The sequence below is a fragment of the Nicotiana tabacum genome, chromosome 11, assembly GCF_000715075.1.
Source record: "Nicotiana tabacum cultivar K326 chromosome 11, ASM71507v2, whole genome shotgun sequence".
Lineage (NCBI taxonomy): Eukaryota > Viridiplantae > Streptophyta > Magnoliopsida > Solanales > Solanaceae > Nicotiana > Nicotiana tabacum.
The window spans coordinates 171,151,798-171,223,886 of NC_134090.1; the positions used below are offsets into that span (position 1 = coordinate 171,151,798).

At 38.0% G+C, this 72,089-nt stretch overlaps 2 protein-coding genes and 1 non-coding gene across 3 annotated transcripts; 2 read left to right on the forward strand and 1 right to left on the reverse strand.

The window, feature by feature from the left end:
* Positions 1–4,658: 4,658 nt before the first annotated feature.
* On the forward strand, positions 4,659–8,848 carry LOC107775549 (sedoheptulose-1,7-bisphosphatase, chloroplastic). The gene is made up of 8 exons (XM_016595295.2): positions 4,659–5,107; positions 5,948–6,067; positions 6,158–6,343; positions 7,221–7,302; positions 7,398–7,619; positions 7,728–7,828; positions 8,148–8,219; positions 8,292–8,848. Exons 1-8 carry the CDS (start codon positions 4,991–4,993, stop codon positions 8,571–8,573), a joined length of 1,182 nt encoding a protein of 393 aa, XP_016450781.1. The 5' UTR covers positions 4,659–4,990; the 3' UTR covers positions 8,574–8,848.
* A 798-nt stretch (positions 8,849–9,646) lies between these two features.
* On the reverse strand, positions 9,647–9,719 carry TRNAR-CCU (transfer RNA arginine (anticodon CCU)). Its single transcript has one exon. It is a non-coding gene; the product is annotated as a tRNA-Arg (tRNA).
* A 2,010-nt stretch (positions 9,720–11,729) lies between these two features.
* Positions 11,730–14,446, forward strand: LOC107775550 (transcription factor DIVARICATA-like). Its single transcript, XM_016595296.2, has 3 exons — positions 11,730–11,867; positions 12,572–13,025; positions 13,711–14,446. The coding sequence occupies exons 2-3, from the start codon at positions 12,643–12,645 to the stop codon at positions 14,069–14,071; spliced, it is 744 nt and encodes a 247-aa protein (XP_016450782.1). The 5' UTR covers positions 11,730–11,867; positions 12,572–12,642; the 3' UTR covers positions 14,072–14,446.
* The last annotated feature ends 57,643 nt before the right edge of the window (positions 14,447–72,089 follow it).

Here is a 72,089-nt window from a genome sequence, read left to right on the forward strand (position 1 = left end):
CCTTCAAAGCAAATCCTCTTTCTTTCCAACCATATTGTCCAGAACACACACAGAGGAATTGTTCTCCATACTATCTGTTGACTTTTTGCCGCTTTTTGTTTTTTGCCATGTCTCCAACAAACTCTTTACACTGGAAGGCATTGCCCACTTGACATCATATATATTTAGGAAGAGCATCCAGCACTGCTTTGCCACTCTGCAATGGATGAGTAGATGATTGACTGTTTGTGCCTCTTCTTTACACATGTAACACCTGTTACATAGAACAAAACCTCTCTTCTGCAAGTTCTCCTGAGTTAGAAAAGCTTCCTTTGCTGCAATCCAACCAAAACAGGCTACTTTAATAGGCGCTTTAATGTAATTTATGACTTTTTGTTTTAAGTAAAGTGGAGACAAGATTGTAAGATGTATGAAACTTGTTAGTCGTGTTGAATTAAATATGTAGGAGCAGGACAGTTTTAATATATGTATTATATCTCCTTTAACAGTGATAACTGGTTTTAACATGAAAAGAACGCTCTCATAGTGTTTGGTAACTTTTTAAAGAAGCAATTTTCATTGTTGGAGGATCTGGAAAAAAATTCTTTTTCCTGAGAAGTAAATTTCGAGCTTTCGAAGTCCTAAAACTTAGGCATAACTTTGGAGGACAGGAGGCTTATGAGTTCGTACTGTAATTTCAGATTAATATGCAATAATAAATAGGTTTACAGTTAGATATTTACAAATATTTAGTGAATTTTTTAATATAAATACAGGGTCTCCCGGAAACCCGTATTCTAATGCTCTAGGTCCGCCCCTGCCCCTAAGGAGATAGCCTAGCGGCGAAGAGTTAGAGATTTACGCAAAAACCTTGGTGGACCAAAATTCAAATCTCGAAAGACCTTTTCTTTTCACCCGTTTTTACATTGCATTTGCTAAGACAGGTAACATTGAATGTTTGCAAGCCTCGTGTCTTTGTAGACATAAGAATGAGGCAAGAAGTTCACGAGAAACTGATAGTCGGGCCTGAGGTTAAGCCCTTTTTGGATTAGCTGATTAAAAGTAGTCAATAAGCATAAACTGTTGAAAAATACTTTTAGGTGCTGAAACTAAATTTAGAAAATATAGTGGTCAGCGGAACACTTGTTTTTAATGTTTGGAGCTGTTTCTATATGTGACAGTGTGTTTCATGGGTAATGCCACTGATGATCAAGAGTGCACTGGATAGCTGACGAAGTCAGCCGATGCCTAGAAACCTATGTTGCTCGAACTTTTCAAAAATTCTGCCGGGTGCGTATACGATCCTCCAAAAGTAGTGCATTTTTGGAGGATCTGACACGGGTGCGACAATATTTTTGAAGAGTCCGAGCAACATAGCTAGAAACCTGAAGCAGATTTGGAAAACCATCCTCATGTGCATCTTCTCGACTTTTTGGCTGGAAAGGAATAATGTTGCTTTGGAGGAAGGAGGATGCATACTTCTAGCATTAAGAATACTTGCTTGCAGAATTTATATTTCTGGTGTAAGTCTGTCAAATAGTTTGCTTTTGAATATTTAAATAAACTATAGAAGCTGTTACATTCACACAGCTTCCAATGTGCTAGCTCTTTTTGATTAAGCTTTAGATGAGTCGGAGCTGCGTAATACAGTGTTATATCAAAGAATCTTCGTGTTTGGTTTGACGAGAAAGTACATAGCCATCATATGAGGAAGCACTGCTCTGCATACACAACATTGGGACAAATATCTGCTAGGTATTTGTATTAAAGCTGTATGTTTCTGTTGTACATTCATTACTGGATTTCTATATGAAAGAGACAAATATCTTTTGCATATTTGGTCCAAACGCCCACTATGTCTTTTCTGTCTCTATTCCTAGAGTCTATGTAATTTATGACTTTTTGTTTTAAGTAATTAAAGATATTGTAAATTTAATTACTAAGGTATGAGGAGCTAACAACTCGGTCATGGTTTCCTGATTTGACCTGAAAGTTTGTAGTTTAGGAAGCAAGATACATCTATGGTTTTTCTATATGTCAGAGTAATGTTAGCAAAGTGTAGTAATTGAATCTCCTGTATCTTTTTTGTGTTGCTAACTTTAACCCGGATAAGTTCCTCTCCAATTATGGTATTCTTGCTCCAGCTTTAACCAGTTTCCCTCTAGTTCTGAATTTACAAAATATGAGCCATGTTGATCCACACGCCATTGTGGTGAGACAGCTTAGCCAGTCGGACGGAGATCGAACGCCATTGTCGCGCACATGATGGTATTGTGTTCCTATGTCTACCTGCATACATTGGAGTGAGACAGCTTAGCCGTTCGTACTCCATGCCATGTGCATGCTGGTGTGTCGGTACTAAGGATCTCCCAACCTAAAATGATAATGCTTACTTGAAGTTTTTACTTTTTGTTTTAAAATTGGCATTTAAATATTATTGAGGTTCCTCAACAAGCGGAGTTGGTTCTTGATAGCAGTATACACTCCACTCAGTGGATTCTGGTGAGCCCTACTCTACACCGGGGCCCATATATCGTCTTGTTTTCTTGTACACTGCTTTTGAGGTATAGCCGGGGCCTTTTCACCGGTATTTTTATATTGTACTCATGTTCGTTTAGAGACTCCATAGACATGTTGTGGGTTGTGTTTGATTTGGAAAATAGCTAACTAAGAATGTTGTAGTTGTTGGATATGTTCCCACTGTTAAACTATGAACTTGTAATCTTTTGGTAAATATCAATGAAGCTCCTACAAGTAATGAAACCCGTTACTTCACATTTTATGCTCTCACGTCTTTATCTTGATTTTAATTATCAAATAATTCATGGATAAGGTTGGGTTGAAGGCATTAAATAGGCTTGTTTGGCCGGGATATCTCGGTTGAGCGTCAGTCGCGCTCCCCAAGGTTGGGTTAAAATAGCACGGTCTAATCAGTTTTCGAACTGGTCATTCAAAAATAGCCAGCGTTTGTTAAGTCATTGAAAAATAGCCACTACTTTGTTGCAACAAAGACCGGTCCAGCATAATATACTGGAGTTCGGTGCACCTGTGTATGAACTTCCAGCATATTATGCTAGACCGGTATACGTTGCTGGCTCCAGTATAATATACTAGAGACTGGAGCACCGGTGCTCCAAACTCCAGTGTATTATGCTGGATCGGTATATTATACTGGAACTCCAGTATATTAGACCGGGGTTCATGGATAAGGTTGGGTAAAAGGCATTGAATAGGCTTGTTTGGCTGGGATATCTCGGTTGAGCATTAGTCGCGCTCCCCAAGGTTGGTTAAAATAGCACGGTCTAGTCAGTTTTCGGACTGGTCATTCAAAAATAGCCAGCGTTTGCCAAGTCATTAAAAAATAACCACTACTTTGCTGCAACAGAGACCGGTCCAGCATAATATACTGGAGTTCAGTGCACCTGTGTATGAACTTCCAGCATATTATGCTGGACCGGTATACTTTGCTGGCTCCAGTATAATATATTGGAGACTGGAGCATCGGTGCTCCAAACTCCAGTGTATTATGCTGGACCAGTATATTATACTGGAACTCCAGTATATTAGACTAGAGTTCCAATATAATATACTGGAACTCCAATATATTATGCTATAGTATTTTTCCAGATTTTGAACAATGTTTTCGTTCAGATTTATCTTTACATGAAAAGTGGCTAAATTTCGATTACTTTTAAAACTGTGACGCTATTTTTGAATGACCACTTGTAAATCTGGTTATTTTTGAATTTCTCCCCAAGGTTGGGGCTATGCTGAATGATAAGAATAAGAGTGGGCTTATCCATCATTAGATTATGCTAGAGTAATAGTAGGACTAAATTATTATATTGTCATTATGTAGAGAGGGGTTGCTCTGATGGTAAGCAACCCCCACTTCCAACCGAGAGGTTGTGAGTTCGAGTCTCCCCAAGAGCAAGGTGGGAAGTTCTTGGAGGGAAGGATGTCGGGTTTCTATTTGGAAACAGTCTCTCTACCCTAGGGTAGGGGTAAGGTCTGCGTACATACTACCCTCCCCAGACACCACTAAGTGGGATTATACTGGGTTGTTGTTGTTGTTGTTGTGTCATTATGTAGAGAGAGAATAATTTATAAATTATCCATCATTATGTCGTCAAATCATTTAATTCTTTATTTTAAAAAAAATTGAATTGTCTCTAAATCAAGGTGTCGTACTTATAAATACATGCTGATGTTACACTAAATTGTGCAATCACTTTTAAGAAAAAACTTAGATTATTATTTATTAGAGAGATGAGCTTTTACATTAAATTTGCAAGAGGACTGGAGAAACATTGGACTAGAGAGATGAGCTTTTACATTTAAGATTACCAAGCCAAATTTTAAATAATCATAAAACATTCACTAGATTAAGATCATATTTACTGGATTAAGATCATAACCTCCAAAATCCTTTTTGGAAAGGTTTACGTAATCCATGAGGTACAAAGGTTTAGAGTTAACACCTTTGTGTAACCCGAATTCAGAATTTATAACAACAACTCGATATAATTTCATAAGTAAGGTTTAACGAGGGTAGGATGTACGTAACCTTACCCCTAACCTAAAAGGGCAAAAAGACTATTTCTGGTAGACCCTCGCTAAATGAAAGATGATTTTAGAAGATAGATTTAAATTGGCAATGTCAAGTTGCCAAATAGAACAAAATGAAGAAACTCATTACTCACTAGATAGTAGATACAATCTCTTTGATTAGTTTTACAGATATTTGAGTCACAAAAATATGAGTGATGGTCATAAATCTCACCCATACCCCTTAGATCAGCCTATCTATACAAATATCAGCCACGTGGCAATATCACATTAACTGCTTATCTGCAACCCCCCCCCCCCCCAACAACCCAAGGAAGTTAGAGGCTGAAACTAACTCAACTATAGCAAAGAACTTTGGGAAAAACAAGCTCTATATCTTCTTTATTTTTCTTCTTTGCATGATTTTTTTTTGCTCTCCATTAAAATTCTTAATTTAATAATAATGGAGACTAGTGTCACATGCTGTGCAAGAACAGCAGCTCTTCTCCCAAATGTTTCTTCTCAACATTCAACTTCACTTGCTGCTCCAAGGTCTATTTCTCCTTCATTCAGCTCCAGGGTATGTCTTGATTTTCATTTACTCCTCTATGTTAATTGTTACTATAGGAGTTAACAATATAAAAGAATTTTTATATAATTGGGTCACCTAAAAAATAACAAGTAAAAATTCATAGCGGAATTAGTGACCTGAAAAATAAGGCAAATTACATGCTACAACAGATTAAATACATTAATGGTGCAAAAATTCTTTATATTGTCATCATATATAAGGTAAATCCTTACCATAGAAACGACGTAACTAGGAAAAACACAACCTTGAATGTCATAACTAGTTCTATACAAAGTATATCACCTAAGTTTTGTTGAAGAAAATTTAAACATAAACTGATATGCTATAATTACAACAGCAACAACAACAACAACGACAACGACTCAGTGTTTTCCCACTAGTGAGGTTTGGGGAGGGTAGTGTGTACACAGATCTTACTCTACCCCGAGGGGTAGAGAGGCTGTTTCCGATAGACCTTCGGCTCAAGAAGGCAAAGAGTGACAATATATCAGTACCATCAATAAAATCATAAAAAGAAATAACAGCATCACAAGAGCACAGATGAAAAGCAAAACAATTAGCAGCAGATAAAGCCCGACACTAACAGGAACGAAAGAGTAATGTAAACTCAATATTAACCACTAGCAGTCTAAGACAAAATCCTAACAGATTAGCCTCACTCTGGTGCGTCGTAGAAATATGCACAACTGCCCCCTAACCTACAATCCTAATACTCGACCTCCACAACTTCCTGTCTAGGGCCATATCTTCGGTAATCTAAAGCCCTGCCATGTCCTGCCTGATCATTCAAACTGATATGCTATAACTATTGGCACAAAATTCTTGCAGAGTCTGAAATCAAGCTCATTATTTGGGGAATCACTGCGAGTCGCGCCAAAATCATCGATTAAGGTTTCTAGGACCAAAAATTCTTCCCTGGTGACTAAATGTGAGATTGGTGATAGTTTGGTAAGTTTGATCATGTTGTTGGTTATTCCATTTAAGTAATTGTTATGCATGAAATTGATGATAACAACTAATGAATTGGTCTATTTATAGGAAGAATTTCTTACAAAATCAACCTCAGATAAGGGGTTGATTAGGCTGATGATGTGCATGGGAGAAGCAATTAGAACAATTGCCTTTAAAGTCAGAACAGCTTCTTGTGGAGGAACTGCTTGTGTCAATTCTTTTGGAGATGAACAACTTGCAGTTGATATGCTTGCCGATAAGCTTCTCTTTGAGGTAGGACAACATTAAATAAAAGAACTATTCGACATATGTGGTATTGCAGACAGTAGCGGAGCCAAGAATTTTAACAAGAGAATTCAAAAAAAATGCAAGAACGCCATGTTTGAACATATGACCAACAACAATAACCTAGTATAATTCCACAAGTAGGGTCTGGGGAGGGTAGTATGTATACAGACCTAATGGCGAAGCCACATAGTCATAAGGGTAGTCAGTTGACCACCCTTCCTCGAAAAATTGCACTGTTTATATAAGTAAATATTATATTGTAGAGTTTTATAACACATATTGAATACCCTTTGTCGGGATTTTTTTTTCACTTCTTTCAAATTTGAATACCCTTGGAGAAATTGCTAGATTCGCCACTGTGTAGACCTTATTCCTACCTTGGTGGTAAAGAGGTTGTTTCCGATAGACTCTACCTATGATCAAAAACAATTTTTGAACTACCTGTGACTCTATATTTGAAGCTTTCCTCTTGTCAAAGGGATTCAACAATTTGCATATATATACAAAAGAATTTGTTTTTACTCTACTTACATGGTATAATTTTTGATAAAGGGGATTCAGTTGAACTCCTTCCGGTACATGTAGCTCCGCCCCTGAAGACAAAAGTACTTTATGCTGCTTGATAAGCAAATCCCCTGTTAATTTCCTGAAAAGCAACAACAACAACGACCCTGTGTATTCCCACAAGTGGGGTGTGGGGAGAGTGAGATGTACGCAACTTTACCCCTACCCTGGACGGAAATTTATCGAGAGGACTTTACCAAAAAAGAATTTGTTCTTTTTGATTGCAAACTGAGACTCTACAATGTTAATTATTATCTATGTTTGACAAAATTTTCTCCTTTTGATTGTTGATGTTTAGGCCTTGAGTTATTCACACTTTTGCAAATATGCTTGTTCTGAGGAAGTTCCTGAGCTCCAAGACATGGGTGGCCCTGTTGAAGGTTGGCAGATTATATAATTCGGAACTAGGAGTACTTGATTTTCCATATAGAAACATAAACACTGATGATTCTATTTGTGCCAAAAATTAAAACAGGAGGATTTAGCGTTGCATTTGATCCACTTGACGGATCCAGCATTGTGGACACAAACTTCACAGTCGGAACCATCTTTGGTGTTTGGCCCGGGGATAAGCTAACCGGGATCACAGGAAGAGATCAAGTAGCAGCAGCTATGGGGATATATGGACCGCGAACTACATATGTTCTTGCTCTTAAAGATGTTCCCGGAACCCATGAATTCCTCCTCCTTGACGAAGGTTTGAATATGAATAACAGTTTACTAAATGAGTTCTATATATCTGAACATTCAACCTGTAAGACCTTAAGGCAACGGGTGAAGTGACCGACGTATCTTTTGTTCGTAGGAAAATGGCAACATGTCAAGGATACAACAGAAATTGGAGAAGGAAAAATGTTTTCCCCTGGAAATTTGAGAGCCACATTTGACAATCCTGATTATGCCAAGGTTTGACAATCATTTTTCATTTTTTGTTTCCAATTGCTGATATCTGTGCTCAGATTCAATGTTTGTATAATCTGTCTTTCTTATACCTTTTCTTTTGTTGTTCCCTTTTTCAATTTCTTTTTTTTTTTGTTGGATAATTGTGTAACTGGTAAAGTTAACGGGTTCGAACTGTGGAAACAGCCTCTTGCAGAAATGCAGGGTAAGGCTGTGTACAATAGACCCTTGTGGTCTGGCACTTCCCCGTGCACCGAGCTGCCCTATCTGGATAATTGGCATTCTTAGTTGCTTTCGCGCTTTGACTCTTGATTCTTGATGACAGCTGATAGATTACTATGTCAAAGAGAAATACACCTTGAGATACACTGGAGGAATGGTTCCTGATGTAAACCAGGTATTTTACTTGCGTACCTATAGCCTAAAACGTCATTTTGAAGTTCGTAATTCATTCTTGAATTTTATGCAGATAATTGTCAAGGAGAAAGGTATCTTCACAAATGTGATATCTCCAACTACCAAGGCAAAACTGAGATTACTCTTTGAAGTAGCACCATTAGGATTCTTGATTGAGAAAGCTGGCGGTTACAGTAGCGATGGTAAACAGTCGGTTCTTGACAGGGTGGTCGTTAATCTTGATGATAGGACTCAAGTTGCTTATGGTTCCAAGAATGAAATTATCCGCTTTGAAGAAACACTCTACGGATCGTCTAGGCTTAAGTCTGCTGAAGCAGTTGGTGCTACTGCTTGAGGTTTGCGCGCAACACTGTCATAAAGTTGTTGGTGAGGATTTTATAATTCCATTAGGGTACAAATTAAAGGGAGATAGGTTAAGATCCACAAGGCCAAACCTGTGGCAGAAATGGGAATCAAACAGTTTCTTTTTTTCTGTATCTTTTACCTGGTAAGTCTTTGTTTCATTGGATCGTGTCTGAATCTCCTAAAATGCTGGGATTTCAACATAAAAGACGAAAACAACAAATGTATCGTATAATCTTTTTATTCATAACTTTATGCTGCAGAAAATGAGGCCGAGGACAGCAAAACATTTCTTGGAGTTAAGCTTTTAAACTTTTTCCTCATGAAAAATATAAACTTCTATTCAGTCAAGCAACATTAGCATTCTTAATGAGAAGCAAAGCCACTGAACTCACCTAAACTAAAAAGCAGACGAGGCAGAAGCACCAGATTAGACATATGGCTAAGAACCTTAATAAATTTCAAATTTAGTAAGTTAATGTTCCTGTTTGAACGTAGAAGCTCTACCTCTTTACAAGAACTACCCTTTGGCCTAACAACAAATGTGCGAACCTTGATATTTTTCGCTTTGGGCCAAGTTCGGAGAGTTTTCTCCAAAAGGTCTCACACCAATTAACCTAAATAGCAGCTCACTCAATTACTTAAACTAAAAATAGCCAGTAAATGTATAATATATGTATGATTAGTGTATAATATAGGTATACCTGCTAGAAAAAGTAAACAATGAAATTGAAAAGCTATGTGTAAGATCCCTGCACCTTATATGTAGGCTCCCTAGTCTTCCAATCTTTTCAGCTACCAATGTGGAACTTTGTTCGCACACCCAACACATATCTTGGCGGTCACAGTAATCTAAAAATATAGCTTTTCCTTGAATTAATAAAAGAACGAAAAAAAGGAGCATAATTTTTATTGTATATACAAAACACAATTTAGCAGCATTTTCCTGTAATAGCCATTTGTTAACTAAAAATGAACTGCATTACATGTTTCAATTTTTAGGTAATACTTATAAGATCCAGAAAGACATAATACAAGTTAAAAAGGATAAAAAAGTGAGAGTATCGCGCCAGGTAGGGGTCGAACCTACGACTTTCTGCTTAGGAAACATACGCTCTATCCACTGAGCTACAGGCGCTGGTGTTGTTATGCTCATTCCTTTAATTAATGCCATTTTATACGCGTCTTTCCACCAATTGATTTATACTTCTGTGTCTTTTTTCCGTCAAGTTAATTGGAGGAAAAAGACTTATGAAAATTGAATAAGAAATTTTCCTTTGTTGCAAATAACCCTTTTCGAAAGCATAATATGTAGCTACGGATCCAAAATTTAAAGTCTGTGGATTCTAACCTTTAATGTTTTAGCATTGAACTCATTATATTTTTCAAGTTATCGGTTCATAACTATTATTTATTGTTATTTTAAATTTTTTTACATATAAGTTTATACTACACGTCGAAAGTAGTAGGTTCAGATAAACCTTGTATCCGTAAGTTGTATCTGCCCATGCTTCTAATTAAGCCCGGGTGAATACTCGCAAGCGTGCCGATATTTTTTGAGAACTTCTAACTTGAGTATTATGAAACCCTACATTTCATATTGTAGTTGTATTATTTACATGTTACAATGTGGGTTATAATGTTTTCCTCTCCTTTATGAAAAGCTCTATATTATTCTTAAAATATAAAAACTTCTCAAAATTAATTCAGTGTTTTTTTTAAAAAAATATTACTGTTAACAATTAAATTATTATTATGAAAGTAATATAAGAGGATGCATCAAACGAGCTTTCCCCCTGAGATAGTTGCGTGATAAAGTTATACAACTATCAAGGAAATCCATAGAATGTAGAAGTATTTCAAGGAGGAAAACCCCCTTAATTTTATGTAGCAAAAGTAGTCTATTTCCTTTTCTATTCTTTTTATGTGGTTAACATTTTCGGTTTACATTAGAAGTCTTGTCTACATATATATGTGTCGTGCCTTGATATGGAATCTCGTACAAAATTGAATGTCTTTTTCAAGATTAAGACTTTGCCCTTAAATAACTATATACCGGCTTAATTTGTGCAAAGTAGTTTTATATTTATCTTTCTCGCTAATTTGAATTTGCCAAAATCCTGATTTCATATCAAATTTGCTATAAATGTTTGCTTTATAAATTCTTTTTAGTAAGTCAATATTATACACTATCCGTGCATAAAACTTCACTCAATAACTTTTAGTAAAAGATATTTTTGAAAACGGATCCTTCAATTCGTTCAAACTCCTCTAAGATTGGCCATACTGCGATAGCAGTGGAGATAAAACTTTTTCTACAAGCCGTAAAAGAAGTGCTGCCCCAGAAAGAAGAAACATAGGAAAAAAAAAATACAAACAACAATAACAAATTTAGTAATTTTTTTACAAGTGAAGTCTTGGAGGTTAATGTATACGTAGATCTTATCCATATCTTATGACAATAAATAGTAATAACGGGAATAAGAAATAGCTTGATTTATAATTATTAATTGAAAAATAGTCATAATTTCAAAAATAATCGAAATTTAATCACCCTTTCATGCAAAGATAAAATCTGAACAAAAACACCCTTAAAAATTCGGAAAAATTCCAGCATAATATGCTCGAGTTCGATTTTTTTGCATATGAGATTCCAGCAAAATGCATGTGCTGGAATTTCATAATGTGTTGGAGTTCCAATATAATATGTTGGAGTTCCAATATAATACGTTGGAGTTTATACACATGAGTTCCATAATCCGGCATATTATATTAGAACTTTCCGTGTTTCAGCTAGAATATTTTTGCCCAAATTTTATCTCCGCATAAAATAGTAATTATTTTTCAATGACTTTATAAATACTAACTATTTTTCGAGTATCAATCTGAAAGCTGGCTAGTTTATGTTATTTTTACGTAATAACGACTAGATATTAAGAAAATCAAAGCTAAAAATAGAAAAATAGGAAGAAAATGAGAGGTTTATTTCTGTAGTGCTTCTCACTGACATAAAAGTGATTTTGATTGGTAAACCACAACTTTAGTAGCAGTCACACTAAACCTTAAAACCAACAAACAGAATAATAGTTTAGAAACATGCAACATGTATTATAAAAATTGTTTATCCAATCAGTAATCGACAACACAGTATCCCTAATCGATGTATCCTTTTTATATAATCATATTTTTCTCCACTCTCCTCCTCTTCCTTAGACTATATACAACTAAAATACTTACAACCACAGACACAAAATTCAAGTATCATTTCCACTGCCAATTCTACTTGGTATTACTCATTTTCTTATTTTTCAAACTTATGTGTCAGTTATTTTCTATTTTTTCTTGCTTTTGTACTCAAAAAGATAGGAAATTAAAATTATAGAACTTTTTTTTCTTTGTTGTGGTGATTTTATGTTTGGTTTGTTAGGATCATACTGTTGTGTATATGGTCTTAATTCATTGCATTTTTTCCTTTTTTTGTGGTGATTCATTGCTTTTACTCTTCATTTCTTAAATATTTTCTTGCTAGTGCGGCCAATATTTGGGATCATTGTCTGATTTTTCCTAGTTGTGCTTAATTTGCATTTTTCTTGTTGCTTGTTATTGAAACTTGTGAGTGTGTAGGGGTTTATGTTTAAGTTATCTAATTGTATTATTCATTACTTAATATTATTAAATTGACTATGAATTTTTAATAGATTACCAATTTAGTATAATAATTATTCCCAAATTTGAATTGAAAGTTTTATTTTTATTTTTTTTATTTTAAAATAATTTTAAAACTCTATGGGTTCGAGCCGTAAAAATAGCCTCTTGCAGAAATACAGGGCAAGACTGCGTACGATAGACCTTTGTAGTCCAGCCCTTCCCCGGATCCCGCGCATAGCGAGAGCTTAGTCCACCGGACTACCTTTTTGTGTATCATAAAATTTTCATCTTTTACCAAAAACACTGACCATCAATAGCACTTACTATTTGGGAAATTGACAGGAAAATTATACTCTTTTAAGTCCAAGAAAATTGAGGATTCTTGCATTGGCTTGTGACTCTGAGTTGTGGAAATGGAAACTTTATTTCCTACTACTTTTATGCCAAATTCAAATTGGATGATGCAACAGAGCAAAAGCACAGAATGGACTAAAGAAGAGAACAAGAAATTCGAAAGTGCACTTGCAATATACGACGAAAAAACTCCGAATAGATGGTCAATGGTAGCAGCTATGATCCCTGGGAAATCAGCACTTGATGTGATGATGCAGTACAAAGAATTAGTTGCAGATGTTAGTGATATTGAAGCTGGATTGGTCCCAACTCCGAGGCATTTCGCTTCTTCTTTTACGTTAGAATTCGTCGATCATCGCGAGATTCATACGTTTAGAAAGAGAGGCAAGTCTTGTGATCAAGAAAGAAAGAAAGGTGTACCATGGACAGAGGAAGAGCACAGGTGCGCGCATTCCCTTTTCAATTTCTACCTTTTAGTGTGTTTGGAGTTATGATGCTCGGAACCTCCAAAAAAATGCTGCCGGGTATGCGTGTCAGATATCCTCTAAAAGTAATGATTTTAGAGGATCCGACATGAATATGCAAGCATTTTTGAAAAATTCGAGCAAAATAAATTTGGACCTTCTTTATGCACGTTTGACTTGATGCAATAAAATCTATCAAATAGAACACGTAATGTAAGTTTATATTTGTTCCATTAGTGGCGGAGCCAAGAATCTTAATAAAGGGTTTGAAAATATAAAGAAGTAATATATGAAGAAGTCAAGGAGATTTAACATCTATTATATGTGCATTAAAAATAATTTTGACCGAGCAGAACCAGACTCAATAAGGGGCGGGGGGAGGGTTGAAAATATAAAGAAGTATACGAAGAAGTCAAGGGAATTAGACATCTACTATATATACATAAAAAATAATTTTTGACCTAGTATATATAGTAACATAATTTTTGGGCGATTGGGGTTCAGATAAACCCCTTGCGCCCCTGGCTCCGCCCATGGTTCCAAGAACCTAATTAGGTAGTGATTAGCATGCTATATTTCAATTTCCCCTCTTGCTTGCTCTACATTTGTCATTTGATTGTTTTTTTTTTTTATGTTAATAGTAATGTTGTAATTGTATTATAGGCGATTTCTAATGGGGCTTGAGAAGTATGGTAAAGGAGACTGGAGAAACATATCAAGGAATTTTGTGATCTCTAAAACTCCAACACAAGTGGCTAGTCATGCTCAGAAATACTACCTAAGGCAACTTTCAGGAGGGAAAGACAAGAAGAGACCTAGCATCCACGATATCACCACCGTTCATCTCACAGTCGACGAGTTGCTCAACAACAACAACAACAACAAATCAATGTGTGACGACACATATAGTGTGTCCCCATTGCAGAAATCAACGAGCACAGGAGATGTACTAATCGGTTTCTGGAACGATTCAAATGATGAAGCCCTCATGACTTATGGTTCGATGTATGACAGCTTGGTATGATACGACTTGAGCTTAAAGAAAGAAGTGAGGATTCATATAGCCGATCTCAACTTGTTTGAGACTGAAGCATAGTAGTTATTGTGGTTTGATCAGAACCCTCGATCGATTGTCTATTGGAGGATGTTGAACTAACAGTGCTAGTTGTATTTTGCAGCTCCATTGTTGATCAAGTGAGGTTGAAAAGAAAATGTCAATATTGGATTTTGTTTGGAATCTTGAAGTAATGTAAAATGTAAATCAAGTTTTAGTGTGGTATATGCCTAGTTTCTTTGTTGTGATTTCAGACTATTACACATGTAAATATTCAATCATTTCTCCTGAATGTATCTCTTCTTTGATGTGATCACAAACATTATTATCTTTTTATTTTCAGAAGTTACTGCATACATCAGTGGAAGCAGGATTTTCATTAAAGGGATTTAAATTTTTTTCTGATAAAGTAAACATGCGAAAAAGCTAAACGAATTTAACATCTAATATATGTATATGAATTTTTTTTACCTTATATATACAATGTAATTTTCGAACGAAGGAGACTTGACTGAATCCCTTCCGCCGACCAAAGTAAATAGTAGTTCCACTTTTACTTGGTGCAAGGGTTTTTCTTTTAATAAAGGGAGAAAAAAAGGGGAACCCCTTGCCTTGTATGTAGGTGCATGTATGCATTATGCATTTTTTTTCTATTTTTAAAAGAATTTAATTTCTATACACTAAATTTATATAGTATTTATACTACCAAGTTAAGATGATCTACAATATAGTAGTTGTTCATAATAATCCTAATTTGGTACCCTAAAATCACGTTATTATAGCAGGGGCGAAGCTATATTCTCATAAGGGGTGTCGAAAAATTACACTATATATATAAAATATTAGGTTTTAGAGTTATATACTAACATATATTGAGCACTGTTTGTCTAAGAATTTTTTTCACTTCTTTTAAGTTTAAATATTCTTAAAGAAATTTCTGGCTTCGTCATTTTATTTTAGTGTTAGCATACTGTATACTGTGTAAGTGTATATAAGTTATACACTTTTCAAAATAAGTAGAGCACTACGTACAAGATATTAGACAAGAGCCATGTCTCTAGAACCTGTGGCAGAAGTTAGCCAATTCAGGCTGTGTCACTTTAGCACTATTTGAACATCTTATTGGGAGGTTGTTAGTACTTTTCTTGTTCTTCTCTTCTTTTTCATTCTTGTTGGACAAAAAAATATCTGCAATTTGGCCAAGTTGACTGATTTCATATCTTCCTGATTGCCTTTTTCAGGATGCTGCTACTCCTGCTGAGTCTGCATTCCACTTATTTCAGAAACTCGCATAAAAGTATATCCAACGTGAGATTAATTTTGTTAATATTTTCAATTTCGTCCTCTTTTTTCATATTGTTGCATTATAAAGTTGCTCCCCGTTCCACTTTGTTCATTCAGCACGAAATTTCAGAAAGAAACGAATATCTTTAAAGGTTGTGGCCTCAGTTATGCCGAAATATTGTGTGATTATAAGACTTTAAAACTTATAATTTTATATATATTTTAATATTTGTGTGACTATAAAACCTTCTCATTAAAGAAATGTAAGTTATATTATTATTTTCGAAATGAGCTAATAAGGAAATAGCCTGAATAAAGTTAGTTTTTTTCTATTCCTTCCCATAACTTTTTCATTTTTATATATTGCATTTCATTACGGTTGATTACTTTGCGCCGAGAGTCTTTCATTCAGAAATAATTATTCTACCTGCACATTATCTTCCTCGTGTGAGATTATATCAGTATGATGATTGTTGTTGTTTGTTGTTGCTAGCTATATCATTATAGGGAACTTTTGGTGCTGTGTGTACATGTGGGTGGAACCCTTAAGTCAAGATCCGTTTGGATCTCTAAATCTTGACTAGTCCCACACAATCTCTAACTTTCTTGACCCTTACTCTCTCTATACACTACTAATGTAGTAATTATTAAAGGCCTTTTCAATTCCTTTTATCCTATTTGTATTACGATTGAAGATCTCACTCTCACAGTTTATACTGCAACGGGAGGTTATTGTTGAAATTAATATGTATAGTATGGAGTTGTACATAAGCAATGATGTTTGTACATAGTTGATTAGAGTTGGTTTAGCATTAATAGTTAATTATATATTCCTTCCGTTCCAGTTTATGTGAACCTATTTTCTTTTTGGTCCGTTCCAAAAAGAATGAACCCTTTCTAAATTTGGAAACAATTTAGCTTAAACTTACAATTCTATCCTTAATGAGAAGCTTTTATAACCACACAAATTCTCTGGGTCCCTTTTTAACTTGTTTAGGACCACAAATTTCAAAAGTTTTCATTTTTTCTTAAACTCCGTGCCCAGTCAAACAGGTTCACATAAATTGGAACGGAGGGAGTATATGTTAGAGGAAGTTAGAATAGAGAATATATAAATGTAAAAATTACACACGTGTATGGTATGGTGTAATAATAGAAAAATTCTCCAGAACTTTCCACTCTCTCTCTCTCTGCTCTTAGCTCAAGGATCAGATCTCCTCCTCCTTTCAATATGGTATCAGAGCCATAGATATATGGTGTTTTACGAGCTGATCCCTTGAAGAATCTAAGATTAGCATAGATAAATTCACTCAATCTTGTCAGAGAAGTGAGAGATTAAGAGTATTCATCAGAAATTTGGGGAATTCACCTAGGGTTTGCGATTGATTTCAGAACTCGTAAATTCCGGGAAAGAGAAAGGTTTTCCTTGAAGATTGATGCCGATTCAAACTTAGAATCACTGATTTCAAGCCTCGACGATGACGAACACAACTCTTGAGACCAGGAAGGACGATGGAGAAAAATTTACGGACACTCATCCCAGGCATCCTCTATACTTACACCCCTCAGACAGTCTAGGTAGCGTGCTAATTCCTCAATAACTAACAGGAATAGAAAAATTATACAACTTGGAGCAATTCTATGCGAGTAGCTTTATTAGCCAAAAATAAACTAGCGTTTATAGATGAAAAATATCGGAAAGAACAGTATAGTGGTGATTTAGAGCATGAATGGGGGAGATGTGATACCTTTATGTTATCCTGGTAACTAATTCAGTGTCTAAAGAGCTAGAAAATGGTATAATGTACTCAACCAATGCTTGTAGTGTTTGGACAAACCTAAAGGAAAGATTTGATAAGAAAAATCTAACTAGAGTTTATCAACTTCTCCGAGAAATTTGTACCACCAGCCAAGGAAGTTTATTAGTGTGAGAATATTACTCAAAACTGAAATGTGCATGGGATGAGTATTGGTCAATGGTACCATTGCCATGTGATTGTACCAAGTATAAGGAACATGCTGAACACGTGGAGCAACAAAGACTAGTACAATTTCTGATGGGTTTAAACGAGACATATGCATAGGCAAGGAGTCAAGTCCTATTAACTGTCCATGTTCCCACTCTCAATCAAGTATACAATGTGATAATGCATATGAAAGCCAAAGAGTGCAATCAAACATGATATCTCAGGTAGCACCAGCCATGCAACAGCTTGATTTGAATGATTCTACAACATTAGCCTCCATTCAAAGTAACAGGTTCAGAAAGAACAATGGAAATAGTGCATTGCAATGTGACTATTGTCATATGAAGGGTCACAAGAAATAAAATTGCTATAAGCTGGTAGGATATCCATCTAACAACAAGTTTAACAAAAGGAGAACTTTTGACAAGGGAAATTCAAGAGGAAGCAGGGGACCTACAACCAATAATATGAGCTGCATTGATGAATCTGAAGGAACCAGTTCAGTAGGTAGCTCATCAGGAGGGCCAGCAACATACCATTTTCTACTTCAGAACAGTATCACCAACTGTTGAAGCTAATTGACAAAGAACCTTCAACAACAGATGCAAGAGCAAACATTGCAGGTATAGCTGATCTCCTTAATGCATGCTTATCTGTAGGTTCTGAAACTAATTTCTGGGTCATAGATACTGGAGCTTCGAATCATGTAGTTTCTAGCTTGGACATCTTAACTGAATCCCATTCTGTTGCCTCTAACTCTAGTAAAGTACATTTGCCTAATGGCAACACTACTTCTGTAACTCATACAGGATCATTAACTCTTTCTAATGACCTAGAACTGTATAATGTTCTTTATGTCCCTAACTTTAAATACAACTTGTTATCTGTCTCAAAGTTAACTAAAGAACTGAAGTGTTGTGCACTATTCTTTCCCGAATTCTACATTTTTTAGGACCTCTACAATGGCAAGGTGAGGGGGATTGTAAGGAGAAGGATGGAATTTACATACTTCAACCTACAAAGTACCTGAAACACCTAGCTCCTTCTTTCAACTCTTTCATATCTTCAGCAATTCCAGCTTCTATTATTCCAGTCCCAGAGTCATCTAATGTCACATCAAAATCATGTTCACATCCTTCTATTTGGCACCAAAGACTTGGTCATGCTCCAGTAGCAGTATTACAACATATTCCTTCATTAAAGAATCATTTGTTGAATAAAGACAGTCTAAACTGTATTGTTTGTCCTTTAGCAAGGCAAACTAGATTTCCTTTTCCTACTAGTACAAAGAAAAGTGTATGTCCTTTTAATCTTATACACATGGATGTCTGGGATCCTTATAGATAATGTACTTACAATGGATACAAGTATTTCCTTACTATTGTAGATGATTACTCAAGAATGACTTGGATCTACTTGATGAGAATGAAAAGTGATGTCTTCCTTTTAGTCAAATCTTTTCTTAATCTTGTAAAAAAATTAGTTTTCTACCACAATTAAGATCATAAGATCAGATAATGGTCTTGAATTCTTCAATTCTCAGTGTTCTACTCTTTTCTCATCACTTGGGATTTTACATCAAAGTTTTTGTGTGCATACTCCACAATAAAATGGAGTAACAGAAAGGAAACATAGGCATTTACTTAAAATAGCTAAAGCCCTTAGGTTTCAAGTTCATGTACCATTAAAATTCTGGGGGAATGTGTACTAACTGCAGCCTTTCTTATTAACAGACATCCATCTTCAGTCCTATCTGGGAAATCTCCTTATGAGTTTTTTCATGGACATCCTCCCTCACTTGATATTATTAGAGTGTTTGGATGTCTTTGTTATGCAACTACCTTACATAACACTGACAAATTCTCACAAAAGGCCATGCCTGCTATCTTTATGGGTTATTCTACCTCTCAAAAGGGTTATAGATTATACAACATCTTCATTGGGACTTTCTTTATCAGTAGGGATGTTTCTTTCAGAGAAATAATGTTTTCATTTAAGTATCCTAAATCCACATTCCTACATACTCTATCTTCAAGCTCATCATCTACATTTCCTATCAGTGATCCAACTTTCCCCTTTGATGATTCTTTTCCAGCATCTATGGATCCCTTACCAGCTGCAATTCTAGACTCTGCTTATCCTCCAACTACTTCTAAACATCATTTATCTCCATCTATCTCTAATTCTCCTATTTCTTCTCCTACTTCAACATCCTCTCCTATCATGTCTGATGCTCCTCCATTGTTACCTTCGGCTCAATAGCACCACGATCTACCCCTACTCCTGCAGCTCCCGTAAGGAAGTCTGGAAGACCATCTAAACCACCCTTGTGGCTTACAAATTTTGTCCATCAAGTCAAATATTCATCTTCTACTCCTTATTCCATCACTAATTCCATTGATTACTCTTCCTTATCCTCTTCTTATCAAACCTGTTTGTCTTTTTATTCATCCATCATTGAACCAACCTCCTTGATCAAGCTGTCACTGACATCAATTGGGTTCAATTTATGAAACTTGAGATTCAAGCACTCATAGACAATAATACCTGGGAGTTAGTGGCTTTGCCTGCAGGGAAGTCTCCCATAGGTTGTAAGTGAGTTTATAAGGTCAAGTACAAAGCCGATGGATATATAGAGAGGTATAAAGCCAGGCTAGTGGCTAAGGAGTTTACTCAGCAGGAAGGTCTGGACTATCATGAGACCTTTTCTCCTGTAGTTAAAATGGTCACAGTTAGGAGTATGGACCTTGGCTGCTCAGTATGCTTGGCTCTTGTTCCAGATGGATGTTTATAATGCATTCCTACAAGGTGATCTTTCAGAGGAGGTCTACATGTCCTTACCACATGGGTTTGGTAGTCAGAGGGAGACTAGAGTATGTAGACTACTCAAGTCTCTGTATTGTCTGAAGCATGCCAGCAGGCAATGGAACCTGAAGCTGACTTTAGCCCTTGTAGACTTTGGTTTTAGCCAAAGCAAACTAGACTATTCCTTATTTACTATAAGGAGTGGTAGGGATATAGTAATCATATTAGTATTTGTTGATGATCTCCTAATTACAGGAAGTGACAATGATCTAATTCAAGATGCCAAAAGGATTCTGAATGGTAATTTTAAGATGAAAGATTTAGGAGAGCTCAAATTTTTTTCTTGGTATTAAGTTTGCAAGATCATAGAAAGGCATTGTTATGAATCAAAGGAAATATGCCTTAGAGCTCATCTCAGAATGTGGCTTAGGGGGAGCAAGACCAGTTAAATTTCTACTAGATCAAAATATGAAGCTAACCAGTGTGGAATATGAGAAACTATTTGGGATACAGGAGAATGATCATGAACTTGAAGACACAAGAGTATACTAGAGGTTACTTGGCAAACTCCTATATCTGGCAATCACAAGGCCAGATATCTTTTTTGCAGTTCAGACTCTAAGTCAATTCATGAGTGGACCAAAGCAATCCTATTATGAAGTAGCCCTAAGAGTAGTAAAATATGCGAAAAACAGCCTAGGGGAAAGGTCTGTTGATGAGTGGCAAACAGAGTGGCAAAGTTGTGGCATTTTGTGATGCTGATTGGGCATCATGCCCAGTAACCAGAAAATCAGTAATAGGCTATTACATAAAACTTGGAGATTTAATGATTTCCTGAAAATCCAAGAAGCAGAGTACAATTTCAAGAAGCTCAGCAGAAGCAGAATACAGGAGTATGGCTACAACTGTAGTAGAATTGGTATGGTTACAGGGATTACTTGAAGAGATAGGTACGAAAGTTGATTTGCCCATGGAATTATACTATGACAATAAAGCAGCACTGCAGATTGCATCAATCCTATGTATCATGAACGTACAAAGCATATAGAAATTGACTGCCATTTTATTAGAGAAAAGTTGCAAGCAGGAATGATAAAAACAGCTCACGTGCCTAGTAAGGAGCAGATAGGAGACATATTGACCAAGGCACTTGGGAAGCAGCTACACAGTGAAATGGTTAGCAAGTTGGGTATGATAAATATTTTTCATCACCCAACTTGAGGGGGAGTGTTAAAATCAATATGTGTAGTATGGAGTTGTACATAAGAAATGATGTTTGTACATAGTTGATTAGTGTTAGTTTAGCATTAATAGTTAGTTATATATATGTTAGAGGAAGTTAGAATAGAGGATATATAAATGTAAAAGTTACACACATGTAAGGTATAGTATAGTAACAGAAAAATTCTCTAGAATATTTCACTCTCTCTCTCTGCTCTCTGTTCTTTCTATCATAGCTCAAGGATCATATCTCTTCCTCATTTCAATAGTTATCTACTTTAAGACGAACTAGTTTATTCTGAATGCCAAAAGGAGTCCCTTAGTACTCCTTTTGTGAATCTATTCCCTTAGTCCCTTAGTTCTGTTTCAATTAATGTGAATCTATTCGTATGAGCATGGAATATAAAAAAAATAAAAACTTTTAAAACTTATAAGTTTGAAACGTGGATGATAACATTTGTGTTTATTATCCTATATATAAGACCTTTGAAACTAATCGGCATAAACATGCAATAATAGTTGTGCAGCAATAAAAACTCTTTATTAAGAGTAAAAGGGGAACTTTAAGTTAATTTATTTCTGAATTTAAAAAGGTCAGAACATACTAAAAAGAAAATAAGATCGCATAAATGGAAGTGTAGCACTTTTGATAATAATGGTCAACGGGATTTTTTTTTTGTTTTCCACCCGGTACGGTGTTCAGTATCCATACTGGAGCCCGACTAAATTCGGATTCGCTGCGTAAAATTCCATATTAGGGGTAAAACACTCCCTAACAAAGGTGACTTCATACCCAGGGACTCGAACCCGAGACCTCTTCTCAGGACAGCATTATGAATTCTGAAAAATATCGAGCAAGGTTAAGAGACTTAACTTGGATAAATTAATAGCGGACAATTTTAATTCGGATGAGTTTAATGAATATCCTTCTCAAGAAAAATTTGATGAGATTTTGAACTAAAATTAATTTGAACTCCGGCAGATGTTTGGGGTTTCTTTTAGCTTCCTAAATCTTAGCTATATATTTGAGAACTATATTTAGTGGGCGTTTGGCATAAGAATTGTAAAATTCCAAAATATGGTGAATTTTTTTTTCAAGTGAAAATGGTATTTGAAATTTAGAGTTGTGTTTGGACATGAATATAATTTTGGGATATTTTTGAAGTTTTGTGAGTGATTTGAGTGAAAATTTTGAAAAACAGTTTTTTTTTTTTTTAGAGTTTTTCAAATTTTTGAAAATTTCCAAAATGCATCTTTAAGTGAAAATTGGAAATTTTATGAATAAATGCTGATTTTGGAAAAAAGTAATTTTTTTTTTTGGATAAAAGGGATTGTTTTTTATATCCAAACGGGCTCTTATTCCATCCTCACATGTTGCGCTTCGCCAATCAAATTAAGATAATAAACAATTATCAAGTAAGTGGAGATAAGTTATATGAATAATCACTGTTCCATGTCATTCTATTTAAGCCGCATCAATTAAATTTAGATGATTAATCCTATTTTAAAACAATATAAATGCGGAACTACGCCGAAATATTTGTGCCATTGGAGCTGCTCTTTTCACCAAATCTGATCAAAACTTTTGAGTGGATTGTCCCTTCCTTGGTTGGAAAAAGGCCGTTACTTTGATTCATCTTTATTACTTTGTTTCTTTTCGGGTTTACTTTTGATTTCCTTCACCTACAAGGAAATATACAAAAGCAAATGGAAAAGAGACCTTTTTTAGCTACTCTATATATCTTAAAAATCGTGAATGTATGTTACCCGGCCATAAAATGTCAAAAAACGAGAAACGATCATAACGAATTAGTGACTACTGTTCATTAGGTCATTTTTTATGCGCCCACAAAATTTTAAGAGATTTAGAGCCAATTGATTAAATTCATGAAGATGGCATGGATTATTGCACATGATGTTTCTTGACCTAGAGAAAGCGTATGGCAAAGTCCCTAGGGAGGTTCTTTGAAGATGTCTGGAGGTGAAAGGTGTGCCGATAGCTTACATTAGGGTGATATAGGACATGTATGATAGAGCTAAGTCTCGGGCTAGGATTGTGGGGGGGGGGACTTGGAGCAATTTTCAATTGTTATGGGGATTCACCAAGGATCTGCGCTCAGCCGGTTTTTATTTGCCCTGGCGTTAGACGCACTTACACACCATATTCAAGGGGAGGTGCCATGGTGTATGTTGTTCGTTGATGATATAATTCTGATTGATGAGATGCGAGGCGGCGTTAACGAGAGGTTGGGGGTTTGGAGACAGGCCGTTGAGTCTAAAGGTTTCAAGTTAAGTAGGACTAAGAAAGAATACCTGGAGTGCAAGTTCAGCGACGTGACGGGGAAAGCGGATGTGGACGTGAGGCTCGACTCACAATCATCCCCAAGAAAGGAAGTTTCAAGTACCTTGGGACATATATCCAGTGGGATGGGAAGATCGACAAGGATGTCACGCACCGTGTAGGGGTGGGATGGATGAAATAGAGGTTAGCATCTGGAATCCTGTGTGACAAGAATGTACCACCAAAACTTAAAGGTAAGTTCTATAGAGCGGTGGTTAGACCGGACATGTTGTATGGGGTTGAGTGTTGGCCAGTCAAGAAGTCACATATCCAAAAGATGGAAGTAACAGAAGTGAGGATGTTGAGATGGATGTCTAGGCATACTAGGCTGGATAAAATTAGGAATGAGGATATTCGGGAGAAAGTGAGTGCGGCTCCTATGGACTATAAGAGGAGGGAAACGAGGTTCAGATGGTTTGAGCATGTGTAAAGGAGAAACCTAGATGCCCTAGTTAGAGGGTGTGAGCGGTTGGCTTTGGCAAGCATGAGAAGAGGTAGAGGGCAACCTAAGAAGTATTGGGGCGAGGTGATCAAGTAGGACATGACGCGACCTCATCTCCGAGTACATGGCTCTTGATAGGAAGCAGTGGAGGTCGAGCATTAGGGTTGAAGGGTAGGGGTAGTCGAGCATTTTGTCTACTTTATACCGGGGGTGGGGCTAGTCTGATAGTGTTTTGTCTTGGACTACTAGTGGCATATGTTGTGTTCACATTATTTTTCCATTTTTATAGTATTGTGTAATTAGTACCGATTTTTGTTATTGCCTTTCCACCTATTTTCTGTGTCTTACGATGTTGAAATTATCTCTCTGGTTGTTGCTGCTGGCAAGGATCTATTATCTCTGTTCGTCTTTTGAGTCGAGGGTCTCTCGGAAATAGCCTCTCTACTCTTTTAGGGTAGGGGTAAGGTTTGTGTATACTCTATCCTCACTAGACCCCATTTGTGGGATTTTACTGGGTTGTTGTTGTTGTTGTGGTGTGTACTATAGCACATGAAAATCTGGAAATCGTCCAGAATTCCTATTTTATGGCTCTAAAATGCCAAAAAAGAGGAACGATCAGGCAAAACAATGACTGTTGTTCATTAGGTCATTTTTGTAACGACCCGACCGGTCGTTTTGAGAATTTGTACTTCGCTTGGTAGTTTATAGGCATGAGTAGTTCGTATGATGTATTATGATTTGTGTGAATCGTCGATTTTGGTTTTCAGGTTATTTGGCATTTATTTGGAAGAATGATTCTCAACTAGGAAGCTTTAAATTAGAAGAGTTGACCAATTTTGACTTTTTAGTATTTGACCTCGGATTGGAGTTTTGATGATTCTGTTAGCCCTGTTGGGTGATTTTGGACTTAGGAGCGTGTCTGGATTGTGATTTGGAGGTCCATAGTTGAATTTGGCTTGAAATGGTGAAAGTTGGATTTTTGGAAAGTTTGATTGGGAGTGGACTTTTTGATATCGGATTCGGATTGTGTTTCCGGGAATTGGAATAGTTTTGTTATGTCATTTAGGACTTGTGTGCGAAATTTGGGTTCATTTCGGGTTGGTTTGCTATGTTTCGGCACAAGCTGAAGTTGAAAAGTTCAAAGTTTATCAAGTTCTAATTGAGGTGCGATTCATCGTTTCGATGTTGTTAAGTGTGATTTGAGGCCTCGAGTAGGTCCGTATTATGTTGTGGGACTTTTTGACATGTTCGGACGAGTTTCCGATGGGCTCGGGTGTGTTTTAGATTGATTTCGGACCATTTTCCTTCATATTTGCATTGCTGGTTCTGCAGAATTCGGGGCCTCTAGTTTCCTTAATTGCGACTGCGGAATAGTAATCACGATCGCGTAGCGTTGGTTTTTGTCTAGGAAGAAGTTGTTCTTTGTGTTCGCGAGTCCTCAAACATATTCGCATAGCTTGCTGCAGATTGTGCATCGCGTTCGCATAGTGATTTTGGGCTGAGCTGGGCAGAGGTTGTTTCTCTTTGCATTGACGATGTTGTCCCGCGATCGCATAGCTTTGAGAGCCTTGTGTACTGCGTTCGTGAGGTTATTGTTGTGATCGCGTAGAGTATTTTGTGGCAGATTTCTTTTGTTCCTTGCGAATGTGATGTCTTTTCCGCGTTCGCGTAAGAGGAATACCTGGGCAGAATTATAAGTACTCTATTTCGGGGTTTCAGCCATTTTAACATTTTTGGAGCTATGGAGTTCGGATTGAGGCGATTCTTGAAGCAATTTTTACCATGTGAATAGGGGTAAGTGTTCTCTACTCATTTTTAATTTTATATCATAAATCTATTTTCATTTTCGATATTTGATTGAGGGTTCCAAAAAGAGAAATTGAGGGTTTTAGCCTAAAGTTTCATAGAGTGAGATTTTGAGTTTTGAATATCGATTCAGAATCGGATTTGAGTGAAACTAGTATGGCTGGACTCATAATTGAATGAGTTATCAGATTTTGTAAGTTTCATCGGGTTCTGAGGTACAGGCTCGGGTTTTGACTTTTTGGGCTTTTGATTAAAGCTTCGACCTTTATCGATTAGGTTTGTTTTCTTTGGCATTATTTGATGTACTTGAGTTTCTTTTGACTAGTTTTGAGCCGTTTGGAGGTCGGTACGTGTGTGATGGCATTTTTGGAGCATCGCTTGGCTTGCTCGGTATTGGAATTTGCTTGTTCGAGGTAACTAACACTTCTAAACTTGGTGCTGAGGGTTTAAAACCCTGAATTACGTGTTATGTGTTTTGGTGTTGAGGTGACGCATATGCTAGGTGATGGGCGTGTGGGCATACACCATGTGAATTGTGAATCCGTTATTTCTGTGGTACTGTGTAGTTACCTGACCTTATATGTAACCATGAAATTTCTACGTACTAGAGCTATTGAGATGTGATCCATGTTAGAAATCATGTCTAGGCTACATGCTTATTCTGTTTGGACCCACCGAGGTCATATTGTAGTTGAATTATTTGTTTAAATTGAAATTTCATGCTCAGTCATGTTCATTCATTTCATAACATATTCTTGGTCTCTGTTTCTATTTATTGACACATTATATCATCATTTTGGGCTAGTTTCATGGCATTGTGAGCCCGAGAGACTGGAGAGATTAATGACTGAGTAAGGCCAAAGGCCTGATTAAGAGTGATATTTATGAGATCGGGTTGCACACCGCAGCGGGTTTTACTGATTTATGATAGCGCTTGGGCTGAAGGAGCCCCTCCGGAGTCTGCATGCACTCCCAGTTAGCGTAGTTGATTATATACATATACGTGGATCGAGTTGCACGCCGCAACGAGCCTTATGGCTATATAAATGTGGATCGATTTGTACGCTGCAACAAGCCTTATGGCTATATGTGGATCGGGCTGTACGCCGCAACATGTATTGTACAGTACAGAGTGATTGAGCATGCTGAATATTGAGCATGGTGAGAGAGAATGCGAGACAGTAAAATTGAGTACTTTGAGAGTGTGAGTACATGAGTTCATCACTGAGATGCATTGCATTGACATGCGTACTTGAGATACATGCTTAAAGATGCATTTCCTTCTGCTACCCGATTTTGGTGACATTTATGATTTTACCTGTATCTTGACATGTAGGCATAGAGATGTACTTTCCTCATGTTATCTGAAAATGAAACATCTTATTTACTATTGAAAGGATTTTTGGAAAAATCACAGTTTTCAAGCTTACTCGTATTCTTGGCAATTTCAGTAAAAGATTTGGATTTTTACTGAGACGAAGACACTTGAAAAACATGCCTATTCTTCTGGAACTGCGAACGAGCTGAGCATTTTATTTCTGACATACTTCCTTTATTACTTGCATTATGTTATTATGAACTGTTATTGGCTATTGGTGTCGGACCTGATCTTTGTTCCAGCTCGTCACTACTTTCAACCTAAGATTAGGTTTGTTACTTATTGAGTACATGAGGTCGGTTCTACTCATACTACACTTCTGCACCTTGCATGCAGATGTTGGCTGCTGACGATGCTGTGATTGACGGGAACTGGATTTGAAGATGTACATGCGTTCCGGTTGTAGTTGCCTTTTGTTCATGGTAGCCTTAGAATTATATAAATCTGTTTATGTACATTCGAACAGATGATGTAATTATTTCATACTAGCTTTGTAAATTCTAATCTTAGAAGCTCGTGATTTTGACTATCAGTCCTTGGGAAGTGTATGAGATTCAGTAATTTTTTTTTACTTATTTGTCTTATTAAACTTCATTGCAATTGGATAATTATTAATTGGCTTACCTAGCGGACTAGGTTAGGTGCCATCACAACTAGTTGGATTTTGGATCATGATAGTTTTTTATGGGCCAGCAAAATTTAATGAGATTCGGTGCCGGTCGCCCGAATTCATGAAGATGACATGCACTATAGCACACGAAAATCTAGAAATAGTCGTGAATTACTATTTTATGGTCCGAAAGTGCTATAAAATGAGGAACGGTCATGGAGAAGCAAAGATTATTTTTCAATAGGTCATTTTTAATGGGCCCACAAAATTTTAGGAAATTTGGGACCGGTCACACGAATTCATGCAGATGACGTGCACTATAGTACACGAAAATTTGGAATTCGTTCTGAATTTTTGTTTTATTATCCTAAAAGGCCAAAAAATAAGAAATGATCATGTAAAAGCGATGATTATTGATTATTATGTCAGTCTTATGTGCCCGCAAAATTTTAGGAGATTGGGGGCCGGTCGCCCGAATTCATGCAGATGGCGTGGACTGTAACACCTGAAAATCTGGGAATCATTTTGAATTTATATTTTCTGAACCTAAAACGCCAAAAAACAAAGAGCTGTTATGGAAAAACGATGATTATTGTTTATTAGGTCTTTTTTGATAGACCCGCAAAATTTTAGGAGATTTGGGGCTGATCGCCAAAATTCATGCAGGACATGGACTATGGCATACAAAAATTTGGGAATCATCCTGAATTTCTTTTTTATGGCTCTAAAATTCAAAAATACGAGGAACGGTCATGGACCAGTGATGACTATTGTTCATTAGATATTTTTTATGGGACCACAAAATTTGAGGAGATTCTGGGCCGGAAACCGAATTCATGTAGATGGCGTGGGCTATAGCACATGAAAATCTGGTAATCATGTTGAATTTGTTTTACGGCCCTAAAATACTTAAAAATGAGGAACAATCAAGGTGAAGCGATCACTCTTGTTCATTAAGTCATTTTTGATGGCCCGTAAAATTTTAGGAGATTCGGTGACGGTCGCCCGAATTACTACAAATGGGCGGACTATAGCACATGAAAATTTGGAAATCATGTTGATTTCTTATTTTATGGTCCTAAAATACCAAAAATCTTGGAACGATCATGCAGAAGTGATGTATATTGTTTGTTTGATCGTTTTTGATCGGGTGCAAATTTTTAGGAGTTTCGGTGTCGGTCAACCGAATTCATGCAGATGGTGTGGACTATAGCATACAAAAATCTCGGAATCATCTTGAATTCCAATTTTACAACCCTAAGAACACCAAAAAAAACGTGCAACGGTGATGGAGAAGCAATGATTATTTTTCATTAGGTCGTTTTGACAGGCCCCAAATTTTTTAGAAGATTCGGGGTCGGTCGCCCGAGTTCATACAAATGGCGTGGAGTATAGCACATGAAATTCCTGAAAGCGTCCTAAATTATTTTTTTATGGCCTTAAAATCCCAAAAAATAAGGAACGGCCAAGGAGAAGCGATGACTATTATTTTATTAGGTCATTTTTGATTGGCCAGCAAAATTTTAGAAGATTGAGGACCGATCGCCCGATTTCATGCAGATGGCGTGGACTATAATACACGAAAATTTGGAAATCATTATGAATTCCAATTTTATTGCCCTAAAATGCCAAAAACTGAGGAAAGGTCATGGCGAAGTGATGAATATTGTTCATTAGGTCTTCTTTATGAGCCCACAAAATTATACGAAATTTTTTGAATTGTCTTGAATTTCTATTCTATGGCCTTAAAATGCCAAAAAGGAGTAACGATCTTGGCGAAGCGTTGATTGTTGTTATTAGATCATTTTTTATGGGCCTGCATAATTTTAGGAGATTCGGGGCTTGTCGCCCGAATTCATGCAGATGACATGAACTATAGCACACGAAAATCTAGAAATTATCTTGAATTTGTGTTTTATGGCCTTAAAACACAAAAAAGGATGAACACACATGAAAAAACGATGATTATTGTTCATTAGGTCATTTTTTATACGCCCATAAAATTTTAGGAGATTCGAGGCCGGTCGACCGAATAATTGAAGATGGCACGAACTATAGTACACAAAATCTAGAATCGTCCTGAATTCCTATTTTATGGCCTTAAAACGATAAAAAATGAGAAAAAGGTATGGCGAAAGAATGTTTATTGTTCGTTAGGTCATTTTTATGGGCCCAAACTTTTTAGAAGAATCGAGGTCGGTCGTCCGAATTCATGCCGATGGCATGGACTATAGCATAATAAATCTAAGAATCATACTGAATTCCTGTTTAATGGCCCTAAATCTCCAAAAATGAGGAACGATCATGGTGAAAAGATGACTATTGTTCATTAGGTCGTTCTTGATGTACCCGCAAAATTTTAGGAAATTTTGGGCAGGTCGCTCTAATTCATGCAGATGGCGTGGATTATAGTACACGAAAATATGAGAATCGTTCTGAATTCCTGTTTTATGGATCATAAATGCCAAAAAATAAGGAACGATAATGGAGAATCGATGACTATTATTCAGTAATTGTTTTGATGGGCCTATAATATTTTAGGAGATTCAGGGCCTATCAACAGAATTCATGCAGATAGCGCGATAGCACATGAAAATCTGGGAATCATCCTGAATGCTTGTTCTGGCCCTTAAACAGCAAAATAGAGGAGCGGTCATAGTGAAGCGATGCCTATTTGATGCTTATTATTCATTAGGTCATTTTTTTATTGGTCCGCAAAATTTTAGCGACTAGGAGCCAGTGGACCGAATTCATGTAGAAGGCGTAGTCTACCGCATATAAAATTTGGGAACCGTCTTGAATTCTAAATTTCTAGCCCTAAAATGCCAAAAACAGAGGAGCGATCATGGCGAAGCGATGACTATTTTTCATTAGATCCTTATTGATGGGCACGTGAAATTATAGGAGATTCCGAGTTCAGGCATATGGCGTGTACTACAACACATGAAACTTTGGGAATCGTCATGAATTCCTATTTTATTGACCTAAAATGCTAAAAACGAGGAACAATCATGTGATGAATATTGTTCATTTGATCGTTTTAGATGTGCCGTAAACTTTTAGGAGATTCGGGGCTGGTCGCCCAAATTCATGCAGATGGCGTGGACTATAGCACATGAAAATATGGGAATCGTTCTGAATTCCTGTTTTATGGCCCTAAAAATACCAAAAAAGAAGTTAAACGGTCATGGCGACGCGATGATTATTGTTTATTAGGTCATTTTTATGGGCCCGCAAAATGTAAGGATATTCAAGGTTGGTCGCCCGAATTCATGCATATGGCGTGGACTATAGCACATGAAAATTTGGGAATCATCATGAATAACTATTTTCTGGCCCTAAAATACCAAAAATAAAAGGAATTATCATGGTGAAGCAATGACTATTATTAATTAGGTCATTTTTAAAGGGTCCGCAAAATTTTAGGAGACTCGGGGCCGGTCACTAAAATTCATGCAGATGGCGTGGACTATTGTTCATTAGGTCTTTTTTATGGGCTTGTGTAATTTTAGGAGATTCGAGGTCTATCTCCCGAATTTATGTAGATGGTGTGGACTATAGCACACGAAAATCTTGAAATGGTTTTGAATTCCTAATTTGTGGCCCTAAAACACCAAAAAGAGTAATGACCATGGCGAAGAAACGATTCTTTTCATTAGATTATTTTTATGGTCCCACAAAAATTTAGGAAACTCGGGGACAGTAGCCCGAATTCATGCATGTGGCGTGGACTATAGCAGATGAAAATCTAGGAATTGTAGTCCCGAGTGCCCGTTTTCTGGCCCTAAGATGCCAAAACACAAGGAACAATCATGGCGAAGCGATTACTATTGTTCATTAGGTTATTTTTTGTGGGCCAGCAAAATTTTAGGAGATTCGAACCGGCCGCCCAAATTCATGCAGATGGCATGGACTATAGCACACGAAAATCAAGGAATCATCCTGAATTACTATTTTATAGCCCTAAAATGCTAAAAACAAGGAATGATCATGGCGAAACAATGACTATTTTTCATTAGGTCATTTTTTATGGGCCCGAAAATTTTTAGAAGATTCGGGATCGATCGTCCGAATTCATGCAGATGGCGCGAACTATAGTACATAAAAATCTGAGAATTGTCTTGAATTCTTGTTTTATGGACCTAAAACGTCAAAAATGAGTAATAGTCATAGCGAAGCGAAGACTATTGTTCATTAGGTCATTTTTTGGGGCCCACAAAAGTTTAGGAGATTCAGGGCTGGTCGCTTGAATTAATGCAGATGGCGTGAATTATAGTACATGAAAATCTGGAATTCCTCATGAATTCCTATTTTATGTCCTTAAAACGTCAAAAAATGAGGAATGGTCATGGCGAAACGTTGACTATTGTTTATTATGTCATTTATGATAGGACCGTAATATTTTAGGAGATTCAGGACCGGTAACCTTAATTCATGTAGGTAGCGTGGACTATAACACATGAAAATTTGGGAACCGTTATAAATTCCTGTGTTATGGCCCTAAAACTCTAAAAAACGAGGAACGATTATGGTAAACCAATGACTATTGTTCATTGGGTCGTTTATGGCTGAGTAAAATTTAGGAGATTTGGGTCGGTTTCCCGAATTCATGCAGATGACGGGGACTATAATACACAAAAATTTAGAAATCATCCTAAATTCCTGGTTTACGGCCCTAAAACGCAAAATAAATGAGGAACGATCGTGGAAAAGCGATGAGTATTGTTCATTAGGAAATTTTTTATAGTGCCTACAAATTTTAGGAGATCCGGGGCCGGTCGCTCATGCAGATTAGCACACAAAAATTTGGGATTTGTCCCGAATTCCTGTTTTACGGCCCTAAAATGCAAAAAAAAAAAAAAAGAGAAACTACCATGGCGAAGTGTATGACTATTATTCATTAGATTGCTTTTTATGGGCCATCAAAATGTTATGAGATTCAGGGTCGGTCTCCCAAATTCATGCAGATGGTATGGACTGTCACACCTCCTTTTTCCTTACACCCCGGAAGGGTATAAGAGAGTTTTTTCAATTAAAAGACAATCGAAATGGGATTTATTTATATTAAGATTCAGAGTCGCCATTTAGGAGATTATGGTGTCCCAAGTCACCGGTGGAATCCCGAATCGAGGAAAATATTGACTCTGTTTAACAGTCCGCGAACCAGAAATTCGAGTAAGGAATTCTGTTAACCCGGGAGAAGGTGTTAGGCATTCCCGAGTTCCGTGGTTATAGCACGGTCGCTCAACTGTTATAATTGGCCTGTTTATATGATTTTAAACATTTTTGAACCTATGTGCAATTTTAAACATTTTAACCGCTTTATTTAATTATTTTCAAGGAAAATTGCAACGTCATTTAAAATATGTCTTGAACCACGTCACATATATGCACCCGCGATTCACAACACATTTTATCCGACGTTGAAATTTGGATTTGGGTCACATAAATGCGCACCTGAGTTTAGGAAGGTAAATTATTAAAATAACGCGCCTAAAGCAATTACGCGTTTTTAACTTTGCGAGGGCTATGGGAATTTGCTAAATGGAGCGCCTCGAATTCTAAGGATTAAAACAAAATTAATTAAACAAGGGCCATGCAATTGTCATTTTTGTTTGGCATGGCGCACCCCACTTCTAATCTTGAGGAAATTCAAACTAAATGCTTGAGAGCCATGACTATTTGCATTGCCTAATATGGAACCCCTCCTTTAACTAATTATATTTTTTTTAAAACAAAACTAGTTGAGTAAAGCTAAACAACAAAAAAAACTTTCAACCATTAAGGATCAATCAACTTAAGGGGAGGGATTTGCAATCACTAGCATGATCTAAACAAACTAAGATCGTAAACTTCCCGTTTGAAATCTTTCATGATCCCCGTTTGCAATCACTAGCATGATCCCCGTTTGAAATCTTTCATGGAACAGAACCATTATACAAGCAGTAAGGGAAAGAGTGAACAATGAACCCCTGAACTTATAAAAACCACACATTAAACATGAGAATACAAAGCTTGGAAACCAAATGAGAAACAGAATACGGGTCAGGGGTGTTGGACCCCAAAATTTGAATTACTACCTTTCAATCTTGACCAAGCCAAACCAACTTAACTAACCAACTAATAGCTTCAATTCTCAGTTAGTAAATATCTTCAAAGAAGTACAAATAGTCCCAAATTATTTACATTAGAGCAGACTCAATCCAAACCTCACAAGGGCACATAGCACTAATGATACAAACACATATACTTAACAGCTAAACTAGAGAGCATACGAAGAAGATTAACAGAAGAACATGTAACAATTATCATTTTCTTCAAAGCTTGAATACATGTTTCAGACCCACACTTCACATGTCACTCAAGATCCAAGGACATACCTGGAAATCAAGAAGGAAGCAAGTGAATAAGGAATCAGTAGCAACAACAGTAAAATTAGCCCAGAATCAGTAAATTGAATTACAAATCTAATAAAACAGTAGTTTCAACACAGCCAGACCCAAATATTTCCAGAAAAACCAATATCAATCTATCTTTCAACACTAATGAAGTCCAGAAACTATTTAGGAATGGAAAATTTTCACTATTCAAGGCAAAAATTTGCAATGGAACAGTAGTTTTTAGTATTTTCAACTTTTCGAACTCTCTTTCTATATCTATTTTTTTTCAATCATATAATCTCCGTATTTCAGAATGTTCTTCTCTATTTCCAGTAGTTTTTTCAGAATATCTCTTCTATGTATTTCAGAGTACCAGACTGCTCTTGTGTCTTTATCCTCTGATTTTTAGCCCCTTTAATAGGCATTCAGCTTAGTGCATTCACCATCATCAATTCATCTTTTTAATTTTTAATTATCCACTTAATTAGTGCAATTCTAACACTATCATCCATTAGAAGTTTCTTAAGTAGGTGAACACCCTTTTTATTAAACAATTCTCAAGCTACCCCTCACAACCCTTTGTTAATTACATCTTCTGCCTAAAACTAACAATGAGTCAATTTTGAACCAATAGTTCAGACCTAAAGGATGGGTCAATCTTGAACCCAAAGCCTAAACAAAGAATCAGAAACCCAAACATGACTAATTTGAGTGAGAAGCAATCACAAAAGCCTAAAACATAAACTAATCATTGATTTTCTTTTAAGCTAAATACCAAATTGGAATCAAACTAAATTAATCATATTAACAAAGGTCCAATTCAAGCTAATTAATCAGAAAGTGCCAATAATTTAAAATAATATTAAGAAAATGAAGAATATCAAACAGCAAACTTGAAAAAGAAGGACCGAAAAACTGACAAAAATGGACCCTAGATTAGTCTAAAGGGAATAATCAGGTTCAAAATTTTCAACAAATTTAAACGAAATTCATGCCATTCGAAGAATTATAGAAGAAAAAGAGGAGGAAAAGAATAAACGAACAAAAACTGAACGAAGAGAGAAAAAGAAACTTACCGATTCAAATCTTCTAACTTGACTACTCTTATAATTTAATCCTCAAGTAACGTCATCCGCTTGTTCTTTGTCAAGAACAAGCGAACAACGTTAGTTCAGGATTAAACAGGATTAAATGAATCTTGACCGCTAAGAAAACCTCAAGGGATGAACGAATTTGGCTATGGTTTTTAGGGCTTGAAAACCTAGATTGAAGATTCGAAGAGCTCAGGCCATGTTTGAGGGAAACAGAGTAAGGTTTTGAGAAGAGGGGGTTGAGGCGGTTATACGGTGTGATTTTGGTGGTGAACGGAGCCGGCGCCACCACCCTAAGGCGGTGAGGGTACGGTGGAGACGTGTCTAGGGTTTGGTTAGAGACGAAGGGGTTGAGGGGTTCTGAGGGGGGGGGGTGTAAGGGAATTGGGTATATTAAATGGGGGGATTAACACGAGCCGTTGGATGTGGGTGAAACCAACGGCTCAGATCAAAGGCCATTTTAAACGGCATCGTTTGGTTTAAGTGGGAGACCGGACTGGCTAAGGGGACAGGTCGGGTTGTGGGTGAGACGGGTAATGGTTGAGAATCTGGACCGTTTGATCAAACTAATTTAACGGTCCAGATTAAAATGCCTGAAACGGCATCGTTTGGATGAGGCTGGAGACGGACTGGGTTGGGGGCTGGTTTTGGGCTGGACTGGGGCGGGTTTCAAGTGTATTTGATTTGGGCCTCTTGAATTAAATTGAATTTGGCCCAAATTTGATTTCCTTCTCTTTTATTTAATTCTTTTCCTTTTCTATTTATTTCCAAACTATTTTTCAAAATTAAAACTAAAATCTTAAATTAAATTATAAAAAACCCAAATTAACTTTAAAAATACTAATTTACTTTAAATAATACTTATCACAAATAATTAAATACCAAACTAAAAGAAAATCACAAAATTTTGACATTAAACACTAAAATGAAAAAATACGTTATTTTTTGTGATTTTTTCATTTTGTAAAACAACAATTTACTAAATTAATCCGAAAAATGTTAAAAAATCAAATCCTAAGTGCAGATGCTATATTTTTGTATTTTTTAATGCATTAATAAAATTAAACATGCGCACAAAAACATGCAAACAATCAAGAAAATCGCACAGTAATTCCTAGAATAACACATAATTAAAGAAAAGACCTAATTTTGGGAATTCTTTTGGAGTAATTCGTGTGAGGCAAAAATCACGTGCTCACAGCTGCCCCTCTTTGCCCGGAAACACGAAGAGTTTTCGTGCAAAGATAAAGTGAGCGGATACGAGCGATTTTTGCCCGTTTGAATACTCCATGGGAAGATTTTTTGAAAGATTTGACCGAACCTCTGCTTTAAAGGTTTCCTACATATTCTTGGCTATAAAGGAATCAGGTCAATGTAGTTCGGGAAGTTTCGGTAGTTGGGACTACCATGAAGCTGTGGTTTCACTATTATTGTTGTTGTTGCTGCTGATACTGCTTACTGACCTCCTTATTACACCATGACAAAATGAAGAAGCTAGAGTAAGCTATAATCTATGCTTTACAAAGATTTATTTTCAAACTTGATCTTGTGACTGATGTTGCCTCGTTGACTTGTATTTTCCTTAGAAGTTCCTTTGTTGTTGACTTTAATTGTATTTTGAGATGTTTTCCCTTTTCTCCGGGTGGGTACCTGATTGCTGAACCTTTTAAATGTCTTCCTTTGACTATTGTTCCCTTTCCTCTGTTCTCCAGGCGGGCTCTCGATTACTTGAACTTGAATTGCTTCCTCCCTTCGTTCTCCAGGTGGGCATCTGATTGCCGAAACTTGAGTCGTATTCCCTTGTTCTCCCGGCGGGTTCCTGACTGCTTGATTCGATTTGTATTCCCTTGCTCTCCAGGTAGGCGCCTGATTGCTGGAACTTGAATTGTATTTCCTTGCTCTCCAGGTGGGCGCCTGATTGCTGAAGCTTGAATTGCATTCCCTTGTTCTCCAGGTGGGCTCCTGATTGCTGAGTTTTTAACTATTTTTCCTTATTCTCCAGGTGGACGCCTGATTGCTGATACTTTAACTGTTATTCCTTGTTCTCCAGGTAGACGCTTGATTGCTGATACTTTAACTATTGTTCCTTGTTCTCCAGGTGGGCGCCTGATTGCTGATACTTTAACTATTGTTCCTTGTTCTCCAGGTGGATGCCTGATTGCTGATATTTCAACTGTTATTCCTTGTTCTTCATGTGGACGCCTGATTGCTGATATTTCAACTATCTTTCCTTGTTCTCCAGGTGGATGCCTGATTGCTGATACTTTAACCGTCTTTCCTTGTTCTCCAGGTGGATGCCTGATGGCTGATATTTCAACTGTTTTTCCTTGTTCTCCAGGTGGATGCCTGATTTCTGAACTTGGTCCATCTTCTTCTTGAAACTGCTTTTCTTTGACTTGTTTTCCCTCGTTCCTCCAGATAGGCGCCTGATTACCAATACTTGTGCCAATCTTCCTTGAAACTTGATTTGTTTTCCCTTGTTCTCCAGGTGGGCCCCTGATTACTTGGTCATGCTCTGCTTTTTATCTTTAATATCCGTGTTGTTCTTCCCTATTCTTCAGACGGTCATCTGACTTCAGCAAAATAGACAAAACAAAAAAACAATCTGCCCCAGTTTGGTAACCAGGCACATCTGTGAGTGTTAATTGAGTCCTTTTACCAAATATCTCTAACAATCTGCAAGTTATATCCCATTATCTAGGAGGGTCCTGTAAATCTCTAATGAAATGCCAATTTCAAAGCTATGCTATATTTTTAAAAGTCATGATTTAATGAAACTTGTTATATCACATGGTCTTAAAACTTCATCCCATTATCCAGGAGGGTCCTGAAATTTCAAATTAGAGCCTATCTTACGAATGATGCTCTTATAGCTAAATTATACTCTCTTATAACAGAACTTACTTATCTTATGGAATTCTTAAAGTTATGTCCCATTATTCAGGCGGGTCCTGAAAACTCCTATGCAAACTTTGAAGCCAACTTATATTCCTTTGGTGTATATTTATGCTATATTTACTCCTTATGATTGTTTTGGATTTTAGCCTAGGTCCCATTTTCCAGGACGGTCCTGAGAATTTTGTGATCAAACCTGCCTGGTACTTGCTTTCCTTACAGAGGGCTTCCTGAAACAAATGCCATCTTTGCCCCTATTTCAAATCAAAGAAAATCTTGTCAGTTTAAAACGTGGTGGTTATTTGTGGCATTCTTACTGGGGATGGTTTTCTCTTTGCCATGCTTTGCTTCGACCGACTGCCTTGAACTTGTCGAGAATTGTTTTGACCTCCCGACTGATCCTCAACCACAGGATCCCCAACTGTTGTTTTTCACTTCTGACCCTTTTATTCGAAACCATACATCTCCCATGACATTACTGAACCATTCCACCGATTTAACCTTTGCTCACACTCTATGTCCCACTTTTCATCATACTATCTCTAGCATGTCCTAGCCACATTTTGCTTTGTGCAATTTTGAATCTGGTAGTACACTTTGACATTCCTTCTTATTTGTTGAAACAAGGCTAACCTTGGAAGAGCTTTAGAGGAGTAAAATTAACAACAATTAAATGCAACGATTTTGAGAATTAAGAATAAAGAAGAAAATCCAAATTTGGATGACTGTTGGAGATAGGAAAAGAAACTTATCTGAGTGGAGTCACTGGCACCAATGATCATGGTATGCATTTTGGATTAATCAGCCCAGTCTATTTAACCAATCTCCTTTCCAATTGTTTTACTTTGTGCTCCAAGATTTCCACAACCCAATTTTTACTTTCCGCCAACTTACGAACCTTGTTCGACTTACAGTGCCCTGAAGGGTTTTCACCGACAAACGTGGATCTGGTTTGGTATGGGTGGGTTACCAGTATGCTTAGGTGAACTAACTGCTTGATTCTGGAAACAACAACCAAACTTGTTAGTGATTAGAGCTTAACAAATAGGCAACCGCATATAGGAATGCAATGCACCTAAGCAATTAGTCCTTTCTATCATGCATTTGCTCGGTTGCTTGTGTCATCCTGGCTTTTCCTATTTATGACCTTTCCCTTTTATTGTTAATCACGCCTATCCTTTATTCCCCTTTTTCTTTCCATTTTATTCTTTTTCTTTTGGTTGTGATTGAATCCTATGGAGATTGCATACGTATCATGACCCCACATGAATCAGACCGAGCGTAGTTCTGGCGCAACAAAGTGTAAAAATGAATAACAAGGTATTTTTAATTCTTCTCATAAAAAGGAAACTCTTTGCATTACAACGATTAAAAGCTAAAAGACTCAAAAAGGAAAACAACAGACTCCAACAGAAAAAGAAAGGTACAGACTCAAGTAAAATCAAGAATACATTAATGCTCCTGGTGCCCGCGGGACATCATTCGGTCTCGCCGTGGGCCTAAATACGAGATCCCCTTCCAGTTGCTCCAAATCACTCATAACTTGGCGGACGAAAGTTATCAATGCAGCAAAAAAGGTGGTATGAGTCATGTCCTCGCATGCTTGGCACTTCATGGTAATGTAGTCAGCGATGGTTCTGATCCTTTCTCTAATTCTGCCTTTTTCCTGAAGCAACCGCCCTATCTGCTGATTCTGGGCTTCTAACACTTGAGAGTCATGAAGGTGTTGATATTGCAATTGCTGCATTCCTTCCTCCATCTGAGCCATCAGATCATAACAGTGTTTCCTATCAACTTTGAAATCTTTAGCCTGCTTGATTGCCTCATTCTCGAGAGTGGCTATCTTTCTTCTTAGGATAGTGATGGTCCATTCATAGTTCCTCTTCATTTGTTGCACAAACCGTGCTCGCTCTTCTGCCTTCTTTGTCCATTTTTCCTGGATTTCGCTAGACCAACTTCAGATTTTTTCAGGTCTTCTTGACACTCGAGGGCTTTCTTTTTCAGACCGCTTATGAGTCTTTTATCAGCCCGGCTTCTTTCCGGGTTTCTGGCAGCTATTTTCATCTTCTAGATTTGAGCTTTGAGGGCCTCATTTTCCTGAGCTAGCCTTTTCTTTTCTCCCTTGTCTGCAGCGGCTTGAACACCATTTTCAAACTGAAGCTCCATGACTCGCCTTTCCAACTGGCTTATTTTGGCCCTGTATTCGTTTTCTTTGGTCAACCAATCCCATTGCACCTGTGCCCCATCGGTGAATTATTGGACATGGGGTCTCTTTGCGGGCCTCTCGGGGATCTAGAATCTTTTGCCAAACCAGGAAATGTACTTAGGGTCCACTTTACCTCTAGCTAAATCTCGCACCATGGTCTTAGGTTCAAGAAACCTACATTCATTCCATATCTGGCGAATTTTCCCTTCTGGAAATGCGGCTTTTGGGCCCAGTTCAATGGCATATTTACTCAAATCTTCATCATTGGGGACAGTTTGAAATCTTCCTAATTGGCGCAAAATCCTAAAGGGAGCATAAGGCTGGATACTCTGGATGCCCATTAAGTGGATATAACATACTTCAACTGACGTGTACACTGCTTCGGTGACAGGAAGCCATCCGAATTCCCACTCAATTTTATCAGCAGTCAAGGATCTCAAATGTGTAAGCCAAGCTTTAGTGCCTTCGGGGAATTCAATACCTGCCGCTCGGCTTCCGAATTCTTCAATGCAGCTCAAATCGGTCAAACCGTAATTCATGTACCCAACCTGGTGGCAGAGATGTTCTTGCATCCATAATTGCAGCAATAGATTGCAGCCTTGGAAGAACTTTCCCCCTTCCCGATAGATAGTCAAGGCTCAGTAGATTTCAGATAAGATTAGAGGAACCACAGTGCTGTTGGCTTTCTTGATTGCAACATTGATCATTCACACAAGACCTATCTCTATATTACCATCTTTTCGCGGACAAACCACAACACCCAAGAAGGCTACCATGAAAGCTAAACCCCGCCTTGCCTCCCATTTGTCTTTATTTCCGGCATGGGTTAGAGCAGTGTTCGGTTCTTCAAAACCTCGGGGGTTACCATATCGATGATACAAGAACTGGAGCGTGCAATACCCTTTAGATAAATTTCCATCCTGAATATCCCGACTAATACTCAGCAGATCCAGAAATCTATAGGGGGATACCGGTCTTGGTGCCAATGGATATCGACTTCTAAGGTTTCCGTTAGGGCCCGCATAACCCGCAACTTCCTCTAATGTAGGTGTGAGCTCAAAGCTAGAGAAACGGAACACATTGCGAGTCGGGTCCCAAAGAGGTATTAAAGCTTCAATTACGTCCAACCTTGGCTTGACATTCAATAGTCCGACGAGGCCTCCCATAACCTTTACCACTGTTTCTATACTACCTTTTCCTAGATCATTCCACCACATGTGGAGCTTTAAGGGGATCTCATTAAAGACTGTGAAAGATTCAATTTCATTTGTGCTCATCCTGCACATTTATTAAGGTGATTTAATAACTCATTTTGACCTAAAAAAAATAACACCATTTTTTCCAAAATTTTCATTTTAAAAAAAAGCCTGGTTTTGCAGATACGGCCTTTCAGCGCTCCGGGAAAGAAGATTTTAAGGTTGTGCCCGCTAACCGTTAAAAAAATAACCCAAGGTGGTTGTTCTTGCAAAATCAGCCTTTCGGCGCCCTTTCGGGGACATTCGGCTCATTTTAAACAAGAATGGAAACACCCGACTTATTTGTGACACAAATCAAAATTTTGTTGTTTTTGGGCTATTCTTGCAAAAAGGGAAAGTTGGACCCGATGAGGGTTGCCTACGTATCACATATCCGACGAGAATCAAACTGGCGTAGTTCGGGAAAATAAAACAAAACCAACTATTTTTGAAAACAAAAACCCTCTCTTTTTTCTTTCATTTCATTTTTCTCAAAATTCAGCAGAGTTTCAGTATTATTTGGACATTATTATTATTATTATTATTATTATTATTTTTTTTTTCAAAAATAGGTGATTGAATTTACTTAACCCTCACATTGCTATTATTATTTTTTCAACTTTCTCCCATTATTTATAAGCCGGTCAGCATGCAAATCCGAAGCAAATAAATGCATAAGTAGCAAGTAAGATGCATCAGGATGGTCCTTTTTCATTTCGGGTACACCTGTCCTAGACAAACTCAACCCCTGTGTTGAGTCTTCAAAGTCAAATGCACGTGACGCAAACAAACGTTCCTACTAGGGATCCGGCATGAGGCTTTGTTATACTAGGATTTAAAACCTGGGTTTATTGTTCTAGACCTGGCTTACCTGAGCGGACAACTCGAGCCGAGGGGGCAGTGTATTGGGAATACAAAAGCTTCACCGGCTTTGCAACTTGTCCGAATCTCGTTCTAAATTTGGGATATGACTCTAACAGAAGAGGAGTCACACGAAGTGCACACTCCTCCATGATTTAGAAGACTCAGAGAGAAGATGGATTCGTAATAATTTATATACAGTTCATCAATATCAAAGCGGTAAAAAGCAAAATTTAGCACATTAGGCTCAGACATGTAAATAAAGCCAGATAATAAATAAAGCCAAATATAACTGTTATTTCAAGCTCGAATTCTGAACCCTGAACCAGTAGTTCTGGGTTCTTATCCCCAGCGGAGTCGCCAGAGCTGTCACACCTCCTTTTTCCTACACCCCGGAAGGGTATAAGGGAGTTTTTCCAATTAAAGGACAATCGAAACGGGATTTATTTATATTAAGATTTATAGTCGCCACTTGGGAGATTTATGGTATCCCAAGTCACTGGTGGAATCCCGAATCGAGGAAAAGATTGACTCTGTTTAACAGTCTGCGAACCAGAAAACCGAGTAAGGAATTTTGTTAACCCGGGAGAAGGTGTTAGGCATTCCCGAGTTCCGTGGTTATAGCACAGTCGCTCAACTGTTATAATTGGCCTGTTTATATGATTTTAAACATTTTTGAACCTATGTGCAATTTTAAACATTTTAACCGCTTTATTTAATTATTTTTCAAGGAAAATTGCAACGTCATTTAAAATATGTCTTGAACCACGTCACATAAATGCACCCGCGATTCGCAACACATTTTATCCGACGTTGAGATATGGATTTGGGTCACATAAATGCGTACCCGAGTTTAGGAAGGTAAATTATTAAAATAACACGCCTAAAGCAACTACGCATTTTTAATATTGCAAGGGCCATGGGAATTTGCTAAATGGCGCGCCTCGAATTCTAAGGATTAAAACAAAATTAATTAAACAAGGGCCATGTGATTGTCATTTTGTTTGACATGGCGCACCCCACTTCTAATCTTGAGGAAATTCAAACTAAATGCTTGAGAGCCATGGCTATTTGTATTGCCTAATATGGCACCCCTCCTTTAACTAATTATATTTTTTTTTAAAACAAAACTAGTTGAGTAAAGCTAAACAACAAAAAAAACTTTCAACCATTAAAGATCAATCAACTTAAGGGGAGAGATTTGCAATCACTAGCATGATCTAAACAAACTGAGATCGTAAACTTTCGGGCTACAACGTGAAGCCCAGAATCAAGAATACTGGAACAAGAGCTTGGCACGACTGGGCCAAGATGACAACCCAAGTCATTGTCATAGACTTCAGCCATGGTATGGAATTTAATTGCAACGAGACCTTCAGAATTTAGACACTATTTCACCATTTAAAAGCACTGATTTGAATTGCCAATGAAAGAATAAATCAAGACTTCAAAATAGACATAACTCATATGCTGAATTCTGACCTCGCATTAACACATTTAAACAATTTCACGATTTCAATTTATCAGAAGAAAAAATATGAAGACCTAGACTGAACTAGATGTGTTTCCAGCATAAACCAAACATGATCCCCGTTTGAAATCTTTCATGGAACAGAACCATTATACAAACAGTAAGGGAAAGAGTGAATAATGAACCCCTGAACTTATAAAAACCACACATTAAACATGAGAATACAAAGCTTGGAAACCAAATGAGAAACAGAATACGGGTCAGGGGTGTTGGACCCCAAAATTTGAATTACTACCTTTCAATCTTGACCAAGCCAAACCAACTTAACTAACCAACTAATAGCTTCAATTCTCAGTTAGTAAACATATTCAAAGAAGTACAAATAGTCCCAAATTATTTACATTAGAGCAGACTCAATCCAAACCTCACAAGGGCACATAGCACTAATGATACAACCACATATACTTAACAGCTAAACTAGAGAGCATACGAAGAAGATTAACAGAAGAACATGTAACAATTATCATTTTCTTCAAAGCTTGAATACATGTTTCAAACCCACACTTCACATGTCATTCAAGATCCAAGGACATACCTGGAAATCAAGAAGGAAGCAAGGGAATAAGGAATCAGTAGCAGCAGCAGTAAAATTAGGCCAGAATTAGTAAATTGAAACCATAGGATTAGTTACAAATCTACTAAAACAGTAGTTTCAACACAGCCAGGCCCAAATCTTTCCAGAAAAACCAATATCAATCTATCTTTCAACACTAATGAAGTCCAGAAACTATTTAGGAATGGAAAATTTTCACTATTCAAGGCAGAAATTTGCAATGGAACAGTAGTTTTTAGTATTTTCAACTTTTCGAACTCTCTTTCTATATCTGTTTTTTTTCAATCATATAATCTCCGTATTTCAGAATGTTCTTCTCTATTTCCAGTAGTTTTTTCAGAATATCTCTTCTATGTATTTCAGAGTACCAGACTGCTCTTGTGTCTTTATCCTCTGATTTTCAGCCCCTTTAATAGGCATTCAGCTTAGTGCATTCACCATCATCAATTCATCTTTTTAATTTTTAATTATCCATATAATTAGTGCAATTCTAACCCTGCCATCCATTAGAAGTTTCTTAAGTAGGTGAACACCCTTTTTTATTAAATAATTCTCAAGCTACCCCTCACAACCCCCCGTTAATTACTTCTTCTGCCTAAAACTAACAATGAGTCAATTTTGAACCAATAGTTCAGACCTTAAGGATGGGTCAATCTTGAACCCAAAGCCTAAACCAAGAATCAGAAACCCAAACATGACTAATTCGAGTGAGAAGCAATCACAAAAGCCTAAAACATAAACTAATCATTGATTTTCTTTTAAGCTAAATACCAAACTGGAATTAAACTAAATTAATCATATTAACAAAGGTCCAATTCAAGCTAATTAATCAGAAAGTGCCAATAATTTAAAATAACATTAAGAAAACGAAGAATTTCAAATAGCAAACTTGAAAAAGAAGGACCGAAAAACTGACAAAAATGGACCCTAGATTAGTCTAAAGGGAATGTCCAGGTTCAAAATTTTCAATAAATTCAGACGAAATTCATGCCATTCGAAGAATTATAGAAGAAGAAGAAGAGGAAAAGAATAAACAAACAAAAACTGGACGAAGAGAGAAAAAGAAACTTACCGATTCAAATCTTCTAACTTGACTTCTCTTATAATTTAATCCTCAAGTAACGTCATCTGCTTGTTCTTTGTCAAGAACAAGCGAACAACGTTAGTTCAGGATTAAACAGGATTAAATGAATCTTGACCGTTAAGAAAACCTCAAGGGATGAACGAACTTGGCAATGGTTTTTAGGGCTTGAAAACCTAGATTGAAGATTCGAAGAGCTCGGGCCATGTTTGAGGGAAACAGAGTAAGGTTTTGAGAAGAGGGGGTTGAGGCGGTTATACAGTGTGATTTTGGTGGTGAACGGAGCCGGTGCCGCCACTCTAAGGCGGTGAGGGTACGGTGGCGGCGTCTCTAAGGTTTAGTTAGAGACGAAGGGGTTGAGGGGTTCTGAGGGGGGGGGGTGTAAGGGAATTGGGTATATTAAATGGGGGGATTAACACGAGCCGTTGGATGTGGGTGAAATCAACGGCTCAGATCAAAGGCCGTTTTAAACGACATCGTTTGGTTTAAGTGGGAGACCGGACTGGGTCGGGGGATGGGCCGGTTGTGGGTGAGACGGGTAATGGTTGAGAATCTAGACCGTTTGATCAAACTAATTCAACGGTCCAGATTAAAATGCCTGAAACGACATCGTTTGGATGAGGCTGGAGACGGACCGGGTTGGGGGCTGGTTTTGGGCTGGACTGGGGCGGGTTTCTGGTGTATTTGATTTGGGCCACTTGAATTAAATTAAATTTGGCCCAAATTTGATTTCCTTCTCTTTTATTTAATTCTTTTCCTTTTCTATTTATTTTCAAACTATTTTTCAAAATTAAAACTAAAATCCTAAATTAAATTATAAAAAACCCAAATTAACTTAAAAAATACTAATTAACTTTAAATAATACTTATCACAAATAATTAAATATCAAACTAAAAGAAAATTACAAAATTTTGACATTAAACAATAAAATGCAAAAATACGTTATTTTTTGTGATTTTTTCATTTTGTAAAACAACAATTTACTAAATTAACCCGAAAAATGTAAAAAAAATCAAATACTAAGTGCAGATGCTATATTTTTGTATTTTTTAATGCATTAATAAAATTAAACATACACACAAAAACATGCAAATAATCACGAAAATCGCACAGTAATTTCTGGAATAACACATAATTAAAGAAAAGACCTAATTTTGGGAATTCTTTTGGAGTAATTCGTGTGAGGCAAAAATCACGCGCTCACATGGACTATAGCACACAAAATCTAGGAATCGACCTGAGTTCCTTTTTGTGGCCCTAAAATACCAAAAAATGAGGAGCGATCATAACAAAGTGGGGATTCTTGTTCATTAGATAATTTTTAATGGGACCATAAAATTTAAGGATAATCGGGGTCGGTCGCCTGAATTTGTGTAGATGGTGTGAACTATAGCACACGAAAATATAGGAATCAAGCGAAAATCCAGTTTTATGGCCCTAAAATGCAAAAACAAAGAACGTTCATAGCAAGGCGATGAATATTGTTTCCCAGATCATTTTTGAAGGGCCATAAGAATTTTAGGTGATTCGTATTCGGTCGCCTGAACCCATGCAGATGGCGTGGCCTATAGCATAGGAAAGTTTGGGAATCGGACAGAATTCTAGTTTTATGGCCCAAAAATGCCAAAAAATAAGGAACGGTCATGGCGAGGTGAAAACTACTGTTCCTTAGGTCATTTGTTATGGGCCAACACAATTTTTGGCGTTTCGGGACCAGCTGCCTAGAACCATTCAGATGGTATGGGTTATAGAACACGAAAATTTGGGAATCAAGCAAAATTTTAATTTTATGGCCCTAAAATGCCAAAAAATAAGGAACGATCATAGCGAGGCGATGAATGTTGTTCCTTAGGTCATTTTTTATGGTTCTAAATTTTTTTAGTAGATTCGGGTTTGGTCGCCCGGTCCCATGCAAATATCGTGTGCTATAGCACATAAAAATGTAAAAATCGGGTAAAATTCTAGTTTTATGGCCCTAAAGCATCACAAACGAGGAACGGTCACGGTGAAGCGATGAATATTGTTCCTTAGGTCATTTTTAATGGGCCAAAATTTTTTTAGGCAATTCGAGTCCGGCCCCGGATCCATATAGATAGCATAGGCTATATACCACACGGAAATTAGGAAATCGGGTGGAATTCCAATTTTATGGTCCAAAACGTCAAAAAATGAGAAACAATCATGGTGAGGCGATGACTACTGTTCTTTAGGTCATTTTTTATGGGCCGACAAAATCTAAGGTGATTCGAGTCCGGTCGCCCCGAACCATGCGGATGACGTGGGCTATAGTGCACGAAAATCTAGAAATCAGGCACAATTCTATTTTTATGGCCCTAAAACGCCAAAAAATAAAGAAAGGTCATCGCGAGGTGATGAATGTTGTTCCTAAGGTCATTTTCGATGGGCATGCAAAAGTTTAGAAGATTCGGGTCCAGCCGCCTGAACCCATGAAGATAGCGTAAGCTATAACACAGGAAAATCTTGGAATCAGGCTAAATTCCAATTGCCATAAAATGCCAAAAAATGACGAACAATCACGGGGAGGCGATGAATATTAGTCCTTAGGTCATTTTTGATGGGCCAGATTATAGCATATGAAAATCTGGCAATAGGGCGAAATTCCAATTTTATGGCCCTAAAACGCTAAAAATGAAGAACGGTTATGGCGAAGCTATGGCTATTGTTCCATAGGTCATTTTTAATGGGCCAACAAAATTTTAGGCATCTCGGGCTTGGTCTCCTGGACCCATGCAGATGACGTGCTCTATAGCACATGATAATCTAGGAATCGGGCGGAATTCCAATTTTATGGTCTTAAATCGTCAAAAACGAGGAACGGTCATGGCGAGACGATAGTGATTATCACCTAGGTCATTTTCAATGGCCAAAATTATTTTAGGTTATTCGGGTCCGGTTCCCAGGACTTATGTAGATGGTGTGGGCAATACCACATGAAATCTAGGAATCGGGTGGAATTCCATATTTATGACCCTAAAACGCCAAAAATGAGGAAAGTTCATGGCGAGGCGATGACTATTCCTCCTTAGGTCATTTTTGATGTGCCATCAATATTTTAGGCGATTCGGTCCGGTCGCTCGGACCCATGCAGATGGCATGGGCTATAATACACTAAAATCTCGGAATCGGGCAGAATTTTAGTTTTATGGCTCTAAAACACCAAAACACAAAGAACGATCATGGAAGGTGATGTTTATAGTTCCTTAGGTTGTTTTAAATGGGGTGACAACATTTTTGGCGATTTAGGTCCGATTCGGACCCATGTAGATAGAGTGGGCTATAGCACACAGAAATTTGGAAATCTAGCAGAATTCCAGTTTTATGGCCCAAAAATGCTAGAAAACGAGGAACGGTCAGGGCGAGGCGATAAAAATTATTCCTTAGCTCGTTTTTTATGGGCCAAAATTCTTTTTGGTGATTCAGGTCTGGTCGCCAGGACCCATGCAGATGTTGTGGGCTATAGCACACGAAAATATTAGAATTAGGAGAATTTTAGTTTTATAGCCCTAAAACGCCAAAAAAAGAGGAACGGTCATGGCGAGGTGTAGACTATTGTTCTATAGGTCGATTTTGATGGCCTGGAAAAATTTTAGGCGATTCGCGTCCAGCCGTTTGGATGCATGTAGATGGCATAGGCACACATGAAAATCTTGAAATCGGGTAGAATTCAAGTTTTATTACCCTAACACCAAAAATAAGGAACGATCATGGCGAGGAGATGACTATTGTTCCTTAGGTTGTTTTTTATGGACCGAATTCTTTTTAGGCGATTCAGACACGATTCTCCCAGACCCATACAGATGGCATGGGTTATAGCACACCAAAATTTGGAAATCAGGCGGAATTTTAGTTTTATATCCCTAAAATGCCAAAAAAATAAGGAACAAACATGGTTAGGCGATGACTATTGTTCCTTAGGTCATTTTTGATAGGCCGACAAAATTATAGGCGATTTCGGTCCGGTTTCCCACAAGCCATGTAGATGGCGTGATCTATAGCACACGAAAATTTGGGAATCGGGCAAAATTATAGTTTTATGGCCCTGCCAAAAAATGAGGAATGGTCATTGCGAGGCGATGACTATTTTTCCTTAGGTTGTTTTTGATGGGCTGGCAAAATCTTAGGCGATTCGGTTCTGAACGCTCGGAAGCATGCAAATGGCGTAGGCTATAGCACACAAAAATCTGAGAATCGAGTGGAATTCAAGTTTTATGGCCCTTAAACGCCAAAAAACGAGGAATGATCATGGCATGGCGTTGGCAATCTTTACTTAGGTCATATTTGATGCTGCGACATAATTTTAGGCGATTTGGGTCCGGTCGCCCGGATACATGCAGAAGGCGTAGGCTATAGCACACGAAAATCTGGAAAAGGGGCGGAATCCAGTTTTGTGGACCTAAAATGCAAAAATAAGAGGAATGGTTGTGGCGAGGCGACAAGTATTGTTCCTTAGGTATTTTTGGATGGGCCGACAAATTTTTAAGTGATTCGGGTCTGGTCGCCCGGAAGTAGGAGTGGCAAACGGGTGGGTCAGGTCGGATATGGTTCAGGTCAAAATGGGTAATGAAAAAATGGGTAAATTATCCGACCCAACCCATATTTAATACGGACAAAAACGGGTTAAGCAGCGAATAATATGAGTAACCATATTATCCATGACTTTTTCATATGATCACTTTTGGGAGAATTCTTAATCTCTCTAACTTAAGGAACCATCAATTTGAGGCTTTACAAATGTAAAAGTTGGACCCATTGGTTACCCATTGGTTATCCATTTTCTAAATGGATAATATGGTTTTTATCCATATTTGACCTGTTTTTAAAAGTTCATTATCCAACCCATTTTTAGTGGATAATATGGGTGATTAACTATTTTCTTTTAACCATTTTGCCACCCCTACTCAGAAGCATGCAGATGATGTGGCACACAAAAATTTGGAAATCAGGCGAAACCTTAGCTTTATATATCATCCTAAAATGCCAAAACAACAAGGAACAATCTTGGAGAGGCTATAAATATTGTTCCTTAGGTCATTTTTAATGGGCCTACAAAATTTTAGGTGATTCGGGTCTAGTCACCCGGACCCATGCAGATTGCGCTATAGCTCACGAAAATCTAAAAATCGAATGAAATTCTAGTTTTATGGCCCCAAATCACCAAATATGATGAATGGTCATGGCGAGACGATAATTATTGTTCCTAAGGTCATTTTCAAAGGGTAAACAAAATTTTAGGCTATTCGGGTTTGGTCGCCAAGACCATCTGACGGAGTGGACTATAGAACGTGAAAATCTACGAATCGGGCGGAATTCAATTTTATTGCCCTAAAACGCCAAAAACCGAGGAATGATTATGGAGATTCAATGACTATTATTCATTAGGTCGTTTTGATGGGCCGACAAAAATTTAGGCTATTCGGGTCTGGTAGCTCGGACCCATACAGATAACGTGGGTTATAGCACATGAAAATCTGGGAATCAGGCACAATTCTAGTTTTATGGCCCTAAAATGCCCAAAAAACGAGTAATGGTCATGGCGAGGAAATGACTATTGTTCTTTAGGTCATTATCGATGGGCCGACAAAATTTTATGCAATTTGGGTCTACTTGTGCGGACCCATGCAAATGGCATGGGCTATAGCACACGAAATATTAGAAATCGGGCGGAATTCCGATTTTGTAACCCTAAAATGCCAAAAAATAGGAATGATTATGGCGAGGCGATAATTATTTCTCCTTAAGTCATTTTTGATATGCAGGCAAAATTTTAGACGATTCGGGTCTGGTTGCCTTGGCCCATGCAGATGGCGTGGGTTGTAGTACACGAAAATTTGGGAATTTGACGACATTCCAGTTTTATTGCCCTAAAATACCAAAAAAGAGGAACGGTCATGGCTATGCAAATATTATTGTTCCTTAGGTCATATTTGATGGGTTGAAAATTTTTTGGCCGATTCAAGTCTAGTCGCCTGGACCTATACAAATAGCGATATATATTGTACACGAAAATCTAAGAATCGAGCGAAATTTCAGTTTAATGTCCCAAAAATGCCAAAAAATTTGGATCATCTGACTATTGTTTTGTGGGTCATTTTTGATGGGCCGTCAAAATATAGGCGATTCAGGTCCGATCACCCGGACCCATATAGATGGCGTGGGTTACAACACATGAAAATCTAATAATCGGTCGGAATTCCAGTTTAATGGCCTTAAAACACCAAAAGACGAGGAACGATCATGGCGAGGCAATGACGATAGTTTCTTAGGTCGTTTTTGATGGGCCAGTAAAACTTTAGCCGATTCAGGTGCGGTCGCTCGGACCTAGGCAGACGACGCGTAGCTCACGCAAATTTGGGAATTGGGCAAAATTCCAGTTTAATGACACTAAAATGCCAAAAAATAAGGAACAATCATGGCGAGACAATGACTATTGTTCCTTATTGCATTTTTGATAGGCCGGAAAATTTTTAGGTGATTCGGGTCCGATCGCCTGGACCCATGCAGATGGCGTGCACTATAACACACGAAAATCTGAGAATCGAGCGGAATTCCAATTTAAATGCCCTAAAATGACAAAATAGAGGAACAATCATGGCAAGGTAATGGCTATTGTTTCTTAGGTCGTTTTGATGGGCCCGCAAAATTTTAGGCGATCTGGGTCTAGTGGTCTGGGCCCATGCAAAAGATGTGGGCTATAGTATATGAAAATCTGAGAATCGGGCGAAACTCCAGTTTTATGGCCTCATAACGCTAAAAAATGAGTAACGGTCTTCGCGGTGACTATTGTTCCTTTAGACGTTTTTTATTGGCCAAAATTTTTAGGCGACCCGCGTTCTGAACCCTGGGCCTATGCAGAAGGCATGGGCTATGGCAAGCAAAAATCTTGAAATCGGACGGAATTCTAATTTTATGGCCCTAAAATGCCAAAAAATGAGTAACGGTTAAGGCGGGGAGGTGACTATTTTTCTATATGATGCTTTTGATGGGCCGAAAACATTTTAGGCAATCTAAATCCAGTGGTCTGGGCCCATGCAAAAGGCGTGAGTTATAGCACACAAAAATCTAGGAATCAAGCGAAATTCCAGTTTTATAGCCCTAAAAAGCCAAAAAAGAGTAACAGTCATGGCGAGGCGGTGACTATTTTTTCTACGATGCTTTGGATGGGCTGAATTTTTTTTAGGCATTCTGGATCTGGTCGCCCTAACTCATGCAGATGGCTTGGGCTATAGCATACAAGAATTTGAGAATTTAGTAGAATTTTAGTTTTATGGCCCTAAAATACCAAAAAAATGAGGAACAATCATGACGAGGTGGTGACTATTGTTCTTTAGGTCGTTTTTTATGGGGCGACAAAATTTTAGTTGATTCTAGTCCGGTCGCCAGGACATATGCAGATTGCGTGGGCAAAGCACACGAAAATCTGAGAATCGGGCAGAATTCCAGTTTAATGGCCCTAAAATGCCAAAAAATGAGGAATGACCATGGAGAGGCAAAGAATTTGTTCCTTAGGCCGTTTTGATAGGCTGAATATTTTTTAGGCGATATGGTTTGGTCGCCCGGACCCATGCACATGGCATGGGCTATATAGCACACAAAAATATGAGAATCGAGAAGAATTTCAGTTTTATTGCCCTATTATGCCAAAAAATGAGGAACAGACATGGCCAGGTGATGTCCACTGATCCTTAGGTCAGTTTTTATGGGCCAACAAAAAGTTAGCCAATTCAGGTCCGGTCGCCCAGACCTATGTAGATGGGTTTGGTCTTAGCATATAAAAATCTAGGAATCGGACAGAATTCCAATTTAATGGCCCTAAAACGCCAAAAAATGGGGAATGATTATGGCGAGATAATGACTTTTGTTCCTTAGGTATTTTTTGATGGGCCGGCAAAATTTTAGGTGACTTAGGTCGGATTACCCAGACTCATGCAGATGTCGTAGACTATACCATACAATAATCTGGGAATCGGGCAAAATTTCAGTCTAATTGCCCTAAAACGCCAAAAAATAAGGAACGGTCATGGCGAAGCGATGACTATTGTTCCTTAGGTCTTTTTTTATGGGCCGGCAAAATATTAGGTGATTCGGGTCTGGTCCCCCAGACCCATCTATAGTATACAAAAATATGGGAATTAGGCAGAATTCTAGTTATATTGCCCTAAAAAACCAAAAAAAAGGAACAAACAAGGCCATCGATGAATATTTTTTCATAGGTCATTTTTTATGGGGCGACAAAATTGTAAGCGATTCGGGTCCGTTCTTCCGGACCTATGCTGATGTCGTGCGCTATAGCACACAAAAATCTGAGAATCAGGCGAAATTCAAATTTTATGGCCCTAAAATGTGAAAAAATGAGGAACGGTTATGGAGAGATGATGATTATTGTTCCTTAAGTCGTTTATGATGGGCGGCAAAATTTTGGACGATTCGGGCCCGGTCACTAGGACCCATGAAGATAAGGTGGCTATAGCACACAAATATTTGCAAATCAAGCGGAATTCCAGTTTAATGACCCTAATCGCCACTAAACTAAGAACATTCATGGCAAGGTGGTGACTATTATTCCTTAGGTTAGTTTTTATGGGTCAACAAAATTTTAAGTGATTCGGGCCAATGCAGAAGATGTGGGCTATAGCACACGAAAATCTGAAAATCGGGGGGAATTCAAGTTTTATGGCCCTAAAACGCCAAAAAATGAATAACGGTCATGTCTAGGAGGTGTCTATTGTTCCTAAGGTTATTTTGGATGGGTCGGCAAAATTTTAGGCGATCTGGGTCCGATGGTCCAAGCCCATGTAGAAGGTGTGGGCTATATAATACACGAAAATCTGGAAATAACGCGAAATTTCAATTTTATGGCCCTAAAACGTCAAAAAAGAGTAACGGTCATGGAGAGGCGGTGACTATTGTTCATTATGTCATTTTCGATGGGCCGAAAACTTTTGAGGAGATTCAGGTCTAGTCGCCCTGACCCATGTAAATGGTGTGGGCTATAGCACACGAAAATTTTAGAATCAAGGAGAATTCCTGTTTTATGGCCTTCAAACGCAAAAGAAATGAGTAACGGTCATAGAGGTGACTATTATTCCAGGACACTTTTGATAAGCGGGAAAATGTGTAGGCAATCCAGGTCCGGTGTCCTGGGCCCATCTAGAAGGCGTGGGCTACAACAGGCAAAAATCTGGGATTCGGGCGAAAATTCAATTTTTATGGCCCTAAAATGCAGAAAAATGCGTAACTGTCATAGAGAGATGGTGACTATTTTTCCCCAAGACTCTTTTGATGGACCGTAAATTTTTTTGGCGATTCGGGTCCAGTTGTCTGGGCCCATGCAAAAGGTGTGGAGTATAGCATACGAAAATCTGGAAATCGGGCGGAATTTTATCTTTATGGCCCTAAAGCGCCAAAAATGAATAACGGTCATGGCCTGGCAGTGACTATTCTTGTGTAGGATATTTTTTATGGGCCGGCAAAATTTTAGGGGATCCAGGTCCGGTGCCTTGGGCCCATGCAGAAGGCATTGGCTATAGCACTCAAAAATCGAAGAATCTGGCCGAATTCAAGTTTTATGGCCCTAAAACACCAAAAACGAGCGATGTTTTAGAAGGGCCAAAAAATATTTAGGCGATCCGGGTCTAGTTATCTGGGCCCATGTAGAAGGTGCGGGCCATAGCACATGAAAATTGTGGAATCGGGAGTAATTTAAGTTTTATGGCCCTAAAACGCCAAATAATGAGTTACAGTCATGGCAAGTCGGTAACTATTGTTCCTTAGGATATTTTTGTGATGAGCCAAAAATATTTTTGGGAATCCGGATCCGGTGGCTTGGGCCCATGTAGAAGGCGTGGGATATAAAGCACATGAAAATTTGAGAATCGGGTGAATTCCAATTTTATTGCCCTAAAACGCCAAACAACGAATAACGGTCATGTCGAGGCAGAGACTATTGTTCCTTAGGATATTTTTGAAGGGCCAGAAAAACTTTAGGCGATCCAGATCTAGTGGCCGGGCCCATGCAGAAGATTTTGGCCATAACACACAAAAATCTGGGAATCAGACGAAATTTCAGGTTTATGGCCCTAAAACGCCAAAAAATGAGTAACAATCACAGCACAACGGTAACTATAGTTCCTTAGGACGTATTTGATGGGCCGGAAAAATTTTAGGCGATCCGAGTCCGGTATCCCAGGCCCATGCAGAATGCATGGGATATAGCACACGAAAATCTGGGAATCGGGCAGAATTTGAGTTTTATGGCCCTAAAATGCCAAACAACGAGTAACGGTCATGGCGAGGTGGTGTCTATTGTTCCTTAGGATATTTTTGATGGGGAAGAAAAATTTTAGGCGATCCGGATCCGGTGGACCGGGCCCATGTAGAAGGCGTAGGCTATACCATACGAAAATTTGTGAATCGGGCGAAATTTCAGTTTATTTCCCTAAAACGCAAAAAAAAACGATTAACGGTCATAGCAAGGTGGTTTCTATTATTGTTTAGGACATTTTTTATGGTTTGGCAAAATTCAAGGCGATCCGAGTTCGGTTGCCCGTGCCAATGTATAAGGCGTGGTGACTATTGTTCCTTAGGACGTTTTTGATGGGTAGGCAAAATTTTAAGCGATCAGGGTCAGGTGACCCAATCCCATGCAAAAGGCGTGGGCTATAACACACGAAAATCTAGGAATGAGGCGAAATTCCAGTTTAATAGCCCACAAAAGGCCTACCAACGAGTAACGACCATATCAAGGCAGTGACTATTGTTCCTTAGGACATTTTTGATTACCCAAAAAAATTTAAGGCAATTCGGAAGGCGTGGGCCATAACACACAAAAAATTAGGGATCGGACGAAATTCCAGTTTTATGGCCCTAAAACGCCAAAAAACGAGTAACGGTCATGGTGAGGCGGTGACTATAGTTCCTTACACATTTTTGATGGGCCGACATAGTTTTAAGCTATCCGGTTCTGGTGGCCCTGGCCCATGCAGAAGGCGTGGGCTATAACATATGAAAATCTAGGAATCTAGCAGAGTTATAGTTTTTTGGCCCTAAAATGCGAAAAATCAAGTAACGGTTACGTCCAGGCGAAGGCTATTGTTCCTTAGGACGTTTTGATGGGCTAGAAAAATTTAATACGATCCGGGTCCGATGAACCAGACCCATGAAGAAAGTGTGGGTTATAGCACACGAAAACTTGGGAATCGGGCGGAATTCCAGTATTATGACCCTAAAATGCCAAAAAATGAGTAACGGTCATAGAGAGACAGTGACTATTGTTCCTAGGAAATTTTTTATGGGCCGAAAATATTTTAGGGGATTCGGGTCCTGTGGCCTTGGCCCATGCAAAAGGCGTGTAGCAGACGAAAATTTGTATATCAGACGGAATTCTAATTTTATGGCCCTAAAATGACAAAAAATGAGTAACGGTCATGACGAAGCGGTAACTATAGTTCCTTAGGATGTTTTTGATGGGCTGGAAAATTTTTAAGTGATATAGATCCGGTGTCCCGGGCCCATGCAGAAGGCGTGGGCTACAAAGCACATGAAAATCTGAGAATCGGGCGGAATTCCAATTTTATGGCCCTAAAACTCCAAACAACGAGTAACGGTCATAGCGAGGCAGTGACTATTGTTCCTTTGGATATTTTTGATGGGCCAGAAAAACTTTAGGCGCTCCGAATACAGTGATCGGGCCCATGCAGAAGATGTGGGCCATAACACACTTAAATCTGGGAATTAGACGGAATTTCAGGTTTATGGCCCTAAAACGCTAAAAAACGAGTGTTAATACCCAATTTTTCCCTCATATATTTTAAAATATGCACACATATTTTCAAAATATTGTACATGCATCTACAAACATGCACAAGTGTTTTTACAATTTTTTTATAATTTTTAAAAGGCCTTAAATCAATTTATCTCTGCATTTTTAATTATATAAATCTTCAATAATTATCCCTTATATTACTTTACAATGAGTTAATCGACTAAATTCATCATTTATGCTCATATAAGTGTTCAAATATTTTAATTGCATTTTTAAGACTATAATTGTATATTTTGCAAAAATAGCCCCTACATATGCATAACTACATTATCTATACAGAAAATGACTTTTTATATTTTTATAATGTTAAGTAATTATTTTAAATCATTTTCATGCATAAAAATCATTTTTATCATTTAATTAGCTATTTTTACAAATTATTTTATTAATTAATTGGGTATTTAACAAATAGCTCTTTTATTAAGTTTAAATTCGGCCCCCCCCCCCAAATCCCAATTTAAATTAAAAAAAACCCAGCCCAATTAACTAACCTATAACCCGTTTCTTTAAAGCCCACCCGACCCAGATCAAATCCTGCCTTTGATCTCGGAGATCAACGGTCCAGGATGTTATTTCCTTTTTTAATTATCCCTAACCCCCCAAACCCTAATCATTTGTATACACCTTCCGCCCTTGAATTTCTCTTCTTCTCCATTCTCTCTGAGACCGTCTCTAACCCTAGCGTCGTCGCTCCCTAAATCTGTCAAACCCATTCGATCCCCGACTAGATATGGGGTTATTTGATGTTTTGCTACCCTATCTAACCTATTACCTCTACTAGTAGTTTGATTCTTGCTATTCTCTGAAGGAACCTAGAAGAGATTCGACTCAGAGTCGACTTAGGCTCTTCGTTTTCTTATGAACTTGCCTGTTGTTCATCAATGTTTGTGAGTATTGTTGTCTTTATGGCTATGGTTGGATTTTTCCCTCACCTCGTCCCCTATTCTCAAAACCCTCATCTCTTAAACTTTGAATTTGTTCAGATCCTTGTAGATCTGAAACGATTTTGAGTTTATACGGAAGTTTTTCTTTAAAATCTTGTGTTCCCTCTGTCATTAGTTGATAATGTTCTTCCAAACTAGGGTTTCACTTCATCTGTCTCTGTGAAGCTTTTCTAAAAATTCTTATGTGTTTGATTATCTTTTTCCACTGATTCCTTCATGACTGTGTTCCAATTTTAGTTTGTTTGGTTATTTCATGGCTCACTTCAATATTTTCCCGTTATTTTGTAGTAATTGATTGATTACCTAAACTGTCTAGGTTTTGAAATTTGCTTTGTTTACTGAGGTGATTACTTCTTGTAATTTTGTCTACTTTCCTTATTTTGGTACTCTTAATTGGTACTGCTTGCCTTATTTATTCCTATCAAGCTTAATTTATGGGCTGACTACCTTACCAACCCTAAATTGGTCTCTATTTACTTGTGTTACCTTATTTGTGTGATTAATTGCCCAGTTACTTGCCGGATTTTTGGTGTTCTAACTCTAATTGGCCATCAGACATATCACTTACCTTATTTAGACATCTATTCCGAGTTATTTTTGGATATAATCCCATGTTTTTTGCATATTGATTGGCCCTGTCATGCCTAATTGATTAACTGATTTCTTTGCCTTATTTGCAAACCTTTAAACTGATTTACCTTACTTACTTTACTATACTCAATGCTATATAAGCCTCACTCTTTTTCTTTAACACACACACAGAGACATAGAAAGACACATAAAATTCTTGCTCTCATCCTCCATCACAATCTTCTACTCTTTGTTTGTTGTACTGTCTAGCCGGCTGGATGCCAAGGCTATACCTTTGGAAACTTTTTTCTTCACTCTTCTATTTCTATCTCTTAACTGGTATGCCTCCACTTCTTCCATCAATTCAAACTTCTATTTAATTAAACCTATTTGCTCCTTATAATCAGCATGTCTTTTCTTCTGTTTAACTAAACATATGTGTTTCCCTACAATCAACATTAAAACTATGTGTTTCCTACAATCAACATGTTTACTTCTGTTTAATTAAATGTGTTTCCTTCTTTCAGCATGTCTACTTCTATTTAATTAAACCTAGGTGTTTCTTGCTTTCAACATGTTCACTTCTGTTTTAACTAGACCTATGTGCTTCTACTTTCAACATGTATACATGTTTGCTTATATGTAAACTAGACATATATCTACTTATTTCTCAACTAACATGTTCTTTATATCATGTTTTAAATGTTCACCCCTAACAGACTTTTGATTAATGATGCTCCCAACCCATGCTGCCCTTCATATATGATTGTCTGATTGGTAATCTGACCCCAGCGTGCCATTTCTTTGTTTAATACCTATCTATATACCCACCTAGTAACAACTAGTAAACTAAGTTGAAACTTTGCTTGAAGTGATCCTGTTTCTATCTACTATTGGATTGCTGGAATTTTTTTCTAAGTGATGAATGACTCTGTTTGCTCCTTACCTCCTAAAAATTCAAAACTATTTTCTTAAAACTATTTTCTGTTTTCAACTCCTACTCTTAGAACATCTAGGGTCCTACCCCTCCAGTGTGAGTACTGCCTAGGAGTCCATGCGACTCCTCTGAACTTTGATACACTGGGGCTAGCTCTCCAAAACTTGCTCACAAAATGTTTCTTTAAAGGCTTTCTGGTGTGAGCATTGCCCAGGATCTGTGAGACCCTTGGGAACTTTGACACACCAGGATACCATTGGGTGCACTATGAGAATATTGACATGTTCATACTTGGTTGAAGGCCTGGTTTTTCCAGGTTTACTTTTTGGGCCTATCCAGGCTCCTTATAGTTTAGCAGTCTCATTTCTGTAATTCATTCATTTTTTGTCTGTAATAACAATTCTTGTAAAATAGATATTGGGGATATTAGTAAAATGGGAGGAACTTTTATATATGTTTTGTGGGGAAATCGGGTAGAAATCATGTTCTTAGGACTGTTATGATTATCTACCTGCATTAGAAATCATGCCTATAGGCTGTTGTGTGCATTAGAAAACATGCTTATAAGTTCATCATGTATTTGCTCTAAATTTCTATTTATGCATATTCACATCCGCGCTAGAAATCATGTCTCTAGGTTGTTGTTAATTCATCCTTAACAATCAGGTTCATAAATTCTCCTATGTGCATTAGAAACCATGTTCTATGACTTTTTATTGCACTCACCTTGATATCATACCTGTAGTCAAATCATATAAAAATCAGTTTCCTCAGTAGCAATTATGTCTATAGGAAATAAGTATAAAAGCAATCCTAACACCTAGATACCAGGCTTATGTATAAAACTAGTTCTGTAACGTTTGTGATTATTTTTCAATACTTAAACAGCATGCCTATAGGACCTAATGAACCAAACTGCCTGCTTAAAACCGTTTACTGGTTTATCACAGTTCTGATTAATGATTATATATCATGTTTACAGGACATCTCTGATCCACACCTAGGCAAGCTTGTAAGACAACTAAAATTTTGAAATTATAAAATTGTGCTTTGTTTAACTGTTTGTGAACTGCCTAGATTTAGCTAGTCCTAAAATCAGTAGGCACATTGATTAAGTACCTTCTTCCTCGCTTTAATAAAAACACTGCATATATTCAGCTTTGTGCTCACCTAGATATCCTGCTATAGGATTTTTAATGTGTCTGAGATGCTGTTGTTTGAAACGTGCAATTGCCTGCTTATTTGTGGAGGTAAATGTGAGCCTTTAACTGTTCCCTTTATCTGACAATCTTATTTGTTTTGCTTGTCGCTTAGATTTTCTCCTTTTAAGTACTATAGGAGAGTCTAGATCCACCTTAACTAGAGGTCCTAAACACCTCCTGACCATAAGTAAGGGATGGGTAATGCACGCATAGAGTACGTTTAATTAGAATTGCTTATATAACCACTAAGGGGAGGGTAATTGGGTAGTAAATGATATGATGACCTGTGCGCTAATGCTATGTGTAGCACCCCAACTTGGGGGTGATTACCAAGTATTGCATAGAAGTGATCTTATAGGCTAAAAAATTTAGGACCCCTTCACCCCTTATTTTAAACATAATATCTATTTGCCTAAATTGCTTTGTTTGCTTATAAGACTAATTCACCTAATTCGAGTTTAGCCGGGACCCACCATTGTGGACCTCGAGGGGTGCCTAACACCTTCCCCTCAAGGTTATTTTGTGCCCTTACCCAGTCTCTGGTAACGCAAACTGGTTTATGAGTTATTTAGTTAGGTGCCCTAACACACCTTAAATTGTTATGTGGAGACTCTTCAAATTCCATACCCAATTCCTAAAAGGAAATGAGTTGTCCTAAAGAAATATCGAAACCCGGACTCCACAAGGAAAAAGGAGGCGCGGCAGCATGGCAACTCTGTTGGGGATATTTTAGGCTCTTATCATAACGAACTTGCTTTTGTGAATTAGTCTTAAGCATGCTTTATTTTGTTGATACAACCTTTCCCTTTCCCCCTTATTTGGATTTAATTGCCTATTTCTCAAGCATTTATGATTTCCTTTATTTTCTGAAAATGATTTGTCTCCTTGTTTTCTTTCTTAACTGTCTTTCAATTATTTAAATACTGCATTTATCATTTCTAACGTGCAAATACGTGACAACATGATATTTATTATTGCATAAATCATGCTCAACATCATATTCCACTCGTGCGTAATCAATCCTATAGCAACGCTTAATGAGTGCTTGCGCTCTTCCTATTTATCACCCTTTAAATTCGGAAAGGCATATTTACGGTAAAACTAGTCGAACAGTGATGCAATTGATGGTTCCATGCCTTTCCCCCTCAAGTTGTCCACTTGGGGGTACCAGTCTAGACATCTATAGAAACCTTACTTTAATTAATTGTGCATGCATCATGGTCAAACTTAGTCGGGTTAATATGTTATCCACATAATAACCCTTTAAGACAAGCCTCATCCAAAAGTTCATCTGGTTTTCAATAATCCCAACGGATGCAACCACGATTATGTGCATTAATTTTGGAGAAATAAGTGTCAATGTGCTAATCATTATTGTATAAATAAACGAACCTGGAGGGGGAAAGGGCCTAACCATATTTGTTTTGCAGAAAATGAGGCACGAAGTCCCCAGGTTTGGCATGGTCGGTAACATACCATCACTATTGCTAGTTTGGTGGAGAGATCTTCCATCAAGTGACCAAAATCATGTGAAAAGGATCTTAGAAAATTTTCCTTCTTTGTTAGACCTCCAGCTGAACAAAATGTTGATCGAGGTTGCCACCATATTCTGGGACAAACAAAGGGTTGTGTTCCACTTCGGAGACATAAAAATGACCCATCTCTTGGAAGAAATAGGGGATTCAATGGGTTGCCTTGGGATAGTCCTGGTTTATTGGTACCTGAAAATCGCACCACTAGGGTATTCCTTAAGATGATGGGGGTTAAAGAAGAATGATGTTTTGGAGTGCCTGAAAAACTCCTACATATCCTTTGACTTCATCTATGTACGATACGGTCACAACATGTCTTACCGTATTTTCGATGATGAATTCTCCATCACCTCCTTGGGTTGGATTCAACGTAGGGTCTTTGTGTTCATTGTGTGTTTCTTTGGTATGCTAGTGTTCCCTATCCAAGGGGACAAAATCCACACCAGGCTGGCCATGGTAGCCAAAACTTTAATGGACAGGATCGAGGGGCAGACATATACCATTGTCCCTATGATCATTGCAGATATGTACCGGGCCTTGGAGCGCTGTCAAAAGGGGTACAGATACTTCGAGGGTTGCAATTTGCTGCTGCAAGTTTGGCTGTTAGAACATCTCCAAAAGGGTCAATACCGTCAGGAATTTCTGCGAAGGCCATGGAATGATCATATAGCCTTCCACCATTCCAAGAAAATGACCTATATCCCAGACATGTTTGTTCAACCAAAGGATGTTGTAGGATGGGTGCAATTTTTCAACAATTTGACCGAGGACCAGGTTCAATGGATGTTCGAGTGGTTCCCTACCGACAAGTTCATCATCAGATCTAGGGATGTTCCACACTTGGTACTAATCGGGTTAAGGGGCATATACCCTTATGCTCCCCTCATGGTTATGAGACGGGCAGGCTAGAAGCAGGTCATACAACGAGTCGCTAAAATGAGTCACTTCATAGCCGATTTTCAGGGTGACACCATTCTATATAAAAATGAAGCACAACACATGTGGCACTTGAAGATTATCGTGGAAAAGAATACAATCGAGCTGGATCGGTATCACGCCGGTCACCTGTCCTTTTACCCTTCATGGTTGAATGATAACATAGGGGGAATATTTGAACCAATGGTTGGTCTAGGAAATAGGGTCATAGACGAAGTTGCCGAAGCACAGGTGAAGTATAACAAATTTTGCATAAGAGTTCGCGAGTCTGAAGCCGAGCATATAGAGCAACATAAGGCCGATATGGAAATGATCAATGCGTGGAAAGAGAGGGCTGTTAAATCCAGCGAAAGGCTGGAATATCTGGAATACAGTTTGATGGAATTGGAGGGGAAAATGAGGAAGAGAGTCACTGATTGCTAGAACGCTGAGGGAAGCGAAGGAGGACATTTGGCAAGAGCATTCTTACTACTGAACCTACGCGAACTGGGGGATCTGATCGACAAGATCATCCATCCTGGAGAAGGTCCTTCTGGGACCAAGTAGATTAGGTTTACTTGCTTTTCAAATGTAATAAGGCCAAGTGCCATTAGTGACTTATCTTATTTAGTGTCATTTTGGGTCGTCTATCTTTACATTAATAAAATGAGGCAATTATTGGCATTGAATTTCTCCAAATCTATTTGTCGCTAGGCCTATCTCAGGCAAAACGAGGCTCCAAAATTAGGATGCGAATTTACATTCCCACAATATGTGTTTAAATACTGCAAACTTTTCAAAACCCTTACTAACATGTTTACCTTTTGTTTTCCTTTATTTTTATTATTCTCATCCCCTAGGGTTGGTTCACACATACTGGCATCATCAACATATCACACCAGATCTAGAGGCTCTCCACCTCCTCCTTCTCCAAGTAATACAAAAAGCAGAGGAAAAGCTAAGATGGACGACTTGAGTGGTATTCAAAAAGAAAACGCTAAAAATGCGGAAACTTTAGATGGTCGGAGTACTCCAGCATAAAATGACTTGGGTTTTGATTGGAACAAAAGATATTGGAGTTACAAGGAGAACTTGAGCAGGTCCACAACTTAGCAAACTTTTCCCTCACTCTGAATGTCCCAGACATTAACAAACAAAATGCTCAAAACCTAGCACCTCCTCAAAATACGCCAAACCAACGTTCACAAAATCCTCCCGCACCCCATCAATATACAGCTCCACCTCAAAACCCCAATCCTTTACCGATACCAACTCCTCCACAACACCATCATCAACCAATCCAGTATCCACAAACCACTACCTTTCATACTCCTCAAAATATACCACAACTCATTCCCGATCCTCAAAACTCAACCAATGACCACCAATACACCCAAATCCCTGACACTCACCAAAACAAACCCATATACGTGGAAACTGTACCTCACTTCACTCAACCAATCTCCTATATACCAGAATCCACTGAGAAGGACCTGCTCATCAAAAACATGGCCGAGGAACTCAAGAAATTGACACGTTGAGTTCAGGGTGTTGAAGGAGGTAAAGGGACAGAAGGTCTAAACTATGAGGATCTATGTATACAACCAGACGTGGAATTGCTGGAGGGTTACAAACCTCCCAAGTTCAAAATATTTGACGAAACAGGTGATCCCAAGGTTCATTTGAGAACTTACTGTGACAAGCTCGTGGGGGTCGAAAAAGATGAAAGAATCCGAATGAAGCTCTTTATGAGAAGTCTTACCGGAGATGCTCTGTCCTGGTACATAAGCCATAACCCTAAGAAGTAGGCCAATTGGGTGAGCATGTAATCAGAATTTATGGACCGGTTCAGGTTCAATACGGAGAATGCACCTGATGTCTTATATATCTAGAATCTAAAAAAGAAGCCAACTGAGACTTTATGCGAGTATGCTACTCGGTGGAGTTCGAAAGTAGCCAAGGTCAGACTAGCACTAGAAGAATAACAAATGAACAAGTTCTTTGTCAAGGAATAGGACCCACAATATTATGAAAGGCTAATGGTCATTAAGAATCACAAGTTCTCCGATATCATCAAACTCGGAGAAAGGATTGAAGAGGGTATCAAAAATGGGATGGTGACAAATTTTGAGGCACTGCAGGCCACGAACAAAGCATTACAATCAGGTGGCATATCAAAGAAGAAATAAGTGGTGGAAATAATGGTGGCCCAAGGCCCAAAATCTTCGCTCACATACCAAACACCTCCACCCACATACCAAACACCTCCATCCACATACTAAACACATCTACCCACATACCAACCCTCATCTCCCAGATATTCTTAACCCGCTACCGCCTATCACACTTATAACACCCAGCCAGATTACTATCATTCACCTCCAACTCGTCCAAATTACCAAAAACCCCGACCTAACTTTGATCACAAACCACCTAGACAATGCACCGCTATTTTTAAACCCATCAACCAGTTGTATGAAAGATTGAAGGCCGCTAGTTATGTCACCTCTATTCCTGTTATGGAAATGGAGAACTCATCTTAATAGGTCAACTCAAACAAAACCTGTGAATATTATTCCGGTATGAAAGGACACACCATTGACGAGTGCCGAACATTGAAAGAAAAATCTAGACATTGATCGATAATAAGGTCATACAGTAAAAGTAAGCTACGCCCAACGTCCGCAACAATCCTCTCCTGGATCATCGGGGTGATGGGGTACATGTGATAAAGACGGATGAAGAATGGGATCCTGAGGGGTCAATCGGGCTTATTCGAGAAGGTGATAACTTTAAACCCACAGTCACATTCACTCCTATTGTGGTACAGATACAGCCGTCAGACGAAGTTAAGGTAACCGCATCGGTTTCATTTGAGGTAGAGGTAGCTCCACCTGCAGCCACACCTATTCCATTTGAGGTAAATGTGGCCACACCTTTCACAGTGATAGTAGCAACCACACCTCCTTTCAACTCTAACGCCATACCTTGGGATTACATTGCCGAAGCTAGGGGAAAGGGAAAAGCAAAGATGGAAGAATCTGATGCCACACAAGGAATGATCAGAACGTGAAGGATCTATACACCCAAACATTTGAGAGGATCGAGCAAGGGGGCTGCTACTAAACAACCTGTCATCGAAATGGGACTGAATGATCTTTGGAGAAAAGTACAGGCAAGGAAATACTCTGTTGTCGATCATTTAAACAAGACCCCCGTCCAGATATTCATCCTATCACTATTGCAAAATTCAGAGGCGCATAAGAATGCTTTGATGAAGGTGTTAAACGAAGCTCATGTGCCCAACAATATCAGCTGCAGAGAAATGGACAACATGGTAGGGCAAGTGCTGGAAAGTCATAAGATCACCTTCCACGAGGATGAATTACCGTATGAAGGGTTAAGTCACAACTGGGCACTGCACATCAAGGTACAATTTGAAGACAATTTTGTTTCCAGGGTCTTAATAGATGGGGGTTCAAACCTCAACACTTGTCCGTTGACCACTCTGAAAAGATTTGGCAAAGATTTCTACGAGATACGGTCATGAAGTATGAACGTGAAAGCCTTTGATGGGTCTCAAAGGGCCACGATTGGGGAGATTAACCTTTGCCTGCAGATGGGGCCAACTTGGTTCGATGTTGAATTCCAAGTGCTCGACATATCAGCTACATAAAATCTTCTGTTGGGTTGACTGATCGAGTCCAACCCTACACCACTACAAAGTGGCAAGAGTGATCGATGCAGCTTTTACCCGAGAAAATCGGGATCGAATCCACAAGGAGCTAATACAATGTTTGGAGTTGGATTCCTATCTAATCTAGCAGTGTGTAGTGTTCTTGATTACACTTCCAAGCATTTTTGTTTGTTTGTTACTTCTAGTTTTTATACTAGTGATGCGTGAAATCAAGCTAAGTAGATATGTTTGTAGGGTTTTCTAAATGGGTAAAGAGGCACTAGGGAAGTGACTTACTCCTAGGTGAGTATCTAACGGGATCTAGAACTTAGGGCAATAATGTTATAGTTGGGATCGTGATATAGCCAATGCACGAAGCTACTCACTCTACACCTCTCGGTAGTAAGAGTGACCTTGCCCTAATTGGCTTTCTCAAGCCCAATTGGGTGTTCAATTTGTGCAAGCAATATTGGCTCAAGTCGGGTATTACTATCTCTAGGTTTAACCCTTTAATTGGGGCTATCAATCTCTTGAATACACCCCAATTCCTTGTTGGCTTGAAATTCCTAGACTTAGTCTCTCTTTCTCAAGAAGAGCCTAAGTCAAAAGGCACGAATTAGTGTTTGCAACCACTAATTCAACATAGAAAGCATAAATCAGGCCAAATAACAATCACCTACAAACATCTAAGCCCTAAAATAAAAGACCCATTAAATACTCACACTAAGGTTGAGCCACAACCCTTGCTAATGGGTTTAGCTACTAATAATTGAAGAAGTCATAGATTGAGATGAAGAATAATCCATATATTGTAATTACAAGATAAGAAACTAAGTTTAATTGCTAAACTAGCTATAAAATTACTCAAAATGGACAAATACGACGTTTCACATGCTCAACTAACGTAAGATAACCTAAAAATCTAAAAAGAAAGTATTTATACACAGCTAAATTTTACGAACAAAAATGCCCCTGACGAAGGTACCGATGACAGCGAAAAATGGACCGCTGCAGTAGTGAGGCTATCGTGGCCGCGGTCTTCAGCTTTTGCTCAGACTCCAGGCTCTCTGAATCTCTCCTCCGCGAATTGCAGTAAAAGGACCGCTATTGCAGTATGGGTACCGCGGTCGCATAAAATCATCGCGGATCGCGGTAACTTGCAATGCCCCAAATTGTATCCCTCTGAACCTTGCCACCGCGGACCGCGATAAAAGGACCGTTGTCGCGGTGAGTCTTCTGCGGCCGCAGTGGATTTTATGTTGTAGTGCTGCTTTGACTTGGCTTTGAACTTGTGCAGGTTTCACTCTTTCTTGAGTTGGTTATGACATCCTTGTCTCATTTTGACCAAACAATACAAACACGCACAATAAGTTAGCTTTTGGGAATACTTGTACACATTTTAGTCCAAAACTCAAGCAAAAATGAGCATAAACTAGACTAGAATCCCTAGTTATTAACTCCCCCGAACTTAAGCTTTTGCTTGTCCTCAATCAAACAACGTAATTCCCACCTCCTCAATATAAAAGAAAGGAAAATTTAGTTGTTCTAAAGTAACCTCATCAAGAATCAATTGGGACTAACAATTTCCCTCAACTCAAATGCATTATCAACACTACACAACCTTTTAGCACCATGCCTATAGTGCGACACAAAAGCATCAAGATTTGACTCAACTCATCAAAGAAACTCTTTCTGTTACATTGGTCGTTGTGGAACCCAAACTCATATACCTCAACTCTCCATAAGCAAACCTCACTTTTAGATTGTAGCATTGAGAACGAGAATTGTAGAAAACACACTCATCTCTCTCAAAGGAAGGTCACAAGTCGAGCTCTAAGTACCATAAGCTTGCCCCTTATGTGAGTCACCACTAATGTAAGATTACTCAACTCAAGATCATATAGGGCTTTTGTGGGAATGTAATGAAGGATTTTGGTTCAGCGTAGGATATATTGGTCTAAGAAGATTTCATCTTCCCTTAAGCACTTCATTTGCTTCATTTTAGCATACATTTTCTTGACTCTTTGAGTCATTTACTTCTTCTTTAGGGGCTAGAGAGACACACTGTCACTCTTTCTTGTTCATTTCAATTCTTTTTCTCCTTTCTAATCTCTCCATGCCTTTCATCTTTTGCTTTCGTTGAATCCCTTCATTTCTTTTACATTGTTCATTTTCTTTTTGAATTTTTGGCGTTTCTTTCTTTCTTTTTTTATCTTCATTTTGTACCTTTTATCACTTTTGCATTCCTCATCTCTCCCCCCAAAATTATACTTTTGCCTTGTGCTAAGGAAAGATAGGGTGTCAAGAGAGGATCATTTTAGAACGGATAAAGGTTTGTATCATTGTTATTGAAAGAATAAGGGCTAAAGCTAATATGGTTGACTAGGAATATTGTCATTGGTAGGCTATGGATGTTTTCAAGTCTCAATTAGGATCAAGGAGAGCCTATAATCACTTCTCAAGTCGAGCTTCACTTAGGATTTCGCCTAGACAAACATTCAGGGCAAGTTCTAGACTCATTGGCAAGGGACTCGGACTTGTAAATCAATACCTCACCATACAAGCTATATGATTGCTAAAGAAACAGAGTTGGGGGCCCACAACAACCTTAGCTAAGATTTGAGCAACACAAATGGTTCCAAGAAACCACTCGATGATTGTTTAGACAACACAAGAGTCTCAAGGTAATAACTATCACCATCTTATACACACAAATTTGTTTTTAACCATAAGGCAAAGGTAAATGTGTTAGGCCCAAGTGAAGCTTTGCCTGAGGTACCATTGCTTACTAACTACTATTTACATAAAAACAAAAAGAAAAATAGACTCAAACCCTTAAGAAGGTTGTCATGCCATTCATCATCGGGAAGAGCCACCCGGTTCACACAAACTCCACCTTTGGAAAGAACTGTGGCATTAAGAAAATAAAAGGCTTATTGATCACACAAAATTCTAAAATAAGAAGCTATGAACCGAAAAAGAGGCTATTAAATAAAATAAGAAGCTATACTATTAAGGAAATTGCAAAAGAAGCTATGAAATAAAATGCGGAAAGTAAACTGAATATGTACAAAAAGGGGGGGTTTAGATGAATATACATAAGAAGGAATGAATATATACATGAGAGTAACTTTATATACAGACCAAACTAGAAGAATAACGAAAAGTAAAATAAAAGGTAGAGTTATATACATACCAAAAGTGAAAATAATCATAATTAAAGAAAATAGTGTCATAATTACAGTCCAACTATCAAATCAAACTACCAAATCAAGAATCAAAGTAGGGTCACCCCCTCAAATGAAAGTTACTAGTGTTCTCAATGCTAACTAACCAAAAATTAAGCTCAAAAAGAAAGATAGAGAGTGAAGAACACTCCCTATGGATCCCCTCTCTGCATGGGATCCTGTGGTAGCACGGGATCCTGTGGCTGGGCACCTGGATCCACTGTCCCGGGAGCCTGTGGCTAGTTAGAAGTAGCACCCTCCATCTCTGCCAACTCAATCTCAACATCATCTATTAGATCTGATTTTAATGATGCAAATAATATATCTGTGCAGGAAATCATGGATAACAATTCAAAGATTGAAGGAATCAAATAGAGAAGATCAAGGAATCAAGGAGTTACTACGAGATGGAAGAAATCAATTAGGAAATTTAAGGAAAGAAATCATTCAGCAAAGATCACGAAATCAATGGACAGCTACAGTGGAAGGAATCAATCAAGCCTAAATTTAAGGCATCAATCAAGTTCAGTACATTTAATCTGGAAGATTGAAGCGGAAAAGAAGTATCGAAGATCTTGTAAGATGATTAATCAAGCTGCTATTTTTGGAAGGACCAACAATCAAGGAGTAAACCCGCGTCATCAAGATCTGTAGAAGGAAAGCTATCAAAGCCCTCTCATCAACGAAGAGCAACGGCAAATAACCTTATTCTTGGAAAGAATCAATCTTTTTCCAAGGATCAAATCTCTTCAGCAAACGGCCTTCACCAAAGTATTTATACTCAGCATCAAGCCTTAGACAAATATACTTTGATCGAACCAAATACCCTCTCTTTATTATACTACAAACAAACACTGTAGCTCTACTAGATCTGCTATGTAACAAGTCAGAAAAGAAAGAGAGAACAACATTAGTGAGGCATTGTATCAAAAAGAAACGAGTGAAGTAGGCTCTAAGAGATCGCTGTAGATCACACCATTCTCTGTACTCTTGAAGAAACTCATTCATGAAAAATAACTCCCTTGCAACCCAAGGGGACTGGACTAGGATTCACATTGAATCCGAACCAGTATAAAAACTCTGGTGTCTTTAATTCCTGCATTTAAATTTTGTATCTTAATTTATGTCTTTTTAAGTATCAAGTTCTTACATCCAGTCGACTAATCGTAAAACTAGTCAACTGTTAGCCATTAAAATTAAAAATAAACAATTCACCCCTCCCCCCTCTTGTACTTTCATCATCCACCTGGGGGATTATCCTCCTACTCTTTGGAGATCTCTCAATCTCCTGCTCAAGAACCTGCTCTGTCTGAGCTGCTGGAGGCTGATCATGCAATAGTAGCTCTAAGCAAATGGTCAGCTTCCTTCATCTTCTCCATTTCTCCCCTCAATTCCTTAACCGACTCCTTCGAGGCCCGCGTCTTCTTCAGCTTCTTTGTATATTTGCTCAGCTCC

Excerpts from the sequence above, each read along its gene's own strand:
- LOC107775549 (XM_016595295.2), top strand. The coding sequence starts at position 4,991 with ATGGAGACTAGTGTCACATGCTGTGCAAGAACAGCAGCTCTTCTCCCA. Across the intron at positions 6,068-6,157 it reads GTGAGATTGGTGATAGTTTG|GAAGAATTTCTTACAAAATC; the intron begins GTAAGTTTGATC and ends GTCTATTTATAG. Across the intron at positions 7,829-8,147 it reads ACAATCCTGATTATGCCAAG|CTGATAGATTACTATGTCAA; the intron begins GTTTGACAATCA and ends TCTTGATGACAG.
- LOC107775550 (XM_016595296.2), top strand. The coding sequence starts at position 12,643 with ATGGAAACTTTATTTCCTACTACTTTTATGCCAAATTCAAATTGGATG. Across the intron at positions 13,026-13,710 it reads TGGACAGAGGAAGAGCACAG|GCGATTTCTAATGGGGCTTG; the intron begins GTGCGCGCATTC and ends ATTGTATTATAG.